This window comes from Ornithodoros turicata, chromosome 7 (assembly GCF_037126465.1).
Source record: "Ornithodoros turicata isolate Travis chromosome 7, ASM3712646v1, whole genome shotgun sequence".
NCBI classification, from domain to species: domain Eukaryota; kingdom Metazoa; phylum Arthropoda; class Arachnida; order Ixodida; family Argasidae; genus Ornithodoros; species Ornithodoros turicata.
This window is the reverse complement of record NC_088207.1, coordinates 26504587-26576675: the sequence shown is the minus strand read 5'-3', so window position 1 is coordinate 26576675 and position 72089 is coordinate 26504587. Positions and strand designations below refer to the sequence as shown.

At 46.5% G+C, this 72089-nt stretch overlaps 3 protein-coding genes across 3 annotated transcripts; 1 reads left to right on the top strand and 2 right to left on the bottom strand.

Annotated features, from left to right (window-relative positions):
* Positions 1 to 10893: 10893 nt before the first annotated feature.
* LOC135400727 (headcase protein-like) lies at positions 10894 to 14795 on the bottom strand. Its single transcript, XM_064632595.1, has one exon. It carries the CDS (start codon positions 14285 to 14287, stop codon positions 12989 to 12991), a length of 1299 nt encoding a protein of 432 aa, XP_064488665.1. The 5' UTR covers positions 14288 to 14795; the 3' UTR covers positions 10894 to 12988.
* Positions 14796 to 38280: 23485 nt separating this feature from the next.
* On the bottom strand, positions 38281 to 69666 carry LOC135400726 (solute carrier organic anion transporter family member 74D-like). Its single transcript, XM_064632594.1, has 13 exons — positions 69546 to 69666; positions 67528 to 67920; positions 65936 to 66111; positions 64053 to 64083; positions 57137 to 57224; positions 51341 to 51427; positions 48540 to 48749; positions 47769 to 47933; positions 47248 to 47443; positions 41968 to 42112; positions 41061 to 41230; positions 40393 to 40457; positions 38281 to 39251 (listed from the first exon to the last, which is right to left on the bottom strand). The coding sequence occupies exons 1-13, from the start codon at positions 69597 to 69599 to the stop codon at positions 38962 to 38964; spliced, it is 2070 nt and encodes a 689-aa protein (XP_064488664.1). The 5' UTR covers positions 69600 to 69666; the 3' UTR covers positions 38281 to 38961.
* A 1361-nt stretch (positions 69667 to 71027) lies between these two features.
* On the top strand, positions 71028 to 71876 carry LOC135400542 (tetraspanin-33-like). The gene has a single exon (XM_064632378.1). It carries the CDS (start codon positions 71028 to 71030, stop codon positions 71874 to 71876), a length of 849 nt encoding a protein of 282 aa, XP_064488448.1.
* Positions 71877 to 72089: the final 213 nt, after the last annotated feature.

Below are 72089 nucleotides of genomic sequence, written 5' to 3'. Positions count from 1 at the left end.
AACTTAAGCCATCAGCACAAGTCACCGCCAAAAGGTATTCAAGTTAATGATTGTAAGTATTGTTTGTTAAAAGTATTCGTAGGACACCAAGTTACCCTTAAAAGTATTGAAGATCGAGTAAGTTGAGTAGAGTATTTAAATTACGTACAAGTCGTAACTACTTGCGCGTTTTATGACAACTTTGTGTTTGTAATCGTTTTTGTCGGAATCACTAACATCATCATCATCATTATCATCATCGTCATCGTCATCGTTCCACGATTTTTTCACCAATGTAACCGGTGCAAGTGATGGGGAATTGCTGATCTCACAGTGGTCCCCCAGGGCGTCAGTCGGTCAATCTGGTGTCAATATACTGCATCCGTCATTCCGCGAGCAGAAATGTTTGCACTTTAGGGGCACTTTAAAAGAGAGGAACTTATTTACACGACCGGCATTTATGTTTGTTTACCGACACACCGTCTTGCCCACACGTGCGCCCACACTTTCAAAGTCGACCGCACTTCCAGTCCAAATTGTCGCCAATGCGGTGAACCAGAAACGGAGGAACACATTATAATGGTCTGTCCTGCTACATCCGACGCCAGACGGAAACTCCAGAAAGCAGTGCAGCACGCTGGAACATCAGAGCTACAGATTAAGGAGATCGTCCATCCGCGCGGCAACCTCCAGCACCGCAAATTCGTACAGAGAGCCCCGCTGAACTTTCTGAAGCCAGTGGACCCTCACGGTCGGCTGTAGTGCAGGAAACTGGAGAACCAGATGTGTGAGACTACCCCCTAACCCTTTCCCCGAGCAACGTGGTGGGGTGACGGTGCCGCCAAGCTAGGCAGGCATACCGCTCGAATCCCTACGTCCTCCCCCCCCCCCCCCCCCCACGCCTTGCCATTTGGGAGAACTATGACGTGTTTTATAGCACTCAAGCAGTCTTGTCGCCATGGGTACACAGTAACTTTTCACATCTTTACACAACCCCTTATTATACCTTTCGGGGCTTTTTTGGCATTGGTGTCAAGCCATGGAGAAGAGTGTTTTCTGACACAAGTAAGACTGTCAAAATGAGCAAACTCCTTGAAAACAATCCCTTTTATAAGCCAGTTTCACGCGGACGTGTTCCTCGTTCGTGTTTTTAACGAAGCCGTAACGGACCCATTGGAACCTACGGAGCTCGATTGCCTTTAGGTTCTATATTTGAATCAAACGGACGACAGATACGGTCGTGCGAAACCAACCTTACAAAAATGTTGATCAGTTATATGAGATGACGTGCTACTGTCCATGGCCGACAGTTCTTTACGAGTGATAAGCGGAACATGAAAAGAAGAAAAAAAGAATATTGAGCTAAGTTCGAGTCTCCAAGCGAACTTACCGTTATCACGCAACAGGCGTTAAATGCTTTACTTCGGCTCGTGATTCGCCACGCGCTGTTGCGCGTGCCTATACCAAAGCGGCTTTGGAGCGCGCGAACTTTAGATATAACGATAACGGCAAGTCCTCGGTTCTGCCGCCGCACTGTGCCACATACGCACGCTCGTTTTCCGGCGCCGTGTCCAACAGCCATGTAGCACACGTACTACACGAACGCATTACCTACTAGATTATAGCGGCCATGTCATAATGTGCAACCCCTATATGAGGATTCCGTCCGCACGATCCGTTAGGGGCGCTACTCATCGGCCCGCGACATGTACCGTACATCATGATTGGGCGATGGAAATTTGAATTTTGAACGCGGCGAAGCGGACGTACGACTACCGTAGCAGACGACAGCAACAGCGCGTATGAAAACGCGTAGAATGATGATGATAATCAACTTTAGAAAGAAGCATCTCTCGTGGGACATCCACCGCTTGTACAAAAATACTAAGGTACGCTAAAGCACAAAGTATTGTAGAAGTTGAGGAAGCAATAACCGGGCCGATGAGTAGCGCCACCGCTAGCTTCCAAATGCGGCGCTGGGAAGGGGTGCCTATGACATGGTCGTTATAGTAGGCCGTGCACGAACGTGCCACGAAGGAAAAAAAAAAATTACGAAGCAGTACCCGACGCAATGGACCTTTTTCACATACGCGTCGTATCCTAGCGGCCCTCCAACGAACCATGCTCGACGCGCGTCAAAACAAATCCACGTGGGTAGCACAAAGGACCAAAACCCGTCCGGAGTGGGGCCAACAAGCTCGCGCCATTCGTGCGGTCCCCCCACTAGTCCCCACTTCTGTCGTCCCATGTACTGCTCCATCTAGTGAAGACGGAGATAATCCTCCCCGGCACCTCAAGGTCATACGCATGCGCATAGGCCATTGTGAAAAAGGTTCATAGTGAACGCACAACAGTATACACGAATACGGGCTTGCAACACCAACGTCTGCCATCGCACAGATGAAACTTGCTGCCACGTAAATCAGCGACGCCGAGAGGCCATTCACATCTCAATGGATGAACTTTTCCGATCACACGTAGGAACGTGTAAACTAATCGCCCCTGGACAACGCCCAAGAACTTATAGCACCAGCCGACGTATACATATATACGTCAGCGCTTCGGGCAGTGTAAGACACATGGACACATAGCATGGAAAGTGAAAGTGCTCCAAATGGAGCTTGCCAACCAGAATGAGCGTTTCGCTCCGCGGCACCTGCTCCTTGGGGAAATAGACGATAGATTGCCAGACGTTGCGTTTCATTTTGCTCTCTTCCCCCTGGGAAGCACCTTTTGAAGCCGCACAGCTGAAGCTGTAGAACAATGACTATGTATTTCAAAAGATCACAGATACGTCACCTGAGATGTGTTCCGCAGACGTGCGAGCTCACAGTCGTCAAATCGTTACTCCGCGAGGATATACAACGTGTGTGTTTATCAGCAACAGATTGTTAAAGAAAATCTATGAGAGAAGCAGAACGCCGTCTTTGCAGTTGAGTTGCGTGTAACTACTACACGCTTGAAAATGATGATGGTGGTGGTGGTGGTGATGGTGAAAGGGCTCGCCGTTAAATGAAAGATGAACGCTTAAAAATAAACTTCACCACATAGCACGCTCCTAGCCAACCATCATCGCGATGTTCTTTCCTCTCAGGATCAGAGGAACTCCGTGGCTTTCGGGTAAAGGTGAGACAGCAGAATGGGAGACAATTCTCGTTGAAAGCCATTCTATTTTTTAAAATAAATCCTATTTACTGTCGCGTCTCGTATTACTGTCTCGTATTTACAAACGAGCGCGTACGTCAAAATATCCATCGTCGAATTTCGTTATGCAAATCAACCAAAACCGAAACCGTGCTGTCCGGGACTTCGGGAGCGCATGGCCTTCGCCGTCGGAGGCTCATCTTGACCTCAAAGCGCTTTGTCTGGCCAGCAGGTCAGCACCTACTCGAATCACCTTCACCGCTGCAAAGCACGTGACCCTCTGACGTGGAATGAGCGCTGTCCTCCCTGCGGTTTCTGTTTCGGCGGTTTCGGTTCGAGTTCGGCCCTCTCCGTTGGAGAATTCCGCAAGGTTTTGGGCGTAGAATTTACTGTGGTGAGTTCGGTGATGTTTATTGTGTTGATGAGTTGATGACTTTGACAGGTAAGATACAGCCCCAGTTGACAGCCGTGAAACAGCTGAAGAACTCCATCTCAGACGACGTTGACGGCCGTTCCTTGGTGAATCGAGCGTGTTTGAGAGTGTTTGGATGAATTTTGTGGCGGAGGCGAAGACGTCGAAGATTTTATGACTCGATGCTCACGATGAACACGCTATGCTCTGTAATGGTTACATCAAACTTTTGAAGTGTTGCAATTAAACCATGGGAAGGAAGTAAATCCTACGTCACAAACAAATAATCTTAGTCCTTGTGAGGATTAGATGCATTGACACGTTAGATTCGTAGTTTAGATGCGTAGTCCCTTTCAGGACTAAATATACGAAACTTTATGTGACGGAATATTTGCGGTGCTAGGAAATAAATCTCCGGGTGAGAGGGCTAAACAGGGGAGTAATTGCAATCTATAGGGGACTAGAAGTTCTAACTCATCGGCCGACTTACTCCTTTTTTTTTTTTTTTCCTTCTTCTCGGAGTATAACATTAGCTTAGTCGCCTGGTATCATGTCTCACTTAAAGTTCGTCTGCTACGGGCACGGCCAGCTAGAAACAAAGCCTGATCGCTTGAGTGACGTGACGCAATAACTCAGAGCTCGCCAACCATGGCCGTGGTTTCTGCGGCCGTAGCTATGGCGACGGAGTCGCCATGATCCACATGGCCAGCCACAGGAAGCCAGTGTATGAAATCCTCTGCCTCGATTGGCTGACATCCCGACTTTCTATGTCCACGTGCGAAGGAGGTACCCGGGTTCGAATCCCGGTGCAGGTTGTGCTGTCAGTTCGCTTTGGAAATACGATTTAGAGCGGAACGTCTTACAGGAGAGTTGTTTGGAGCCAAATGGCTACTGCCACATACAATTCTTTCAATTAGCTTATGGAGCAAACTATCCCTTTAAATTAAGTACAGTTCAGACCCGTTAACTTGAATTCAAAGGGGACCGAAGATTACTTCAATACAGGGGAGTTTGAACTAAGAGTCTCTCTGAAGGAGAGCCTGGCTGGGGTTTTTCCTGGGTTTACCTTAGATTCTTTCAGACATATGTCGGCGCAGATCCTCTAGAAGTCGGCCATGGACGCGCATTCTCCAGGGCGTTAGTCGTGACGTTGCCCACCTCTGTGAGGCCAACAACGGCAAGCCCTTTCGCCAACACTACCACCATCACCACCGTGCGAGGTAGACGACTTCTGAAGGTCTCAGGGAGCTTGGCGCCGCTTTGAATTATGGGAACTTGCGTATCAGAAAGAAGAAGGTCTCTAAACTGTTTCGATTTCTCCTCTCTCGGCCCATTGCGCATGAGGTGTCAAGGTCAGTGAAGACGAAACTTGAAGGACTCTTCTTCCTCCCTGATGACAGTAAGCGCCCAGGATGCAACGCGTGCGCGAGGAGCCCTGGGATTTCTTGAAATCGTCTATTGCAACCTATAGGGGACTAGAGGCTGTCATTACTCCCTGGTGTACTCTCATTCAGTCCTTAGTATGCGGCGTCGGCACAGCCCGGAGTTACTTGACGGGTGCTCTCCACGTCGCGGAGTGACGTCAGCACCGCTCGTGCTCTCTGAAGGTGTTCAAGGGTGCTCGGAGGGTGCGCACAGCAAAGACCTCGCTTTCTGTAACCTATCTGCGTAACTCATCTGTCGCGCAACACGTTGCAGCCAAAAACGAATAATTTATCGAGGGGACCCTGACTGCAGCCTGAAAGGTGTCGTGACTCTTTCACGGAAGTTTGCTCGGCGCAGCGGTACATAGAACAGGAATTATTTTTCTACGTGTCCTATAGTTGGCGGCATACAGACCCCCAAACACACTTCCCCATCTATAGGCACTGAGGTCAGAACAGGGATATTCTCATTGGTGCTCGTCAGCACGTGACCTCGAACAACTCAGAAAAAGGTGCTAACGGCAGGACTCAGACCTAGACCCTGGGTCAGTCTGGGTCAGGTTCAGGTCCAGGCGTCAGCACCTTTTTCTCGTGTTGTTTGATTTCATTGATTCTTGGGCGTTTGATATGCTTACGAGTTTGTACCGTCCATGTTTGCAGGGGCCGAAACCGGAACTGAACCGTAACCGAAAACCGCAAAAAAAACGTAATTTTTTTAAGAACCGAACCCGAACCGAACCGTAAACATTTGTTGTCTCCCCTTTAACGAACCAGAACTGAACCGAAAACATATGATGCGGTAACCGGTTCGCCAGACGGTAAAAACGACTATACCTTCCCACTCGACTGCCGCGCACCAGCTCCCTGCGTCGCTCGGAATCTAGCCTTTTGCAATGGAGTTCAGCGGTATGCATTTCACAGCACTTTTCGGTACAGTAAAGGTTGATCTGCTGTGAACTGCATGGCTCTTTGTACCTATGAAGTGTAGATGCGAGGGAGTAAGAGAAAGGAACGAGGAGCAAGCCATCGCCAGAAACTACCTCTCACATGGGGTACACTGATTAGCACAGCACACGTAAACCGGTTCGAACCGATTAATATCGGTTCAAACCGTTATTTTGGTTGCGCTGAACCCGAACCCGAACCGAACCGAAAACCTTAAACCGGAACTCGAACCGAACCCCCCAAAATAACGGTACCGAGCCCTGCATGTTTGTGGCCTGCCTCGGCTAATTCTCGTTTACGTTGTGCACACGTGACTTCCCAAGCAGCACAGCATGCTGGCTCAATAATGGCCCAATATTGGGGCAACATGTTGTGCTGCTTGGGAAGTCACCTGTATACAACGTAAACGAGAAACTGGAACCTGAAATCTGACCCAATATTGGTCCATTCTTGGACCAATATTGGGCCGACATTGCCAAAATTGGTCCAATATTGGGCCAACATGCTGTGCTGCTTGGGAAGTTCTCCCGCGGCAGCCTCACTTGCGAAGGTGCAGGACTGTAGTATTTTAAGTATTATATTTTAAATACTTTTCCCGGTATTTAGTATCTTCATCACATACTTTTTTCCGATGAGTATGCTGTACTTTATCTAAAATATCTTTTCCTTATTTTCTACTCAGTACTTTAATTACTTTGCCAAACGTCTTGACACTGCTGCAAGGTTCCCGAAGCCGTTCACCGTTTTTGTTTGTTTGTTGTTTTCCCGCTCTGGTTCTGGTCCATTTTGTCTTGGAGCGATATAAGGACACCGTCAAGTATAGGGTTCATTTAGGTAAGGGGCCGCATCATGGAGTGCCCCAAGCAGCCGCCTTTGCTTGCTAGGCGATATCTCGAGACCATATTTTGAACGGATTTCTCACCTGCAAAACAACGTTTTAATGCCGTACCTACTGTGCTTACCAAGGAAGAAGATTCTGCCGGCTGGGAAAATTCGATAAGTGTCTTAAATGTATCTTAAATATTTTATGAAGTATTTGGTACTCTATTTGAAATACTTTTGTTTACGAGTATTTTGTGTTTTAATTATAGTCAGCTCTCAGTATTTGATATCTTATTTTAAATACTTCTGTGTGGTATTTTGCACATGTCTGGTCATGCTAGCCGTCACGTCACAGCAGGATGAGTCGGTCCAGGTCGCACAACCCCCCCCCCCCCCCCCCCCCCCCCCCACCTCTGCGATAGTCTCGACGTTACCCGCCTGAGTCTGGCCGACTACGGCAAGCAGTCCCATCACTACCACCACCACCGCCACAACCTGGATGAGTTTCGGTGTCCGAGGACCGGTTTTAATGCGTTACTATTAGCACCCCCAAGTTGGAAAATCGTGACCGTCTGATGGATGTGTGAGGCCTCGGAGAAAACCTCTCTCCCCCCTTCCTCCTTCCCTACTCGCGTGCTGCGCTTGCGCACTGAGAAAGCGTAAAGCGACGTAAGCGCCAGGAGACTGCGGACTGCGGTGCAGCCGGTGCGCGGCCGTCGTAAGTTGCTCTTCGCCTCTGGAAGAGGACGGACGTGTGTTGAACGTCCTCCGATAGTCTTCTAAGCGGCTGCGTTCGTCTGCTGAAGAGAATCCGTCTAATGCTCGCGCATTTCCACCGCATTAAAACCATTAATCGTTCTTCAATTTTTTTCTGCGCGTCTACTATACTACCCCATTTGCTCGAAAACTTGGAATACAGGCTCACATAGATGCAAATAAGCTTTCCTTTTCTCTTCCTTTCTTATTCTCTTTTTTTTTTTTTTTTTTTTTTTCATTCATCCGGCATATGGTTCGGGGCCAAGTGACACAACTTCTTAGTCTGAAACTTGCAAGTGCATTCGCAATGCATTCGGCGAGTTCAATTTCTCCTCTTTTTTTTATCGTTAAAAACAACCAATGCATTCGCTAACAGTGGAGGGTCTGTGGGTATACGCTAGTGACATCACGAACACAGTGTTGAACGTAACGTCGTCACAAGTATATCACTGTTACTTTAATAGCTACTTTTTTCCTGTAACGAAGGAGTAGCCGTACTTTTATTTATGTTTTTTTTTTTTTTTTGTAATAACTGGGGGTAGATTTACACGTAAGGTGAGTTGGTTTACGTTTGAGTCTTTCCTCACTAGATGAAAAACCTGGAAAATACCTGTTATCGGCGCCATCTAGCGATCTCTCGAGGTGCAACCCGACGACGACGCTGCACAAACAAATCTGTAGTCTGGACGTGGTGTACATTCTTAACATTCAATTTCATGCTGAACTTGGTCACTCATAGCAGATATATCAATAAGAGTATTTCTAACTTTTGATTACACAGGTCGAGTCCGCAAACCTTCGCGAACCTCGACTCTGTCGAGATATTCGAAAGTTCCTCGAACCGCGCAAACCAGACAACAGGTTCGTCGGCGAACCTCAGGTTCTTGACAAGTTCGTGGCATCACTAATGACCAGCGAAGCATATGCGGCATATGCTAATGCTGCACAAGCTGATATAGTACGGTTGTTATCTACATAGTTGAAACTCGGAGCTGGATCATTGGTTGGGTAACTGGGGTACTCCGCGCAATCAACGGAAGGCAATCCATCTGCTGGTAGCCTTCCTGAGTGGGTACTGGTCTCACAACTGTATTGTGAACAATAAGTGCGAACTTACTTTTAGTGTGAACTGCCGATACCGTATTTTGTAGATCTGTAGCGTGCTATTTCGTTTTCCCGCTCTATTGATTGAGTGCCCGTGAGTATGTGAGGTATCCCGCTACGATTCAGAGTTTTGTAATAGCAATACAGCTTTTGCAATGGAGCAGGTAGAACCCATGATGGGTTTCTGAAAGCTCCAAGGTTTATCTTATTTTACTAATTTACTAACTAACTAACTAGTTGCAACTTGTCTCCTAGAATGTTACAGGAAAATTTATGAGCACCACAAAACATCAATTAGACATAGTTTTCCTCTCCATATTCGTCTGTCCACACTACGTTCTTTTCTATCCCCCGCAGACTGTCTGGTCTTTTGAAGCCCTTTCCAAGTTGTACGCATGACTAGGCATGCGCCACATTGCTGTGGTATTTTAATTACACGCAGAAACCCGTTCAAGGCTCTGTGGTGAGGCAAGGACCCTGGTTCATGCTCCGCTCGCCACACAACGCATATTTTTCACGCAAACGAAGCGACGTCTGGACCAAAGTCTCGCAGAACAGGACTCCCAGGTTCGAGTTGAGAAAACCTACAATAACACCATATTGTATATGAAAAAACAAAAAGAAAACACCGACTCTCTGTACCAGGGATTCCCCTCTGTCCCCCCTCCCCCTTTTTACGGAGTTTCGACGTAGCGTATGATGAAAATTATCTGCAAATCCCTGCTCGATGCTCTCACACCCCCGAGCAGTCGTATCACTGCTCAGGTCGACACAACGCGTCAACAGGTCAAATCGTTTATTGACAGCTCAAAAAAAGTCCCGGTGGTAGAAAGGTGACGCGAAGCTGGCAACATATCCTTATCAGCGAAAGCGACATATGACGCGATGTGACCTTCGTGAAACGCTCGCTACTGTCCCGCCTATCGTATTACCGCCTATTGCCGTGGCTTTATTTCCATACACCGCTTTCTCGCTCAGCTCTTTCTTTTGTGTCCTCCTCTGTCACGTCGGAACACTCACGCGCACTCACTCCGCGCACAGTTTCTGAGAGCTATCATTTTCATGATGAGGCCAACAAAAAGAACTCGTCTGCCTCACAATAAAGCCATCGGGAAAGCGGGATGCTACCTGCCTGCGGCACGAAACCGGAAGAATGGAAAGTGTTGCCGCAGCGCAGTGTAATAATAACAGCAATAATAATAAGAAACGCAGCAACAAAAGTTGTACAACCGAGCGGCCTGTGCTTTCTTTTTATTTTTTTGTACACATATGAAAGGGAGGGAAGCCAGAAAACTCGTTCCTCACGCTGCCGTTACATGGCGTCCTTGACCCACTCGCCTCTCATCGCAGTGGGCGGCGCGCGGAGTCCGAGAATATTTTAGCAGAAGACACACGAAGTTGCACAGAGGTTCCTCTAATCTCTTTGCTTTGCTATCAACTTCATCTCTTTCGTTGATTATCGAAGAACATCGGGCCATCTCGGGTGCTGTAGGTAGCTCGATAACCCTCTTATCACAAGTTCTGGTTTGCTTGAACGTGTGTGTTCCTACCGTATCGTGGACGAGGGAATCGAGTTTTAGAGACTCGTATGCGCCATCCGGTTCCGACTTCCAACTCCGTATCGCTGTCAGTCAATCAGATATCAGTAACGTGACGTCAGCCACGGCTCCAAAGGAATCACTGAACAGTGTCATGCAATAGAGGCGTTCAAGAAAGGAGAAAAATGAAAGAGAAAGCAGGGAAAGGGCAATGGGTAACGACGACAACAACTACAGGAATGACGAAGGGACGATGTGGTTCACTGCAAAGGGCAATCTCTGCACAACGAATTCCTTCGCAGAAACAATTTTCTTTCTTGTACTTCTGCACGGCCCAATTCACACAATCAGTCCGCTTTCTCAGACGACAGTGCTAACGCATGGCAGAACCGCGTCGCGCTGTCACTTCTCCCAGCAGACGCAAACGAGGTCGTCTGAGAGAAAACTATCTGCAGCGTTTTCTAACCTCAGACGGCAGGCCCGCAGTCTGCATGTTTTGCTCCCGGAGATTCCTATCTCTGCAGAAGTTCTTTTGTATGCAGGAGGTCAACGCTCCCTTGAGAAGCGGTATCGATTTTGCAGTGCCATGCAGCGGCAATGCGCAGCACTACATTCCTGTCGTCTGCTCTGTCAACATGTGCACTGCTTCGCACGCAGCGCTCGTCCGTTTCTGGAACGGATTTGCCGCTGCGTCCGCGCCACATAGCGTCTGCAATGTCGTACGCAACGACCAATTCGGGCAAACGAAAATCAATGACAAACACATATCTGAAACATTCGCTCGTACGTTTTATTGGGCAGTTTGGTTTACCACTTTCCAGTCCCACTTTTCAAACACCAAACAAACATGTCACAATCCATTTTACGACTACCGGAATGCTCTGTTTGAGGACAGCTGTAAAACAAACAAACAAACGTGATGTACAGCACCGGCTCTTTCTACGGTCAGCCAAATGAAACGATATCATGAGAAACTGAGAGGGCAGGCAAAATTTTCGATCCCTACAAAGAGGAAAGCTTAACAGGCCTGGTTTCAACCATTCCAAATCTCGAACCAGATCACAGGCCAATAATCGTATTATCCGAAAGGTAGTCATGCAGCAGGTGAACAATATTATATGTATGTATAAACCTTATATATCAGCAGTAGCAATAACAGAACGGGTGGCTGAAAACGACTCTGCTTGAAAATATATTTAAAAAAAACGTTAACAGAAACGTAAACTGAACGTGCGAGACCTGCACGCAAAAAGAAAAGAAAGAACAACACATTTTTCTTTAAAATCTGACTGTATCCCACGGTCGCTCCTTCACTCTGGGACGACCGACAAATAAACATACCCCCGCTGTCAGCGCGGTGACTATACACAAACCAACAACACTTTCTATAACGATCCAACTCCTTAAAACTTGCTGGGATCATACAATCTTTACCGTCAGCCTTGCAGTCAGCGTTGCTAAACCACCATCATCACACTTCTCTATCACTCAAAAAGTGGCAGCACCACGTATTCCAGGAAGGGGGCTCGGAAACCCCTCCCTGGAAATCACCGGATTGAAACTTATTGCATACAACTCTTCTGCAGGACAACAACTGCTTCATTTGGTTCAACGGCAAACATGGGAGGAAAAAACATTTTATCCCTTCGGGAATATGGAACAACAAAAGAAAAAAAAAAAAAAGAATAACCAGCATTCTTCGAGACACACTTCGTGCATATATTTCGTTTTTGATGCTTCCGTACATAGCTTGTAACATACAGTAGCGGCGATATACAACAGGATTTCTAAAAAGGCAAACTTGACACTTATATCGATTGTTAAGGCGTACTGCATTGCAAAAAGACGACGGATGGCACATCTATACGAAGAGACGACGAGGGTGGAGAAATAGTTCACAACAGGGAAGTGGAGAGGAAGAGGGGGGGATCTCACAAAACATCGTCTCTGTTCCCGTAAAAAAATACAGCTTCATGGTAATTTCATCATCCAAACCTCACCGGGTTGCCTTTTTTCTTTAACTCTCGTCTAGACACAGCATGCTCACGCGCAGAGATGATGTTAATTGTGCGTTTCAATGTGCATGTGAGCAGCCAAGCGGGTATCGAAACGACGAGGTCATGGTCAGATACGGCGCCGGCACCACCACCACACCACGCAGCGAAATGTCAACATCCGCGCGCCTGAATAATAATCTTTCCCATTCCATTGCAGCACGACAATAACACGACGTAGAAAAAAAAAAGTATTTACGGCAGTCACAGCATGGAAAGAAATATATTTATTTATATGTATATATATATATTTACCTCTCTTAGCGTACTCTCAGGAGCAAATAAAGAAAAAGCTTTTGTACTTGTACAAAACCACGTCATTTTCAAAATCCCTCTCCTTCCACGTTGAGTAGCTCATACGTGAGAGGAAAAAGACACTCGCAATCTCCCTTTGCTCTAAACTAGATCGATGGTCTGAACCATTTACAAAATCCCGCGTTTCCTGTCGAACGTAAACTAAACAACACGACGCGAAATTTCTTGCAAAACACACTGATGACAAGCGGACTTCGAATCGAGAAAGAAAACAATAATAAAAGCGCGTAGCGGTGTCCCACGCTCGCAGCCGCATCGAGGGACTCGGGTGACCTTGAAACAGCGTACCGGCTTTTTGTAGGAACGCCCTTCCCGCGATAAACAGGGCACTTTTGCTCGCAAAGAGAATTATGAAGGGGTGTTTTACCTGAAAGTAGGCTCTCACCGCATTCAAGTAGGCTGGGCAAGAAACAAAAGAAAAGCACACACGCACACACAGACCCGCGTAGCAACACACAACGACAGTTCGAATTTTAAAAAAAAGAAATTCGCCGACTAAACCTTGACGTAGGTGCTTAAGGGTTTCACGAAGTGATAGTCTCGGTGGCCACACTGAGGACAAGAGACGCAGTGGCTGTAGTCGCTGAAATACTGCAGCGGTCGGTCTACCGTCGTAACAAGTTCATGACAGTTGTTGCAACGAAGTCGCTCCTCGCAGCACGGTGTGGCGGCGAAAATGTCGTACGAGTACATGGTACCGAGAATTAGATGTTGACCTACCCATCTTTGCCCGCAACCACGGCAAGCTAGCCGGCTGTGCCAGCCTTCGAGGCAGTTCATGCAAACGGCATTCAGGTACTGCGGTCGCTCGTCGACGCGGACTTGCACGGAGCCTTTGCTGTGTTGTCGAGGGGATAAAAACAGGGTACCATCCACAAGTGGATATCGGTCGAACACGTTCATCACAGCGTGGCACACGATGCAGGGGATGTATGACATTTTGTTGGCGCTTAGCGTCGACAGGATAAAGCAGCGGATGTCGTCACTGCCTCCTTCATCATCCATTTTGATATTGTACGAGTTGATTTTGTGCCAAGGTAGCGTGTTGAAGGAAGAGTAGTCCTGACGCCGGCTGAACAACCCGCCGGAGCCGTGCCGTTCTCGGATTGTGTCCGTGAAGAATCCTCCTTGCTTTTTGTTGTGCGTCGGTGACGGCGGGAACTCGGACGAGGAGCTCGGAGGACTGCCACCTGAGCCGGTGCTCGACATGCTGGAACTACGAAGCCGCATAACGGGAACGCCGTTACCTGGAGTTTTCGCCACCGTGACGTTCGCAGTGCCGTTCAACGTCAGTGTTGGCTTGTCGTTATTTTTCTTCCGGCGCGGTTTCTTCTTCTTGTCATCGCGACTGGCAACGGGAGGTATCCAGTCGAGATCCTTCCGAAGATGACCCTTGCTGCATTTGCAGCCGCAGGCCTTGTACGCGAGGTCGTAACCCTTTTTTGTCCACAAATTCTGCAACCGTTGCTTCTCGCTCCACGAGCGTGCGCGGCCGGTCGAGCGCAGGTAGGTGAGCACCGCTTCTTCCCACTCCTCGAAGCAGCTCTTGTGCATGTATTGGCTCATCGAACAGTGCTCGTTGTTGCATATCACCTTGACGGTACTGCTCAAGTCGTCCAAGTGAATCGGTTCGCCTAAGTGGCAGCCCGTGGGAACGCAACACGCAGCCACAAAGTTCTCCATGACTGCCGCGTATCGGGCGGGGTGGTACTGAGGCGCAGCGTGCTCGTCCGCCGGCCGCGCTCTATTTTCGCGGTGCTGCGGCATCCTCGGCGCCTTTCTCCCTCCGCACATCCACGAAGCCGGCTCGATGGGGGCTCGCAATAGTATGACCGCGTGCCTTGCTGACTAGACTCCAACACGAGGACTGCCGAACGAGACTCCAAGACACGACTCTTAGCTCGACTCAAAACAATCGCGAATGTCGTCCCGAGGAAAGTTTCCAAGCGGCATGCTCCGGCGTGGAGGGGCGTGCCTTTGATTGGCAGGTTGCCCTGCGCTCTGATTGGAACAATCGCGCACCGCGCGATTTTCTCCCTCTCCCATTGGAGCGAGGCCGGCCCGCCACAACTCTGCCGCTGCAGTTATGGGGCCGCTTTCTCCCCAGACAACGGGAGACGCTGTTTCTGAACCAGGCTTATGTTTTGAGATGGTTGCTTCCTGGCTCTGCCACTTTCCACTTGCAGTTGACACTCACGTTTTCCGGAAGCATACGCGCGACGCGCATCAATCTGCAGAGCGCCGACCACATGTTTTAAATGCGGGCGGAGTGATCCCAGCGAGGTATCCTTCCGAGCAAAATATTTCTCTCGAATACGTTCTTCTTTCGTGCACGCACTGTTGCCCGCTTGTTATCACGCAAACTGCGTTCACGACGAGCAGTAGTCCCTTCGAAACGAAGTACAGATTAAACGATCCATGTTATCTGCCCGGATTGACCTTGAATACATCCCGTTGTAAACATTGCGGAGCCAGCCCATTCCAGTTCGCGCGCAGGGGTGGTGGTATAGAGAGCGAAGAGAAAAACATATCCCGCGGTCCTTGCGTAACTTTTTGCAGCTTTTCCGGCCTTTTAAAGACACCGAGGCGAAAATAAGCTTCTCTGATCGGGCCTCGGGAGTAGGGACTTCAGATATAGGCATCAGCTGAGGCGACCGCAGAAAACAGATGATCCGGTTAAATAAACCACCAGAGCGGCCATGACCGTGAAAAACTCCGTCGATCGATTCACAGGGCCAGTGTTACTGATTAGGCCGTTCGACCTTGCCCAAGGATGTTGACGAATCTTGGGCGTTGCCTTTTCTATCTGGCTGGCTGTTTCCCTGTGCAGCGCTAATTTCGCTTTTGACGTGCTCATCGACCGCGCTATATTTATTTCGCAGACGACAGACTGGCGTGTTCGAGAACGCTATTAGTGATATGATTGCTGGTCGCGATTCTTGTTTCTCAAGGGCTGCCGACAACGTTTCGTTGCTTTTGTCTACAATGTTTGGCTGCGGATGATTTTTTGTTTCGTTTTTAGTGTGATGCGGATGGTCACCGTGCTCATTAAGAACGTTCTGTGTACAGGTTTTATTTGCGGGGGAGCTTCCAGGTCCTTCAATCGGGGTCGCTGCTGGCGCAGTCGTTCTTGGCGAGGAAATAAAATGCTTTCAGATAACGCAATATGGGGATTTGTGTAGGACTTTCGTCTCAAGGGGGTGTTGGAATTCCGTTGGGAGGACTTTTCGGGGCTTTCCCCTTTTTAGCACGCATTTTTCTAGGAGGATGGGTATTTGTAAGATATTTTTGTGGGGGGAGGAGGTTAGTAGGAAAATCCCTCCCCCCTAAAAAAAAAAAGGATAACACCACGTGGATACTGAAATAAATCGAAATAAAATAAACTATTTAGACAATCTGTTAGCTGCAAAAAAGACCGTGCGGTAGACGTCTGAATTCGCATGATATGTAATTCCGAGGATGAATCCCATCATCGATTCGGAATGAAATGCATCGCCGTCACAGAGTAAACAACGTTACGGGGTTATTTTTACCGGCAGGACAGGAAAGTGTCACCGCGTGCGGAGCTTATCAGCTGGCTTCCGTTGCACAACACATTGGTCTTATAATCGGAACCTGTGCACAGACGGAGCGAAACCTGTTCTCTCTACACTCTATATGGCTTATGCGGAAAACATTGTCAACAGAACTTCATAACGTGATCGAACTGCTCAATTGCCTATTTATGTTTCAATATAAGCTGTTCACCTCGAGTGTTGAAAAGTACTCTTTCACTTAGAAAGTGTTTTTATAACATGGCGAGAAGGAATATATAATAACATGGACACGACACACGAAGTTGACGATTGCTGGTCATGGGTGTGATGATCGATCTGTTCATATCTGATAATCGATGTGCGCAAGCGTGTCAATACTACATGGGTACACTGACATATCATAATGATTATGACATATGATATGACATCGATATTGAATGTTATCTATTAGCTATTCTGGCTATCATAGCAAGAATTTAGCGCTTCAGGTTCCATCACATGGACGTGACATAAAACTACAAATACTCAGGAGGAAAAGAAGTTGCTTTCTCCGAAAGGTCGATTGTGTTTCTGTAACAGTTTATATTTGCAGCATTATTTAATTTACGCTCTCCTCTTAATGCTCTAAGCAAAAAAAAAAAAAAAAAAGAAAGAAGAACAGACCTAATGTTCTATTTTCCTGTAAACTTCCGCGCTTGATTCAGTTACGCCGCTAACTTCCTTTCTTCTTCTTCCTCTTCTTCTTTTTCCTTTCTTTTTCACATTCAGATTTTCTTCTGTTCTTACCCAAGCAGCACAATGTACTGAAAGTCGAGTGCAATAGGCCCAAGCAGCACAATGTACTGAAAGTTGAGTGCAATAGGGGTGGGCGGTATGTGTCTTATCAATGTTCTTTAGTTTCACGAGTCTGTTCAAGGCCTTCCACCTACCCGTCCACCCCTATTGCACTCGACTTTCAGTACATTGTGCTGCTTGGGTAAAATGTTTTTGTTTGTTTATTTTTTGCCTGGAAGGAGACACGCGAAATACGGCAAAACACAACATGATTATTTTTCTTTTTTGTGCCAACCTACTTGTTTGTGCCAACCAACTACATGATAATTGGTAAGTCGCCTGCGCGCCACGGTTTTATTTAGTTTTGTGTACTCCTTTGGAACGGGTCAGCTGAGACATACTGTATATTCGTGTCTGTTACGCGTAAATCTACTCCGATTACCATATTTGTATACATTTCAACGCGTGCATCGCCTTTGAACAAGCTATATACTAACGTGCCGGTTTATTCGTCCAAAATAAATTTTCGTGTGCTTTAATACCAATTTCTCGTAAAAGGAAGCAGGGGGGAGGGAGGGCGGAGGAATATGAATCAAGGCGTTCATTTAAGGAAACGAGACAGACCTCATAAAAAGTCCGGCCTCGGGCACAAAATTAAAGCACACCGTCGTTCGCAGAAAGCCTTCGTAACATCGACGCCACTGTATATGTTCGTGTTGAAGCCTGCCTTACATCTCAGCCCGTAACGTTCCTAGGGAGCACTTTACGGAGCACATGAGATAGATCCGATATGTCACCCCCGAGACGTTGATATCCTCTGTTGAAGTTGGAAGTTTTTGCAAATTTCCCTTCGTGGTACGTACGGCTCACCTGGTGTCATGGCTAACATTTCCCTTCATTTTTTTGTTTTATTTTTTATCATCAGTAAAATTACTTATCACATCACTAAACCTTGCTTATGCGTGTGAAGGAAATATCTGTATTTCAAGATTTTTCTCCGGGACACTGTGGTCTCCTCTGTACCCTATGATCTGCCTGCGTACCTGTATGCTGTGCGTGTGTTTTTGTGTGCTGTGGTTTTGCCTATCGTTCTGATGTCTTACTGACTCCACTGACTATCGACCCTATTTAGCATCGTTCATCACCTCATCATCAGAACACATCTCATCCCGCCCCATTGTACTTTGGGGTAGTAGGCCGCACCTTACGTGGCAAATTTCCCCATTCATTATCATTAATTTATTTGTTGTTGTTGAATTTATTGCGTGATGAATTCCATCTCTCCATTTTATTTATTTTTTCGCCAACATCAGATCACCCGTGAGGGATAAACTAAATGTTTTCTTCCTCGCGCACTATCACATTACAGTCTGGTTCCGGATTTCATCGTTGCCTTAGACCTGCCTGCATCGTTGCCTGTATAGTTTGAGTCCCAAGGAAGAGCCCGTTGAGCAGTCTTTATACACCCGTGCAGAGAGATGCAATATTTTTCTGGGACTTGTTCCAGCTCGCTTTTAATAAGAATATCTAACGTCGTCCTCGCTCCATTCGGTATCTGTCACTTAGGTCACGAAGAGAACCATCCGTGGAATATATATACCCTCATTTTACTGTGCACCTGACCATTCGTTTATGGGTATAGCGGATCGCGTAATGACCGACCATACCATGTCTTTGGGAGATATATGATTTCCTCCTGTAAATGTCCCCTGTCTCGCATAGTCCATGCAACATAGTCCTTCTGGAACGGTGTCCTCTACCTTGCCCAACTGACTACTGAGTGAAGTTAGTGCGCGTCCTGTAATCATCTCAGTACCACCACTACCCATCTACCACTACCACCTCTCTCTAGCACTATCTACTATGCAGTACGTATAGTATGTACCATACAAGTCTACCGTAGTTCTCTTTCTTTCTTCTTTTTTATTTTTATTTTTAAATTCTCTTAACCAATATATGCTGCGAGCCTCGTGGACCTTTATCGCAGGGGCGGTGTCATATGCGTTTGTGCATCGTTCATCGCAAACATCTTACGTATTTATGCAAAGCGTACGTGTGTGCACAGTACAGCGACTCATGTGCATTACAGCCCTTCACCATGCGAATATCTACACCCTAATTTGCTGATATGTGCTTTTGTGTCTGCAGACCTAAGTATTGCGGCTAACTGCGCTTTGAACTTCAGTGAATACGTTTTGTGGCTGCTGTATTGTCGCGTCTTGTTTTGTACGAAAAATTCCCACGAACACATTTACGATTTGTACCCTGCAGACTGCTGCTCCAGAGACTTGCGACTGTAGGGGCAATCGCATTGTGTGTCGTGATTCTGACAAGATTGATGCAATGCAAAGATGTCTGGTGCGCACGAAATACGACACACACATTCTGTTTAAAAATGCATTTGCATTGCTATGAAAAGGCTAATTTCAGAACTATTACCGAAGTTTGTCCCGTCCGAACATTTTCTTGCTAGCAGGACAGGTACGGTCACCGCATCCCATGCAGAAAAAAACCTTGCGCTACTGAAAGATCATTCATTCCACAGGTGTCCAAATTTGAAAAGAAATAGAAAATGAAGGCTTGATCGTGATCACAATATTCAGTATGCACGTGTAGGGCCTTGAAATGCTTTACCTATACATACGTGCAACATGTATACATGTTGCAGATCGTGCTTCGCTCAATTCATTTTCGTTTGGGTAGGCGCGCAGATTCGTGAATACCCGCGTTTTGCGATGTCCGCGCCGCGCATGAACCAAAAAGCGAACGAACTTGCAGTAGCTGCCAGAGCCACCGGTGGGAGACGCCACATCATGGACACCTAGTCGTCGGACTCCCTTTCTCAACTGCTGTCAACACTGAGTTGCAGAGCGTGCGGCATGGCGTGCACGTTGTTGTTCTGCGCAGAACTGGTATTTATTTGAAGTGGTATTTATTTTTCGAGTTTAATTATGCAAATTAGCTCAATTAATGTTCAACGTGAATGCAAACGGCCTCAATATGTTGCAAAAGTCTGTTTTTTGTGTGTTCCAAGTAAACCTATAAGTAAAGTAAAACCTATTTTTAGGACCTTCATCACGAACCCTGAGACTGGGGAAAAAACACACTAAACACACTCCAGTCTCAGGGTTCATGATGAAGATCAATTACCACCAACTCGCCTGCTTTCTCGCCGCTCTATTTTTAGGAATTTAGTTACATCCTCTCGTGGTACACCCTGTATAGCAGTCGTCGAAGAAGCCTGTCGCTGTCCGGATTTTTCGACGAGTGCTACATTTCTAATACCATTTGTGCAGGCGGGTTATTGTTAGGCGGATGTCCTGTTCGAAAGCTTTTATAACTACTGGGCGACTAATTAGCTAAATACATTAATTAACTTCTTTGTTAAGTGTCTCCTGGGCAATGCGAGATAGCAGAATTAACAAATAATAATCACAGAATAATAATAAGCACAATAGTAATAATAATAATAATAATCAGGAGAATAATAAGCCCAATAAATAATTACATTTTTTATAACATTTTTTTTTCATTCGAATTTTGCCTGATGTGTGTACATACGAATGGTACATTGTACATATTTTTAGCAGTTTGACATACTTGTAACGATAGTTTGCACGTATAACGTTTACGTTGTTACTGTGTTAGTTAAAAGCAAAGTGTTATCGGGACAGGTACTTGTGTAATTAGATAATTATGCTGATAAAATATTCTCAACAGAAGAATTGGAGCCGATTATTATTCAGATCCATCGTCCTTGTTGAACACCGTGAGAGGCGAACGTACTTCGAGATATAAATTATCAAATTTTAGCTATGCAAATGAGCCCGCACCAGAAGTCAGAAATCGAGCGCAGAAAGGGCGACAGGCATCCCACGTGAGAGAGCCACGTGCTTTGGAGCGACGAAGCTGATTGGAGTAGGCGCTAATCTCTTGGCCTTTTCTCATCTAGTCTTAAGTATGGTCCTTGGCGGTTTTTTGTTTGTTTGTTCTTTTGCCGCACTTTCTATCGAATTTACTAACGATGTGAGGTCAACTTTTTTGGGAGCCTGGAAAGGTTTTTAAAATTAAAATTCACAATTTAGAGCTGGACCTACAGTACGATTTAAAAAGAAGATGATGACCCCCAGATTACGAACCCCCAAATTGTCCAGAAAAATAAATCATATCTCGTAAGTGAGGCCAACTTTTACATGTACAGGTCAAACGGCTTCAAGAGTACTACAGGTTTTCCCACTCATTTTAATCCATTGGTCACTCAATTTAATCCAAGCGCTACCCAATTTAATCCAGTGGTGAACCAAATTAATCCAGACACCAACCAATTTAATCCAAGCGCTACCCAATTTAATTCAACCAACACTTGTAAATGTATTCCGTATGTATTCAGTCATGTCATGACTGAGACTTTGATGATTTCGCCAATGTGTCATGAGTTTATGAGTACCGATTCAACAACCCTTGGATTTCGCAGTGTCATGGGGTGTTTTATGACTTTTTTGTCATTATGATATTTCATGACTATTTTCATGTTGTGTGCCATTAATCAATTTTATGGGACTGCCACTGCTTCAAACAGTGCCATACAGTGTTTTATAACTACCGATGGTCATTATGACTTACCATGACTATTTTCATGACTTGTGCCATGAATAGCTTTTATGGGACTACTGCTGCTTGAAGCAGTGTCACGCAATGTTTTATGACCACCTACGGTCATTATGATACAAGTACCATGAATCGATTTCATGGGACTACTGCTGCTTCAAACAGTATCATACAATGTTTTACAACTACCGATGGTCATTATGACATGCCATGACTATTTTCATGATATGTGCCATAATCGATTTTACGGGACTACTGCTGCTTCAAACAGCATCATACAACGTTTTATAACTACAGATGGTCATTATGACATTCCATGACTATTTTCATGACATGTGCCATGAATCGATTTTATGGGACTACTGCTGCTTCAAACAGTATCATACAACGTTTTATAACTGCCGATGGTCATTATGACATGCCATGACTATTTTCATGATATGCGCCATGAATCGATTTTATGGGACTACTGCTGCTTCAAACAGCATCGTACAACGTTTTATAACTACCGATGGTCATTATGACATGCCATGACTACTTTCATGATATGTGCCATGAATCGATTTTATGGGACTACCGCTGCTTCAAACAGTGTCATGCAGTGTTTTATGACCACCAACGGTCATTATGACATTCCATGACTATTTTCACGATATGTGCCATGAATCAGCTTCAAGGAACTACCGCTGCTTCAAACAGTGTCACACAGTCTTTTATGACTACCGGCGGTCATTATGACATTCCATGACTATTTTTATGATATGTGCCATGAGCTTCAAACATTGTCATGCAATGTTTTATATCCACCGATGGTCATTATAACCTTTCATGAGTATTCTCATGATATGTGACATGAACCGATTTTATGGGGCTACTGCTGCTTGAAACAATGTCCTACAATGCATTACGACTACCGCGGTCATTATGACATTCCACGACTGTTTTTATATTACGTGCCATGAACCAATTTTAGCAACTATTCCACAGACCGACCGCTGTGGCGTCGCTCATGATCTCAGCTGTCACGCGATGTAAACCCCCAGTTATTATTATTAATATGATCATTATTAATGCTGCTAGAAAGGGTGCCATATAATGCCTCGTAACTACCGAGGGCCATTACGATATTCTATGACTATTTTCATGATATGTGCTATGAATCGATGTTATCTGACTAAGGTTGCTTCAAACAGTATCATATGGTATTTTATGACATTATGGCATTCCATCTGCTATTGCTAGTGCAATTTTCTACAAAGTATTCGTGGCTGCTGCTTGTCATTGTGACATTTCATGACTATTTTGCATATACGAGTCAAACAAACTTTCGGCTACTGCAGCTGGTTCAAACTGTGCCAGGTGATGATTCATGACTACTGCTTAGTTATGTCTTTGATGTACGTACTCAAGTTCATGAAGCGTTCATTCTGTAGGCGCAGCCAAGTCATTGTCAACTTTATAACATGAGATACCAGCAGCTGAATCTACAGGAAGTATGACAATACCGCTTGAAGCGGTGTTCTATGAACGAAGAGAACAAAAGCGGAATCCTTGCACTTTTTCTTAATTCCTACATGTCAGCGCCTTGGAGAACTTGCTCAATATAGCTGAAGTGATTTCTGTTATGCGATGCACAATCCATGCGGTGTTTGCACTGCATGGCGTGCTGCGCCGCATCGAGCAAAATAGCGCGGCGGTGCTCAGGAAAACACGAATTTCAAGCTTTAATTCGGATAAGATTTCCTCAATCTGATTGAAAAAGGTGCTATACGGTGGCAGAAATTTCACGCAATGTCCATCACAGTGTGTTGCTTGATGTGCTTGCTTGTGCAGAGGGGCATTATTCATTGCCAATACTGCCACGACCAGCTCCCGTGGCGTAGTGGTGCCTTCTACGCCGGGATTAGGAAGTGACACGGGTTCGAATCCTGTCACCGGCTGTACTGTCTGAGGTTTTCCCTTGCTTTTCCGCAGACTTTCCAGACGAATCCCTATTGAAAAATACTTCAGAAAATCGCATAGAAACATAGCATTCCTTCAGAATTTCTTACAGAAGCGTGTTCGTCTCTCAGAATTTCCCACAAAGGATGCAGATTCGAATACATATCATCACAGGCACACCAATGTGAAAATATCCTGTTGGATAATTCAGGGTCTGGCCTTGTGATTTCTATGAGAAAACAGCGTGATTCAGAAACAGCGTTTATTCCAACTGCCAGCAAGTTCGTTAGTCTGCTTTGAAACGATGAAGCGCATGGACGCAGCTACGCATCTCATGCAAATATCGCCAGGAATTCAGGATTTTCGTCGCTTTTGAGGTATATAGCACGTGTGTGTGTGTGTTATATAATCGTCCGTACTACGCATTCTCATTCTTTATGCGTCTTTACCCCTGTTCGCACGTATTCTGTGGATCGGAAGGTAGAATGCAGTGAGATGGTTATAGCAACTGTGCTTTGGGCAAACGGTATGTTACATATTTCTATGCCTATCTCTCACGCACACACATGTTGTTGTAACCGTGCTTTTTAAAATGCTGTTTCTTCTAGGTTAAACTCGGAAGAAGCGGCAGCCAGCGGGAAAACGCATTGGATTCGAGTACGTGGTCGTAACCCATTCTCGTCTCGAGAAAGTTGGATGATGCTTTTACGGAAGAAAGCCTACGCGTTCCCAATGTGCGAAACATGAACTTGTCATAATCACATGAATAAATTTCTTGGTCGTCGCATTGGACATTTCAAGTACGTGTACAATGCGTTGGGTCATGCCTTTCTGAACTTATTGGCTGGGCCACAAATGTTCTGCAACATTCCTTACAGTGACGGCATGCGACTTACTCTCAATACTTCTCAGCAAGTAAGTATGGGATCCTTCAATTATCATACGGGGCAGTGCAGCTTTCTTAGGATGTTTCTTGCAAGGTGGCCCATTACACTTTCTCACGGGCTTTCTTGTGGGTCTCGAGGCCTGTATGAAATCCTGTGAGAAAGCCTCACAGGCCACCCCGTAAGAAGCTCTGTAAGAAAGCTGCATTGCCCCTGCCTGTAAGAAATCCTCCCTGGAATCCTACAGGATCCCTGTAAGAAACTATGAGAGAAATTTTGTAAGATTTAGTCTCATAACCTCATAGAAATTCCTTCAGCAGTCTGAGAGATTTCTTTTGTAAGATTTTCTGAAGTATTTTTCAATAGGGATGTCGGCATAGTTCCCCCAGAAGTCGGCCCAGGACGCACACTAACCGCACCTGTCCCCCACTTCTTCCTGCTGTCCTCTCTCCATCTGTCCACGTTGTACGCCGCTCATAGCCACAGTTGCTTCGCGGCGCTAACACGAAATTTAAAAAAAAATACGGCCACGAGACCATATACTAGGTATTGCACTAGGTGAGTCCTCCATTTTAGCAAATTTGTGAAGAAAACGCTGCGTCAGTTCTATAGCCGTGTCTCTTTCACGGAGTGTCGTCTGCTGCTCTTTTGTCGGCTTTGGGCGGAGCTTCAAAACACCACCGAACAACTTAGCAGACCACGGCGTCGCACGCCGTGTAGTCTGCTAGGCTGTCGTCTGCTAAGTTGTTCGGTGGTGTTCTGACGCTCAGCTAAAATGGAACTCGTGGAGAGCTCACCCGGCGCGAGAAGAGAAAATCAAGTGGAATGCGAGCGGCGGCGACCAGGGCGTCCACGAAAAGAACCCGGCGAACCTCTGCGGCGATACGCAAGATTATCGCAACAAGATAGAGATCGCTTGCTGGATTGTCACAGGCGCGGTGGCGATCTCGTTTCGCTGTCTGCCACCTTGGGGATCAACATTAAAACTGCACGTTCTATAGTGCGTAGCGACAGAGACGTGCCTAAGCGAAGAGGAGGGTCATCAAAAAGATTTGGCACGGACGTCGTCCAAATATTGACATCGCTGGTTGACGCTCATCCCGACTATACATTAACTCAACTGAAGTGCGTGCTCACCGAGCGTGTGCCAAGTATACAAATTAGCTTGTCGTCGATTGACCGCTTGCTGGATGGGCACTGCTACAGCTTGAAACAGCTGACTTTACAGCCTGCCGACCGCAACAGGGAAGACGTCAAGTCAGTGCGAAGGAATTATGCATTGTGGCTGCAGTCTGAAGGGCCACAAACATTGCGGTACTACATAGACGAAACCAATTTCAATATCTGGTGCAGCCGTAGATATGGCGAGCAAAAAAGGGCACTGCAGCCGTTAGGAAGACTAAAAGCAGCAAAGGCCCCAACATCAACGTATCGGGAAACGGCCTCCAGCGCTGAAGTACATTGCAAAGGGTGACACACCTCACCTTTAATGAATTTCTGGAGGAGGTGTCGCGCTCCATTGCGGTCTCAGAGCCGGACCAAGAGGTCGTATTGATAATGGATAACGCCCCTGAACACAAGCGAGCACATCAAGCAACGCTCTGTAAGGGACACACTATTAAATTTCTGCCGCCGTATAGCCCTTTTTTCAATCCTATCGAGGAGATATTCTCCAAATTTAAGCTTCAAGTTCGTGCTTTCCTGAGGGAAAAAGGAGACGAAATATTAGGACACCCAAATGGCCTAACGATCCGGGAGCACCGCCGTGCTATTTTGCTTGACGCGGCGCAGCACGCCATGGAGAGAATCCACCGCGTGGATTGCTCGTCATATGATAGAAATCACTTCCGCTATATTGAGCAAGCTCTCCAAGGCGCTGACATGTAGGAATTGAGCAAAAGTGTAACGCCGGCCGCGCTTGTTGTTCTCATTTCCCATCAATGTTTCGCGACATTGTCATATTTTCTGCAGTTTCCGCTGTATCTGATGTAATAAAGTTGACAAGGACGTGGTTCCACTTCGACTCACTTTCTTATCAAGTTCATTACAGTAGAACATATGTACATGAAACACATAATGGAATGTACGGTTGATCGATCAAAGCATAGGGCTACTGAAACTTCATATCATGAATAAAGAGAGGTAGGAAGGGGAGCTATACTTATAAATTGGTGGATGACATAGTTTGAACCAGGTGCAGTCGGGCAAAGTCTAGTTATGACCCCTATACCAAAAATAGTCATGAAATGCCAAAATGACAAGCAGTAGTCATGAATCATCGCTAGACACCGTTAGAAACAGTGATAGCCCCACAAAATCAATTCATGGCACATATCATGAAAATAGTCATGGAATGTCATAATGACCGTTATTGGTCATAAAACACTGCATGACACTGTTTGAAGCAGCGGTAGTCCCATAAAATTGCTTCATGTCACATATCATGAAAATAGTCATGGCATGTCATAATGACCATCGGTAGTTATAAAACTTTGTATGATGCTGTTTGTAGCAGCAGTAGTCCCATAAAATCGATTCATGACACATGTTGAAAAATAGTCATGGAATGTCATAATGACCGTAGGTAGTCATAAAACACTGCATGACACTGTTTGAAGCAGAGGTATCTCAGAAAATTCATTCATGTCACATATCATGAAAATTGTCATGGAACGTCATAATGACCATCGGTAGTTATAAAACGTTGTATGATCTGCTTGAAGCAGCAGTAGTCCCATAAAATCGCTTCACGGCACATATCATGAAAATTGTCATGGCATGTCATTATGACCTTCGGTAGTTAGAAAACGTTTGTTTGAAGCAGCAGTAGTCCCATAAAATCGATTCATGGCACATGTCATGAAAATAGTCATGGAATGTCATAATGACCGTAGGTGGTCATAAAACGCTGCATGACACTGTTTGAAGCAGCAGTAGTCCCATAAAATTGCTTCATGGCACATATCATGAAAATAGTCATGGCATGTCATAATGACCATCGGTAGTTATAAAACGTTGTATGATGCTGTTTGAAGCCGCAGTAGTCCCATAAAATCGATTCATAGCACATATCATGAAAATAGTCATGGCATGTCATAATGACCATCGGTAGTTATAAAACGTTGATGATACTGTTTGAAGCGGCAGTAGTCTCATAAAATCGATTCATGGCACATGTCATGAAAATAGTCATGGAATGTCATAATGAGCGTAGATGATCATAAAACACTGCATGACAGTTTGAAGCAGCGGTAATCCCAGAAAATTCATTCATGTCACATATCATGAAAATAGTCACGGAATGTCATAATGACCATCGGGAGTTATAAAACACTGTATGACACTGTTTGAAGCAGTGACAGTCCCATAAAATTGATTCATGGCACACAGCATTAAAATAGTCATGAAATATCATAATGACAAAAAGGAGTCATAAAACACCCTATGACACTCAAAATCCAGGGGTTGTTGAATCAGTACTCATAAACTCATGACACATTGGCGAAATCATGAAAGTCTCAGTCATGACATGACTGAATACGTACGGAATACATTTACAAGTGTTGCTTGGATTAAATTGGGTAGCGCTTGGATTAAATTGGTTGGTGTCTGGATTAATTTGGTTCACCACTGGATTAAATTGGGTAGCGCTTGGATTAAATTGAGTGACCAATGGATTAAAATGAGCGGGAAAACCTGTAGATATAGTGCGTGCATCGTGGCTCAGAACATTCTTTCCGGGGCCAAATCGTCCGCTGGATGGCAGGAAACGCGGCTGGCCCGTGTACGGGCTTCCGGGACTTCAAGGGGCATCGCGTCCATTACGTGAAAGTTGTGGAGGAAGTTTTTCACTCTTTCTTCAAGGCCTTGTTGCTTATTAGGGTATTACTGTTGTGCAGGGGCCGTGGAAAGACGCGTGGTTCCTGGCGCGGAATGAATAGCCAGACCGCTGGGTAAAGGGTCCACGTTGAAATTCATTTATACCGGTGGAAGCACTGTTTTGTTTCATGGGTAATGTGACTACCTATATAACTAGAGGTGAGCGCGGATGATGTTGAAACTATCCGCACCCGCACTCGCGCGGGTATTGAGCATATCCACACACAAACGTTTTCACTTTCTGATCATGCAGACTACTTCGAAACCTCACGAGCTGCATCGTCTTAGCCACGACCTACTAGATTATAACGACCATGTCATAGGCACCCCTTCCCAGCGCCGCATTTAGAAGCTAGCGGTGGCGCTACTCATCGGCCCGGTTATTGCATCATCAATTTCTAAAATACTTTGTACTTCAGCTTGCCCTAGTATTTTTGTACAAGCGGTGGATGTCCCACGGGAGATGCTTCTTTCTACAGTTGATTATCATCATCATTCTACGCGTTTTCATATAGGAGCTGTTGCTGTCGTCTGCTACGGTAGTCGTACATCCGCTTCTGCGCGTTCAAAATTCAAATTTCCATTGTCCAATCATGATGCAGGTATCACGGGCCAATGAGTAGCGCCCCTAGCGGATCGTGCGGACGGGCTCCTCATAGGGGTTGCCGATTATGACATGGTCGTTATAACCTTGCAGGTCGTGGTCTTAGCACGATTGTTCCTGGTTTGGTATACGTACTTTCGTGCGGTTTATTCGTATCCGATGGGCTACCCATGGCCTACGCCGGCAATTAACCGCAACCGATCCTCATCCGATCAGCGCGCCGCAATGAGTATTCATGATCTATGCCAATCTCCAAGTATTCTGCGTACATCCTTAGATAGTGCAAGGAGGCCTTTTCATAATCTCTACGCCACCGATCCCGCATCAAGTAATCTCAACATCCCCCATATCTAAGGTGACGTCACAAATTAGGGCACCATTTTGTAGCTTGGGTTTCACATCTTGGAATTTTAGAAAAAAAATATGATGCACTGCATGGAAAATGAACGTCGGTGTCTTACACATCAGCCTTCAGAATATAGCAGGGTACGTGCCCCAGATCGGTCTGTCAAAAAAAGGACATCAAACAATCGAATCTGTTCGCAAATTCGCAGTTGGGTTTATTAGGAACTGTGAGAGCCCCTTTTTAAATATTTCACTTATTCTTTTGCTGTGGTGATATATTGAGTATTTTTATTTTTTTAATCAATCAATCAATCAGCAACAACAACAAATAAATCGTGACTATGACATGGGGTGATTCACAGCTGGAGAGGAGTACACTACCCCGTTACACGCGAAACATTAGATGTGAGATATGAGAATGAAGTTAAAGTTATGAACAAGCACAACAATTGAGCTATCCTTTCTTTTTCTTTCTTAATAAACATATACCTCCCCCCGTCACAAACACACACACACACACACATGAAAGAAGCACTAATGGTCATTCAGATACAGAGTATGACTCTACAGCGTCTGGAGCAAACCGGTAGACAAGAGGAACTCCAAGAACATCAGAGGACATCAGTCAGCAAGTGACGCGTGCTCTTGCGCCAGAACGATGATCATAACTCATCTGTAGCGAGCGCGCGAGGTCTTTGATCTGCACATCATCTAGTAACCCTTCCCCTCCTTCAGAGAACCCGTAAGTGGATGAGTGGTGCTGACGTGTATTAGTACGTCATTAATAGTCGTCGTAGTAGTAGCACGTGACCTTGCAAGTAGCGCCGCGCCATGTCCGTTTTAGACGAATCATTCGAAATTGAGAATGAGCAGGAATGAGAAGTGAGAATCGCGGCTGCCCGCTGCGGTGACGCTATGTCACACGGAGCTGATTACCTACGCAAGGAGATCGTGCCGGACCTCCAAGGTAACGCCGCTCCGCTCATGGCTGCTTTTTCAGGGCGCGCCACTTCCAAATCCTATGGATTGCTTTGGATAAAAAATAATATAAACAAAATACAGAAGCCGACACTGAAGATTTTTGTTTAAGTTTAATTTGTACAAGCTTTCGCGTGGAGGTCCACGCTTCCTCAGGTAGCGTACCTTATACCTCGGTACCTGAGGAAGCGTGGACCTCCACGCGAAAGCTTGTACAAATTAAACTTAAACAAAAATCTTCAGTGTCGGCTTCTGTATTTTGTTTATGTGATCTACAGGACTTGACTCCCCTCTTCGTATACGCATCTGATAAAAAATAATATGGAGATTGTGGCTCTGGTGTGTGGAGCCGGCTACTCCAGCTCACTAACGCCAATAAAGGGCGGTATACAAAAGTACCACTATAAGGTATCGCAAAATCATATTTCATTGTTGATAACACGTTGCTCTTAATAACATCGCAACTATCGAGTACCGCACTGGACCAGAACAACATTTTTTGCATGGTACTCTGTGCGCAGAATTTAAACGCCACATTAACTGATTGGATGCGCCTCAATGTTGCTTTTTCTGGTGAACAACTATTCCGTATGTACAACAGGTGGATTCACGAAGCTGCCGTCGCCTCTGGTGACTTAGAAGATATGGAGCTCTTTCTTCTTAATTATCCGCATTACCAAACTTTTAGAACTACATTCACAGTGCCTTTAAATTAGGTTATACTCACGAACTGATATTTGAGCAGGATCTTCATCTCAGGATGGTGTCCGGAATTGCGTAGAGAGGGCTTGACACAGGTACCTGCAGGTTCATCTTTAACATAAGCCGCCGGATAACACAAATACGCAGCAGCTTCTGTGTGACAATGACACGCTGCTGTGTCTTGCGTTCTCTCTCGTGTCTTTGTTTTATTCGGCGACTTATATTCAAGGTCTACTTTCGCTATCAACCTCGTCTTCATAAGTTGATCAAGTACCTGCAGTATTTTGGGTGGGAAGCGTTTTTCTGTTTTAAAATTTTTTGGGGGAGGATTGGCGTGTTATGGGGCGTGTGAACGAGACAATATAATAAATGGGATGATGATGTGGTTTGCGAGGTGTGGGGGCGAGGTGTCGAACCGAAACGTTTTTGGTTCCGGTTGTCGTTCCGGTTCTATCATAAACGGTTCGGTACCGGTTCTGCTCCGGAGCAAAAAAATAACGGTTCATACCGGTTTTAACCGGTTCCACCCCTAGTGGGCATATGCATTCCCAGAAAAAAAAATCAAGGTTGTAAAATGTAAACCCGTTTATTCCGCGTACATTGTGTTTAATATTAATAGGCAGCTGAGAAATTGGTAGCCCCTGGCTCTAGCTAAGAACTTTGAAAGATAAACAATCCTGAAACAAAGAAAGACTGTCTGTTCAAATAGGCTTTCTCGACGTGGAACGTCCATTGGAAGGACGACGTCCATTCGTATATCGACATACATTCCACCGTAACCGTATCGCTCGTAAAGTATCCGTGATATGACTTCAGAACACTTGACGTCAGTCTCATTCGTCTATTCGTAGTCCAAACCGGCGAAGTTCTTTCTTGGACCGAAAACCGTTAAATTATTTTTTCGGTTTCAGTCCAGAGCGAAAAAACGTATACGGTTTCGATTCGGTTCCGGTTCGCATTAAAATAGCGGTTTCTTTCGGTTTTCGGTTTTGGTTTTCGGTTCGCTCCGACACCCTGTTGGGGGTGTGGGTGTGTGAACCAGGAGGGGAATGATGCTGGGAATATCTCGGACTTTCGAACTGCCAATACAAAAAAAAAAAAAAAAAGTTGCTCGACGCATGGTCAAATCGAGCTTATCAACGTGCCGCAATAAAATCCTTGTTTACCTCCGCGGACAATGTATAGTACTTTAGTTGAATCTGGGAGGTTCATCATCCAATGAGGTACCTTTATGCAATGAGACACTCCAGCCATAATCACGTGTTGTCGTCAAAAAAATAAAAGCTCCAACGAAATTTCAGCATCGTCATACCGTTATGGCATGCAACACTAATCCGGAAATGGACAGGTCCTCGTCGTCTGCTCCTTCCCTCCCTCTTTGTCACAGGCGAATGCTCTCTGCATGCGGAAAGTAAGCAGACCATCTCATGCCTCGACGCTCGGCCTGTACGGAAATACAGACTGCTTTTCCTCGGGGGAACACACTCCCAGCAGACTGTTGCGCACGCAGCCATTTCGTTTTCCAAGATGACGCCGTGCTAGACCCTTGCCGTGTGATGATCGGATTCCGAACGTGAGTAATTATTATATACTTGATGTACGCGTCATTACGTAAGTGCGTGTGAGAACGAAAGCGGATGTGTGGCAGTTTGTTGTTTAGCGAGGGGTCGGAACAGTGGTAATGTGCGTTTAAGCATGCTGTGGTGTCCAAGATCTGCAGCGTATGATGTCAGCCACTTCAAAGTAACAGAACGATTTCGTTACCGTGTTTCCTGAACCGTTATCGTGAACACCTTCCCATCTGTACTGAAACTCCTGGGAGTGTTAATCTTAGTGACTATATAGCTCCCGTGGCATAGTGGTTGGGATAATCGCTTTCCACGCCGAGACTGGGAGGTGACACGGGTTTGAATCCTGTCACCGGTTGTGCTGTCTGAGGTTTCCCCTAGGTTTTTCAAATACTTTCCAGACGAATGTGGGGCACAGTTCCCCCTGAAGTCGGCCCAGGACGCATACTAACCCCTCTGTCTCCCACTTCTCCTTGCTGTCCTCTCTCCATCTGTCCACGTCTGGATGCCGCTCATAGCCACAGTTGCTTCGCGGCGCTAACACGGAATAAAAAAAGATTTAGTGAAGCGTTTTCGCTCAAGCGGTTCGCGAACGGTATCATAAGTGACCAATGAAAATGGGAACTGACTCAGATTGGCGTTCTGTGGTTGCACAGTGGCAAAACCGTTCGTGAACCGTTCGAGTGGAAACGGTTCACTAAAACTCACCATTTTTTTCTGGTTCGGTTCGGGTATAAGCCTAACGATTCTATTCATGTAAGTTGCGCGAAAAGTAGGAAAGAAAAAAAATGATGAAACAGAAATGATTGTCACTACCCGCCGGTTTGCACCGGTTCAAGGAAGTTAGGAAGCTAGAAACACGAGATGGGCATTCCTTGATGGCATGAAGTTACCCATTAACCTAAGCAACACGCTCCACAGCTTCCAGCACCCCAGAAATAGGCTGAAGTCGTGATGGAGAGCAAACGTGATTTTGGCGGCGTTGAAGTACGCAAAATGATTTTCTTGGCACTTACAAAAAATTGACGATTACTTAATAACAAAATTGTTTACAATATTCAGAAGTTGAGTGCAGCGGATGAATTCCTAGTGCGTTGTCGAAAAACAAATCGTATACGCATGCGGGTGCGCGGTCATGTTTCAGTTCACTTCCAGTTCGTTTTAACCGTAAGAAATATAATTTCGGCTCGGTTTAGCTCCGGTTCTGCAAAAAATTAAAAATGACGTTTTATATAGCGGTTGCCGCGGTTCAGCTTCAGTTCCGGTTCCAGGACAATGCTTTAGCTGTGTCCTGATTCAGTGCAGTGAAATATGCACCTGCATAACGACCATATGTAAGACTTAGAAGTTACTTTCTACTACTACTACTTAGAAGTGAAAAAGGGTTTATTCTCATCCTATAGTGTCTCTTCCTCCTGTCCTTCTTCCGAACTGTCTCTTCCCTGGTCGTCTTCATCTTCTTCATGTCAATTCTTCGTGTCCCTCACACCGTATATGCGATTTCGTTCTACTCGCTGTGAGGGGTACGAGGGACACGCAGGCACGTATTGCAACGCATAAACAATGCCAGCTTGGATTTCGCATAGATATCCCTTCATTATAGTTATCGTTCTTCAACTTATCGTTTTTTAAAGTTCGATTGTAAGCGGGTTTTACTTCTACAACCACTGCTCATCATTCCGATCTCTGAGACAATTGTGTGTGTGTGTGGGGGGGGGGGGATATACGTTTATTTCGGAAAGGTCAGCCTGACCAAACGTCGGCTTGCTATTCCTAAAAATATAATACAAAGATGAAGGGGAAAAAAAGTTACATAACGTGTGGATTTCTGTGCATTATTTGAGAGAGTTCCCGTGTCTCCGGTAATGGCCGCAACAGTTTCATTGTCCACCAAGTTTTCCTCTTGTGCAGGAAGGCATGGCATACAATAGATAGCTTCATAATTTCGCGTAATTTCGTATTTTCGCATCTCCTCCGCAAACTAATTTCGATTGTGGTCATTGTCTTACTTTTGTGTGCTTGTGCAGCGCGTGTGCATAAACATCCAAGTTTACGCTAAGATGTTTGTCAGTGGGCTACACTAGAGAAATTGTTGGTTGTGCACTCGGAGACGTGTGATGTGTGCTGTCAAGGCAACACCTTTCACTGCTTCTTGAAACCCACTGATACTGAGCTGTTATCGTTGTGCATCTTACAAGATCAATGATTACCGGTGGTATGGCGCAGAGGGTGCAGCCATCGTATATTGGAGGTCATGCTGAAGACTGGGTGGTGGGTTAGTTCGAATACTACCACCGGCTGTGTTGTCTCAGGTTTTCCATGGGTCGTCCTGCATACTTCCCGGACGGATATCGGTCCAGGACGCGTACTAATCCCTCCCATTCCTTCCTGTGTCCTCTCTTCACGTATTCACGTCTCTACAACACATTTACCTCGTGGCGCTAACACATAATAATAAAAAAAAGATTAATGAACGTACATGTGGCGTGGAGCAAACGAGTTATTCGTCGCTTTTCTCTAAGAAAGAAATTGCCGTTGAGTTTTCAAGATTCCGACTCCAGAAAAACACCGCACAATAAAATATCGCAATTAGAGAAACTCGCATCGTAAATAAAAAAAAAGCACACAGAGAGAGGTCATCGCTATTTTAATTTCGATCTAGTAGTGTACGTCGCCCACGACAAGACCACTAACTTCCATTTCAGCATTGTTCTGACAACCGACCGCATATCCCATCCACGACCAAGAACGGTCTGGGACTAGGCCGCGAAACTCAGTCTCCCGAATTCCAGAACGAGTGCGGGCGCTCCTGGTTCAGAAGCTGTTTAAATACAGCAAAGAAAGCACATGCCCTCTGAGCGACTGCGGTATCCATGGCGCCCTCCCTACACAATTACTAAGTGTATGATATGGCACCATTGTTGTTCATTCATTTCCAGCAAACAAACAGGACGTCCTCCTTCACGTTTCAGGTTCCCACCATTCTTGGAGCGGGGCAACACACACCCTTCGAGCCACGATAACCGCACGGAAGTACGTGCATGCGTTGCATGAAGATCCTACTCATATCTCTCAAATCTCATGATAAACCTCAGCTTTATATTCACCGTTGTTGGCGGCGCGACGCTCTTAACCCTAGTGGTGATAGCAGTCTGCTGTTACTTCTGGGTCTCTCAAAGACAGTACCCGTGCGCGTGGTCTGCAACCTCCGACGCCAAGTCCGATGTCTACTACAAGAAACGGAACTCCCGAACATGGAGCGGCACGGTTGAGGTAGAAGGCGCGGCTGTCGTCGAGGAAGATATGCTGACCACCAATAAGGAACCCCTGCTGAGTTCCATCGTCTTGTCTCCTGAAGAGACAAGCTCTAGCGACGGCAAGAACACGACGGACGGTGTTGAGGTTGTCGTACCGGTGCAAGAGACAGCGACACCGGATCACTCCTTAACCACAGCGTTGTAGGCAGAGAACGGATGCGAACTATGTAATTGCGTATCATCTTGGTAGCCAGACCCCGCTACTATAAGCGTACTGGAGTAGCCGGCCCAATGTAGAGTTGGGCCAACATCTCCATATTTTTCTTTTTTTTTTTTCAACCAACCAACCAACCGATTATCTTACGTTTTTCGGCATGTTTCACGCTGCATCCGCCGGATATACAAATATATGTCTACAGGATGATACGTGACAGACGCTCTAAGAGCTGCTGGAAGCATTGCGAACCCGAAAATTTTGCGCAATAAAATACTCGAAACAAAAGACTCCCATCAAGTTCGAATAAAATAATTATCTCACACCGGACGAACGTCTGTGGGTCTCTCTCTGGATTTCCCACTTGGCACCGGCTAATTGTTCTATATGGCTAGTTGTTATCTTTGGCGCTACCATAGATAGACAGATCCCTCGCTGCTGTTGTGCGTTTGTCCCTTTGCTGTTTCTCTTCTTTGCGAGGGTACCTACCAGAATATTCTCCTGAAATCAGATAAATATTCGCCTTACGGACGCCTAGCCATAGTCGATGAAGAGTACCACATTGCTGACCAGCCTGTCCCGGCTTTCTCGGGACCCACGTCTCTGTATTTTTCTTTTTCCAACCAATCATCAGTACCGCACTGGTTGTGCATCACACAGAGTCAGCATCGCATCGCTAGATAGCAACCATGACAGCATCACGTAGGTAGCTAGGTCTAAAGATAAGTAACGGGAATAGAATAGGGACACCTGAGTGCTCGCTACAGTCTCTGAAAACGAACAAAATGTGCCACATCAGCTCCAATGTGCCCAGCGTGCCTCGAAGGTGTACCTCTGAATCCTCTATATTCTAGTTGGATAGCTGGATACCCAGTGGTATTCTAGAGCTCTAGTTGGATACCCAGGTGTGCCTGGAAGAGTGATAGACGTAGAGTGTAAGCGAGCGCGGCAGGTAAGAGACCAACGCTGTCGAGGACCTAGATCGACATCATCGCTGACCAGTCGAGAATACAGATCATGCCTTACTACCCTTGCAGCAGGTAACAGAAACAGCGACATGATTGGTCTGATGGCCTTAGCTAAACCAGACAGCTGCTGACGTTTAGACCCCGAACAGTTGACGGTTCCCTGGCAACTTTCGTTATGAGTGATAAACGAGGTGGCGAGGAAAGCCCCATTTGAAAAAGCGTAAGCGACAAGAGGACGGACAGTTGTGGGTCTCTCTCTCTGGATTTCCCACTGGGCACCGGTTAATTGTTCTATATGGCTAGTTGTTATCTCTGGTGCTACCATAGATAGACAGATCCCTCGCTGCTGTTGTGCGCTTGTCCCTTTGCTGTTTCTCTTCTTTGCGATGGTACCTACCAGAATATTCTCCTGAAATCAGATAAATATTCGCCTTACGGACGCCTAGCCATAGTCAGCTACAGAAACACTTGAACTGTTTCTGTGTGCCCCTCCCTTGATCGCCCACGCTCAGGCTTCCTTATTGTGGGTTTCATCTACCAGCTTTCCTGCGTATGTGCCACTTTATCTGGCGATTAAAACAGTAGAGTGGTCTAGCAAGAAGTGGACGGCCTTCTCCACAGGAGCGAAAAGCTTTCTTACTAGCTCAACTAGTGGACTTGCGCCGAAGACAGAAGGACTCTGGCACAACAGACAATAAGAGATGCGAATATAATATTGCACCTTTGCGACATCAGACAATAAGAGATGCGACCACCATCGTAATCTTCGTCAACCCTTGGAGGCCGTCTCCAGCACGTGCATGTTCTGCAGTTGAGCTGCAGCAGTCGTAAAGAGGAACTTTTGTAAAAGAGTAATTACCTAAGTCATGCAGATACACTAAAAATAGGGTTCTAACCTCACAAATCCACTGTGAAAGGTGATAAAAAAGCGGCCCAAATGACCATATACACACACTAAATGACCTACAGTCATAAGGGCATATGACTCGATCCACAAAGCATTAAACAGTTCCACCGCTCACAGGGGGCGAAGCTATTCTCGCAGGGCATGGAGTCACTCGATTCCAGAAGGGGGTTATATACGTGTCAAAATTTGACTGCCCCAAGTCAGATATGACTCCTTTCCTTTTCTTTTTTCTTTTCACAGAGTGCAGTTCAGTTAGCCATTATTCCGCATTCAGCGGCGTAACCAATATTTTCTTTTGCGGGGAGTGAGCGTGGAAACATTTCAGAGGATTTGAACTCCAAAATCACCCATCCCTCCTGCCTACGCCACTGACAACATTTGAATGATCGACGTTAGAAGCCAGGACAGCGACTTTAGATGGAGCACTGTAAACGTCCTGTTCCTGTCGAGACGGGTTGTTGTTGTCGCCGTGTGTGGTATGTCCTTGAGAAGCGGCAGGAGACTGAACCGCGTGAGGCAGTTGTCTATCGCTGCGGCAGTACCTACCAGTGGCGTACGGAGAATGCGGTCCGCTACCTTGGCCAGGTAGTCAGGGACATATTGAATAGACGACGTCCATACGTCCATGCTCTCTGGTATTCATTTATTTTTGCGCATTTTGCGCGAAGTTTTGCAACTCACACAACCAATACATCGAGCAGCTGTCTACGAGACCGTGTGTTGATTAATATTGTCTGCCCGGTTACTTTTGTGTATGCTTTATGACTGCGTATTTCTTCACGCTACAGTAATCTAGTCCGATGAACAAGAATACTTCCACAACCACGACGTCATCAGTGTCTACAATTCCTTTTCCATGGAAGGCAGTAGTTCCCTATTGAGCAGTAGTTCCAGTAGTTCCTACCGTGTAAGCAAGTACATTTAGCAAGACACATACTTGTATTTAGCCCATTGTGGCCCTTTCCTCATATTAGAAGGAACCTGTCCAGCTACTAGGATTTCTTCCTGGCTCTCAAGGCTCGCGACACAGAATAGACGCTTGTGACAAGGGATCTAAAGACTACACTTTTCTACATTCCATTGAGATTTTGTGTACTCTTTACAAGGGTAGGATTCTGCGCAGAGGCTGGCCTTGAGGGTGGTATGTAGCGAAATTATGTAGTGTACTGCTACTTTCTCGCAGACTTTCAACGCAAAAAAGTAAGTGTGCCACGAAATGCGTAATATATAGGACGAAGCTGTCGCCATTGACACCACAAGTAGTCAACATCTTCAACTGCTTTATAAAAGCAATCTATGGTCACTAAGACGAATGAGTCATCCCAGGGTGGCCCATATTTCGCATAAAAACGACATCTTCGTCATCGTCTTCCTCCTGTGGCGCAGGCACCACGTAACGGTTGCGGAATGTGTAGGCGAGGAAGTTGAACGCGGCGCCCACAACCACGAATCCCATCGAGGTTCCGTGTAGAGTATACCGGAACTTATCGGCGTCATACAGCCAGCAATTGCCCTGTGCACCACAGTTTGTGTTCCAGATCAGACAGCAGCTGTCCATGATGGCTCCATACACCAAAGGGTAGGGTACAAAACCTACGATGACAAAGGAAAGGGTGACTGAGTGATTGATTGATGGAAAATGAAAACATAAACAAACGACGGAGAAAGGTGCCCCGAAAGCAGTAGTGATGTATCAATGATAAGTGTAAGACGGCTATGGCATCACGGGGCGGTAGGTTATGTACCTGAATATTCGCAAAATAATTGTCGAAGCTGGTCCTGCCTAGTGACTAATTCGACTTGACAGTGCGGACATTAAACTTCAATTTCGCAAATTAAAAATTTAAATGAAATGTGGAATTCGCTCATGCGTCGTGCAATGACTATTATTTACAAATCTTTGTTTGATGTGTTAGTTTCCTAGTTTGCTGTGCCACGGTCACGTGAAATCACATGCGAGAGGGGAAATTAATGAAAAATAGTCAGGTTTCGTTCAACCTGCTTTACAAGTTTGTCAAGTATGCGTGACTTGACATAAAGCGCAACTGCAAGCCATGGCGGTTCCAAGTCAAAGCTAAAACAACGCTGTTACATGTTTCCCTGTGATGCTCACATACAGTCACCGTACAAAGTATATCAATCAAATTCGCAACCAATTATTTGTAATTGAATTTTATAGCCAGTGTCTTTGCTACCGTGACGTCACTGTCAATCACTTCTTATTTTGTTCTGTCAAGCAGTCAAGTCAATGATTAGAGGCGTAAATTCTTGATTACGTATTACCATATCTCGAAATCTCGCGCGACATCAAAATCCCATGCGAGCGAGCGAGCAGACGACACGCGCTCCAGAAACCATCACGCTATTTCCGAGAACCCCCATCCGAGAATGGATACAGTTGACGTCACTCTGTGACGACAGGAGCATTGCCAACCAGGTCGCCCGCCTCGTGACGTCACCCGGCTCGGTCGAAGCGTGTGTGGTCAGAGCGGTGCCGTGTTCTCAGCCGACGAATTTCCACTGGCAAATGAGGGCTCACCTTCCCCCAACGTCATGGGGGTAAGATAGGGCTGCACCTCCAATGTTTCGCCACTTCGCTCATTGCCGATATATGGGGGTGTTTTTTTTAAGTTGAATTATATATATAGTGATAAGGCGACCGTTCAGCGGAAATATTTCGTATGGTCTATCGTGATGGCAATTTCATGAATTAAACTGGATTTCGAGCTCTTACCGAAAATCGACCCAAGCATCAAGAGGAGGGTAAGCGCCACAGTCTTGTCCTTCTGGTGGACGGACCTGCAGGTATGATCGTGTTCTTTGTGAAGTTGCTAATTTAGCTTTGTGTGATGTGCACGGAACACGCCAACGGAAACAGACAGAATGTGGCAATAGTTCTGGTCGTAACTAAATAAACGTTACACTTGCAATCATTAACCTCAAATTAGAAAGTGCTGTATTCACGAACAATTACACATATTTGGAAGCCAGAAATGAAAACACATCATGGTTGCTAACAGCGACGAAGCCAGTGTGCGGCGTTCTGACATAGGATTAAGCGATGCTGGCGCTCCGGACGTGGGTCTCGCTCTTGTACAGCAACCATATGCACATGTATGAAAGGAAGTGCCTCAGGACGAGAGGACTGTTCTTCTTCTGCCCAGAAGAAGAACAGTGTCTGTTCAAGATATCGGCGACTCTTGTCCTGAGGCACTTCCGTTGGGCAGGAGAAGAACAGTCTCTGTTCGAAACATCGGCGGCTCTCGTCCTGAGGCACTTCCTTTCATACTTCCTTACCAGTTCGCTGGATTTTCTACCCGTCTAACTATATGCACAGGTTCTCTAAATACAGGTCATCTATATTGTACAGAAAATAAGATGACGGTGCAATTTTCTACCTACCTGATTTCGATGAGTGCTGTTCCGACGCGCGAAGTGGCAAAGATGGTCTTGGCTAGGCAAAGCACGGCTACAAACGGCACGAAGAGGCTACACTCGCTGAAGCAGATTCCTGTGTCGGGAGTCCCTGGCGTCTCTTCGGTGGCCCCCTGGACGCACCTGCATCCCAGCATCTGATCCGTGATGGCATCGCATTCACTAAGCTAGCGTTAGTTCAGGCGCGCTTTCGGGATCACATTCGCTGTCATCATTTGGCTGAAATGCCACACTTCTGGCACAGAAGCCGAATGCATCCAGATACCGTATATTTCTACTGGCCTGTTATCTGCATAGTTTTCCTAACACTTGGCCCCCATTCCAAACTTCCAGAACATTCCAGTTCTGCGCGACACGTCTCTTACTACTAAATCCAAAATAAAGGCGGTACTAAATCCAAACAGCAAGAAACTACATCAGTGCAGTTTTAAAACCTGGCTCTAAAAACAGAATGACACACGATTAACGCTAGCCAGCGACCAGAATGATACCTCTCTGTGTCCTGATTTCCTGAAGACGAGGGGGGCGTACGCCATTTTGATAACACTTAGGGTGCATGTGAAGCGGGGTGGAGTAACGTTCATACATGTAAAAGTGTCACCGAACTGGACTGCACTCTCTGCACCATTCCCAAAGATGTACCTCACTATTGGAATTTACGCTTAGTTACGTGCATATTTTGACACGTTTCCACAAATAACAACAGTCCTAAAAATGCACAGGAGTCCTCTGCAGACATCGAAGACTTTGGAACCAAAAAGGCGGCAGGTTTAATTGAGCCACGTTACAAATCAACGTAATCAAGCTCCAGGGAATGGAAAAACGACATCCTCTATACGCACGAGCCAACTATTTTTTACGTGAGATCACTTACTTGGTTGCTGTTTGATGCATTGACGCCTTTGCAACCAGCAAAACACGGCGAAAAGTACGTGATGTCATCTTCTGGGTCACACACGGGTTGGAACACTACCGTCGTACATCCACAGTCTCCATTGCATTTGTTCAGCAGATTCAGCCTGCACATGACGCATATCGCAATGAACACACACATGCCGAGTGTTACAGCAAAACGCGTAAGGAACAGTAAGAATGGCACACTCTAAGAAAGAAAGGAGCAATTTTACTCCTTTTGGGGACTAAATGCATTGCCACAAAAATAGTTCATTGAGGGAGTACCGTATTTTCACGCGTATTAGCCGCGGCTTATGCGCGATTTATTTTTTTCGCGGACACTCTGCGGCTTATCTGTGGGTGCGGCTTATCTGGTGACTATTTTTCCCTGGTACTTTCCCCATACCCCGGGTTAAACGAAAGGGCCGACAGTGCCTCATGTCTTTCGGAACAGGGCCGCCCTGCCAGTGCACGAACAATACCGAACAGGGGCGGGTCCACTCCACATTCGAGTGGACTAACCCGTCAATCCACGAAAAACACGCAACAAGGGCACAATCCGATCTTAGTAGAACACTAGAACTGACCTCCTTTGTTATACATCATGCCGACACCGGAATGTGGACAGGGCTTATGGCCTTCCCCACGGTCTCCTTTGTCGGCAGACCCACAAGAAGGGTTCAATACACCTGTCATCGGGATAAAACGTGGTCAGCTAAGCGTCAGTTCTCATTTGACTATAGCAGCAGCATTCGTGGACACGGGCACGGCAGTTAGAGGCGAGGCATGGCTCCAACGCTGAGGCACAGCCACGACAGCGGCTTCAAACTAAAAGTCGTCGACTTCGCGGACAAGTACGTGAACAGGGCAGCTGGCAAGGAGTACGGCGCTGACGAGCGTTGAGCGTCTCTGTTGATTTTGTATATGCATCACTGGTTTAGCGCACAAAGCAGTCGCGTCGTATTACCCGCGGCTTATCTGCGAGTGCGGCTTATCTGCAAAAACATTTTCAAAATGTATCTAAAAACGAGTCCTGCGGCTTATCTGCAGTGCGGCTAATACGCGTGAAAATACGGTAAATGAACGGGAGTAAATGAATGTCACAGGGTGGAGACTGCACTTCACGTTCTGTTCTGAAAGTCTCAGGTACATAATTCGTGAGCATGCATGAAAATACTTTGAATCAAACCGTCAACCGTGATATATCGAGTGACATAAAATCTTGCGACATACATAGGGCACAATTTATGAAGAAAGAAGCGCTAACTGTTTCTTACGCTGTGCGGTTGGAAAATTGCTAAGTTATACAGCCTTATGCCATCAAATCGACCAAGGGCACATATTTACGTAGATTGTTGTAATGCGTTCGGAAGACCATTTACGATGTTCAGCGACTATTTGCAGTCCTGGGTAGTAAATGTCGGGGTTAGGGGACTAAAATGGGGAGTAGTTGCAGTCTAGGGGACTAGAAGCTGCAATTACTCCCCGTTTCACTCCTTTTTTTTTTCTTAGAGTGCAAGGGAATGGTCGGTGACAGGCGCTCTACTCCCAGCTACAGGCTTGGAAAGGCCGGCTCTGGAAGGAAGCTTCCATAGCGAAGCTGGCGAATGTGCCTCCCCCAACAGATTTTCGTGCTCCTGTATAAGCTGCACCATTATTTCATATTGCTCGACTGTGGTCCGAGCAGAGAGTTCACCACGAGACGACAACTTATACTATTTCTGTCCTACCTGGCCCCAGATCTCTAAAACTTAGGGACACTAAAATGCAAAAACAACTTGTTATCAAATGAAAGTCCGTGTTTGAATTCGTATAATGCACGCAAAATTAGTTCACACAGCGCTACCGTTTAGAAGAAAAACGTAATGAAAACAGAGACGTCTTTGGCGGCGACGAATGGATCCTCGTGAAGCAAAGACCAGCGGCATCCAATCAGACAGCAGGAGAAGCGCGCGCATGCCTGTTAGCGCCGCGAAGCAACTGTGGTTATGAGCGGCGTACAGACGTGGACAGATGGAGAGAAGACAGCAGGAAGGGGTAGGGGACAGGGTGGTTAGTATGCGTCCCGGGCCGACTTAAGGGGGGAACTGTGCCGACATTCGTCTGGAAAGTCTTCGGAAAACCCGGGGAAAACCCCAGACAGCACAGCCGGTGACAGGATTCGAACCTGTGTCACCTCCCAGTCTCAGCGTGGGAAGCGATCATCCACTATGCCACGGAAGCTGGTAATCCCAAATGTTCCAGTGACAACAATAATCTCCACGTCCTTCGGACAGCGACACCAGCGTGCGTCGTAAGTCGCGCTATGTTTTTCGCCGGGACTGCTCCATGGCGTGGCAGACTCGTTCACGCGCATGCTTGCACTAAAAGCACCCGACGTATACCCGATGTATACCCGATGCACGAGCTGAAGCGACGTTCACGGCGTATAGGGCCGAGGCAAGAAAGAAGTCCGGTATAATTTTGATTGTAGCTTCGTAACGGAATCAAAGTTCTGAATTACAACAACAAGTGAGAAACTAACACAGCGTGTGACATAATTTGAAGTGAACCTGTGGTGGCATTTTAGTGTCCCTTTAGCCAATGTTTTGCTCCACGATTATACATAAAATGGCATCCTTTCTTCTTCGTTATTTTTACACGACAACTATGCCATATAATAGGGTTGACAGAAGAAGAAAAGGAAGAAGAAGCAGAAGAAAATGGAGAAGATGAGAATTAGATGAGAAGGAGAAGGGAGAAATGGAGAAGAAAAAAGAAAAGAAGAAGATGAAGACTAACGACGAGGAGCAGAGATTGTGACCACGACCAAGCGTCGTCGGCGTCGTCGTCGTGTTACCCGTTTCGTTAGCCTAAGGGCCAGTTCTGACGCCCGACGCGGCGTCGTGAGCGGGCGGCGGATGTAGAGGTGCATTTCCGCCGCCCCGTCAGCGCGCACGATTTCCATGTTCCCACCACAGTGGCATTCCGTCGCCCAAAGCAGACGAAAAATCAGAAGGCGTGGCCTTTCTGTGTTACCTAATTGGTCGCCAGCTGTCGTTCTCGGCAGTTCTCGCCGACGTCGTGAAAGACGTTCGGCATGGCAGTTGTTTTTTTTTCGCTCGACGTCTCTCCTCTCCCGACACCGGAAATACGCGTCTATTTCCGCCGCCCGCTAACGACGCCGCCTCGGGCGTCGCCAAGTGAGAACTGGCCCTCGCGGCTCGTTCTGCCGACTGGTTTCATTAAGTTGAACGTGCAAAGCGATTAAGACCCCTAATCTGCCGAAAACGGGTGGCGTACGCCTATTTGTGACATAATTTATGCTCTTATGTCAACTCTAAAAAAAAAAGGCGTACGCCCCGCGCTTTCCAAAAATCAGGTGCAATAAAGGTATCATTCTGTGCAATGGTTCACCTTCGGCGTAGTGAAGTTTGAAGTTCTGTTTTTAAGATTGCGCTCTGCGCGTGGTCTCCAATAGAGAGTTTTAGCTGACCGTTACCGTGCCCCCGCTCCGCTCAGCCGGCGAGCGAGCACGCAACTGCGCATGCGCGCGACATTTGGCCGTTAGCGGGTGAGCGGAGCAAGACCTCCGCTCCGCTGCCGCGCTGTCTGAGCGGAGCGAGACACGAGACGGTCCGCACTACCGGACGTCAAGATGGTGGTGAGCACCTGTCACTGCCCTCGTCGTCTTTTGCTGCTGCTGAGGGCGATGCGTCTCAGCAGCGGCTCCGGAAGCGTTCTCGGATCGACGAGGATCCTATAAACATGTAACTCTTGTGAACTCTAAACTAACTTGTGAACTCTAAAAAGTTCACAAGTGAACCCGGAATAGACAGCTTCAAGCGCAAATTTATTGTTTACAAGAAGCTTGCACCAAAGTCGACCCAGTCCTTGCTATTGGAAAGCCGACCTGCCTTTTTTAATATTCAGGTTTATTATGCAAGCAACAGTCATGGAATTATTTTCAAATATAATGAAAAATTAATAATGAACAGTACCGCCTTGCTTTCACTGGAAAAAGCTTAGCTAATCACTTGCACTTGTTCCAATGCGTCCCGTGTACAAAGACAGAAAGCGCCGTTAGCGGTGCGAAACGGAAAACAGAATGATCGCCCTGCTAAAACCAATTTTCTTACCCCCGCTCCGCTCGCTCTCAGTGGATCACCTAAGCGGAGCGGAACGTCAAAACGGTCAGCTAAGACTCTCTAATACCTGCTGATATCCAGCAGTGTCAGTATCCAGCGTGCACGTAGAGGGTTTGAGTGGGAAGACTATGTGAAGAGCTGCTCTCGCAAACAGTGTCGCACATGTTAAAAAAAAAAGAAAGAAAAGGAAACATCAAGATTGGGAGGTGATCTGGGTTCGAAGCCCGGCACCGGCTGTACTTGTCTGTGTGTTTTCCTAGACAGTTTAAAACAAGTGGCGGCCCAGGAAAAACCGATCCCTCCCCCCCCCCCCCCCCCCTTGCACACGTAGAAGTATGGCAGCGAGGGATCTTGGAAGGTCTTTCGCAAACATGTCACCGATGCACTTCTGTGTCATCGCCGACTCGGAAAGTTCTTGCTGGCTACCCTACCCGTTCGCTCAATAACAAATGGACGGTACGAATACAGTAAGAATGAGAAACCATACATACGTACAATAGCGGAATAGTGGCCGGAAAACAGTGATGAGCAAATTACCAGGAAAAGTAGCTCAAGAAAAGTATTAAGTACTTGCAAAAATATGTACTTTAAATACAGTAAAACGACCTGCCGGTGTTAAATACTTGAAGTAAAGCATAAAGTAGCGAGAAACGTACTTGAAGTATACTTATTAAGTACCCTCAAACACATCATCCTATTTTCACGCCACGCCCTTTAGCTCTTTACGGGGACTAATATGCAAACACCTACGTTCACATGCAACCCCTCAGACAAAGCACACATGTACGCTATATACATGTGCATGGAAGAGATATGCCAGTTTATCGGCTCCGATAGAATTGCGAACTGGCTAAAATAGGCCGAGGCGCAGCGCTGTAAACACCACAATGAACACCGTGGTGGACAGCCGGACGCGGCACCGTCTGTCGTGCAGCGACCTAGAGGCTCACAGAAGAATATTTGAAGTACTCCGACGGAAAGCACAGCGAAATGTACTTCAAATAAAATAGAAAGTATTATTCAGCAGGATTACGTGAAGTAAGTGAAAGTACTCCAAAAAGTACTTTAAGTATAATACTTAAGTACCGAGAACTTCAAGTACTGCCCATCACTGAGTGGAACGCAGTGCTCACCCTCCTAGTGAAGACCTTGTGCCGGCCATATCCAGCTGTCTGCAGCCGAGAAACATGGCACCGAAGAAGCAGACGGAAAGAAATACGTCCACGAATATAATGTAAGCCGATATCCAATTTGCCTTCGGTTTGACCTTCCGAATAACAGCGCCACCAAAAAGAACTCCGACCAGCATCGTGACCAGTGATGTGGAACCTGCATAAGATTTTGACATGAAAAGTTTGCGTCGTATAGTGCTGTTTTCAAGTGCGAACAACACTAATGTCCAAGCAGGATATGAAGTGCAACAACAACAACAAAGAGAAAGAATCTACCATTCTGGAGCTATTCCGGTGCTATTCCAGTAGACGTTTAGAACCCGGCCATGCCATCTCTTCAGCAATTGAGTGATTAATTAGAATTACAGGTCTCACGCGCACCCCCAGAGCGCCAATCCCAAATTCACTGGTCATCTCCTGTCTGTGAATTTTGTTTGCTTATTTATTTATTTATTTTTCATGCTTTGTGTGGGACGGCTCACCTGAGAAAAGGCTGGCGGTTGACGCTGACTTTCTGAACTGTGTCTCCATGTATTTGGGCATGGCGAAGAGAAAGCCCATCAGTCCGTTCACGATGAAAGACAGAGCCGCAGCTTGACAGAGGAATTGAGGATTCTTCAAGAGACGCTTCACGGCTTCCTTCACTGCTACGAAGATAAGAGACACGATAGAGGCGTAAGGCACCAACATTAATATAGAACGCTGATATATAGCAGTAGAGTCTAAACAGGACTTCACCGCAAAGCACGCTCAAGAGAAACCATCACACAGAATGATAATAGAGAGTGTTAATGCATCTTACACTATCGCTTTTGCGTTACTTAAGTGATAACGTGGTGGTTCTGCGCACTGCGCGAATTACTTTTCATGTTTTGCGCGTGCGCAGACCGCCAACGCTATCTCTTACGTACGCAAAGGCGATAGCGTACGATGCAGTAAAACTCACTAATGTCACTCCTGATTTTGGGCTAAGCGCGGTGTGCTTTGGGTGACACTCAACGTAACTGCGTAAGTGTCACAAAAAGGCCGCAAGACGCTACGAAGGAATCCCGTTCCTTTTGCATTCATGTCAAGGTAACGAAATCCTTCATCCCGAGAATGAAAGATTTTGCACTTCAGTGTCCCTTTGTTACTTTTTTGCGTGGCCCGATTGACCCTAATTATTGGACAATTTATTACACTGTGCACACTCTTTATTGCACCTTTTCACCCGGATGAGCCAGTTTACTGCATCTTGATCACCTCATACTAACCATTTCCATCCGTATCTTCGGGATTGTAGCTTGGAAGGATGGGCGTCAACTTGGATGCAGATGACGCTTCGTCTCCGGGAGATCTGACAAGTCTCCTTGGGAACAGGAGCAAAGGTGTAGATAACAATGCCGCCATGAGACCGAGCAACATGTATCCCATCCACCAGGCACCGACCCATCGGGGATCTGACTTTTCAATCATGGGCTCAACTGCAGGGGGGAAACATTTCACTCGATGAACCGTTTTGGTGTTATACAATGAACCTTTTTCACAACGCTTCCGCACATGTTCTGTGACCCCTAACGGCGACGAAGACAGTTCCCTACATATTCAATAGATCGCGCCAATATGGCGCAGGCTGTGCACTGGCGCGCGCCAATCGTGTTTCGCTGAACAGCCGCTAGGATACGACGCAAGTGTGAAAAAGGTCCATTGTTATGACGTTATGTTGTTGATTTTATGAATAAGCAATTTGATGTTATACAAGATAACAGCTAGAAAAGAATAACATAACTTGTGCATTCTTCACTGTGCTACAACGACGACGACGCGTATATGGGTGGCATTTCGAACTTCGCCATATACAACAGTTGAAATATGGTAGTCGTCGAAAAAGACAGACAGTAGCAGGAATCGAACTATGTACCTCGAGATTGCATGTGGAGTGCGCTAACAACTACGCTAGGCTAGTGTCTACATTTCAACGACTTGCCTCTCCATCAAGTTCACCACCTAACACCGCCCAAAGCCAAGCTGTCGTTCAGAATGATATTGTTCTGCCTCCTGACTTTCTGAAAACAAGGCTTATTACTATTTGCAGCTAGTGCAAAAAATAAAAGAAAAGTAACGGCAATAGGTGCACGCCTTCCACTCTCAACAACTCAGGAGAGAGAACCGCGTCGTTCGGAATGGTGACTGACTAGAAGCGTGTTACGCGGTGAAGTTCTTTGCACTCCCCGACTAACTCACGCGCCCTCTACGCATCCTCATCCTCCCCTCATCCTCCATCCGATTTTTTTGTTTTGGCTATAGTCGTGACGACGCCCACTTCTATGTGGCCAACAACGGTGAGCCGATCCTACCATTACCCCCCACCCCCACCCCACCCACTCCTCTATCTCCAAACGTGTAGCACATTGCGCGAAAGCCTGCTTAATGACAATCGGCCTGCATAAATAACATGACAATCGCAACATACGACCAGCTTCTGTCCTGTCCTCTATGCTTCCAATGGGTACCCAGTCACACCGGCCTGCACGGAAACATCCCCGCAGAGACCATAGCACATCGTGCCCATGGGGATGCCCTTGACTAGCTGTCCACTACCACTTTCGACCTCAGCATGTCGATTGCAGAACGCCGGCTCCGCCACAGCGGCACTCGACAGTTCCAAGAGGGCGCTGTCCGATTCAACGATCTCCTCCGGTGCTTCAACCCGCATTGATTTGTTGACACTGCTCGCAAAGAGAAGAGACAATTTTACGCCATCTACGACTGAATGTCGCCAGAACCCCGTTGCTTCTCTATAAGACAGGTCTTCTCCACTCGCCGAAATGCCCTACTTGCTCTGTTGAAGCTTATATTCTCTATCTTCTCCTCGTCTGCCCCAGATTCGACACACATCGAGCCACCCTCAACGACGCCTTCTCGAGATGCGGACTTTCCTTTGGCCACTTTAGTCGGCACAGTACGACATCCGGCACGGAGGTCTGTGACCAAAGCAGTCCTGGCATTCCTCAGCGACACAGGTTTCATGCACAGCCTGTGAACTCAAGTCTTGTGTCATCTCATTCGTCAGTGCTCAGTTCTCACCACCTCACCCTCATGCACATTACTTGTTCTGTTTTTTTCTTTCATCTTCTTTTATACTTAAAAAGTTATCTTTTTTAATTTATTTTCTGATTACTTACTTGCGGAATAGCAAGCCGATATACTCCGTTTGGCTGACCTTCTCCCTTTTTCCCCTTTTCCATTGCTTTTTCTTTTAATAAATATATTCCCCCTGCATAATTAACTCATCAATTAGTCTAACAGGAGCGGCCTTGCAAAATATTTGTCATTGTCGTCGTCGTCACCGAAACATATTCGCTAGACTGTCTTATCATGTGCACAAATCAATTTATTAAAACACAAAACACCCCGAAAAATATTGTGCGAGAGGAGCAGCGTGACGTCAGAGGCACGGTTCCATCTACTGCAGTGACGTAGAGAGCACGTTGTGACGTAGAAGAAGCGTAGCGAGCGATCCACCTCGCTTCCTCCTCAGCGGCACCTTCCCTACCCCCATACCAACAACAACAACTGTGCCACCCGGGGACCTCACTCATTCTCTTACGGGCTCTTTGAAGGACACCAGGGTGCGTTCTGTAGCGCATCAAGCTCTCTCTCACGCGCTACAGGTCAGTTACAATTATTGCTCTTGTGCAAGAACGCGTGGTATTTGCTCCAAGCCATTTGCAGCCAGACACACACACACAAAAAAAAAAGACGAAAAGAAAAAGAAAAACGAAAAGAAGAAAACGAAAAATCTATTGGGTGCGCTTTCGCTGCTTCTTTATACAGTCAAACTCCTTTACAACGAAACTCAGGGGACAAAAAAAAAAAAAAAAAATCGCAGTAAAGGTATTTTCGTTAACAAGGATGTCCATTATTGGACCAATAGGGCTCCAGCGGGACCGCAAAAAAATTTGTTGTAGTGGTATTTTCGTTAAAAAGGTGTTCGCTATAAAGGAGTTTGACTGTATATTAATTTGTGGCACTGTTGCAACAGACAACGTCGGCAACACTTCGGTCCACTCACCGTAGGGGTTTTCGTAGTGCGACAAGCAGTACGAGGAAAGGAAAAATCCTGCTGATGGGCCAAAGAGGCGCAACGCGAACATCGTGCCTGCAACAAAAAGAGAACATTTATTGAACAAGACCAGATAGCGGAAGAAGACTGGTCATTGTGACGCTTTTTTTTAATATACAGGGTGTGTGACCTAACGTTAAAAAAAAAAATTCTAACTGGCGACGTACTCGCCGGAGGATTGTGGGACTTTCGGCAATTACCTTTTGGGGACTTTTGGCACCATTAAGGAAGGCTCTGAACAATTTTGAATTGCGGGGAATTTATTTTTTCAATTAAACTTTGAAAATTGCCAAGTGAATCTCACTTGTTTTTACAGAAATATGACGTCATACACGAATAACCACAGCCCCAACAAAAACTATGCACAGTATCGCAAGAGAAATAGTCGGAAAAAATTCGTAAAATTTCCGCTTTAGACATTGTGCTGCTTGGGTCTAGACGCACATTTGGCGTGCACTTCTTTGCGAAAATCAAGCAGGCGTGGCTAAAGCATAAGTTTCACTTTTTTTATTTCTGTCGCAATACTGCGCATAGCTTTTGTTGAGTCTGCGGTAATCCGTCGAGGACTTTGTAGTTCTGTAGAAAAAAGTGAGGTCCGCTTGTCAATTTTCAAAGTTAAAATAAATTTCCCTGAATTGAAAATTGTCCAAAGCCTTCCTAAATGGCGGCAAAAGTCCACAAAAGGTAATTGCCGAAAGCGGGTACGTCGCCAGTTAGAATTTCTTATCACTTCTGGTGAAACACTCTATATCTGATGTCTTTCTTTGACACGATGCTGAATATCTAGATTGAGTCCAAAAGGAGCAGACCCGCAACTAGCGGCCTCTGTTGTGGAAAACGATAAGCACTGTGTGACCCCCCACCCCTCCGCAGTGAGTACCCTCTTGTAGAGAACGCGGAGTGCATCCTTCTAAAGCGCGCTCAATACGAGAAGTAAAAAATAAAAAAATACTTAGGCTTATTCAGACCCCTTGCCTGGAAGAAAAAAATGTTTCTTTGTAGTACAAAACACATGCTTGCATGCGGCCACAGCACTGTTGTGCAATTTTTAAGACCGGCGTTTGCGGTATGCAAGTAGGTCAGCTGCCTGCGCAGCTTCCCACTTTCCCTCTCTCCCCCATTGCCTGTGGAGCGACCTTGTTGGTCCCTCTTTGTAATTAGGGGGTAACATTTCAAGGTTGAGTCACACGTGGTTTCTGATGTGGATCCAATCCAGTCTACGAATGGCCTCTTATTGCGGCCTTGTGAATGGACGGACACTTCATCACGTGACTTCTCAAAACTTCACCTCTGCCATACGCAGACAAAAACTATCGAAACGTATACGTAATGCAAGTAGGTAAAGGCAATGCGCATCCCCGTTAGCTTCTTTAAAAGGTGCATCGGACGCATAAACACTTCTTTCAGCACCTCACTTTACACCCTTAATGATCGACGCGGGATAAAATGTGGTGTATGTCGGTATTACACCTTTAGTAATGGTCTTTTTTCACACTTTGCTTCAGTGTGCGGGATAGTTTTTTTTTTTTTTTTTTTTCTTGTAAGAATACGTCTGTTTTGAGCGAATAAAGGATAAAGCATGAACCGCATGGCCCGAAAAGCGTCCGAATCCTTTCCGAACCGAATTCGAGACCGAACTTTTTTCCGAGACCCGAATTCCGACTCGAATTCGACTCGATGTGGTCTAGCCAGATTTCTACTTCGAAATGAGAAGTGACGCAAAATCGAAAAAGTAGCAAGCATACAGTGGCTATTCAACCCATAGAACTCTCATAATAACTAGAAACCAAGCCAGCGAAGGGCGGCATCGGAACATGTGAGCAGCCATGATGGATGCGGTAGGCCTAGCTTGTTACGAACGGTGTCTCCTACGAGCTCCGTGTGCCGTTTTTTCATGTCGCAGCACAAGGTTTAAACCATACGATACTCTTTCCCTACGGAATCCAAGCGCACAGGTGATGACAGACAAAACAAACACACTTCGCGCACACGGCATAGCAAGCGGAGCCCAGCGGAAGCGACTTGCATTGGATTGGATACCATTGCGCCGAACGCGCCTGGTCTTCACACGTGGAAAGGATGTGGCCGAATCCGACCGAATCCACAATATCGATCATGGCACCTCCCGGACTTGGACATTGAGAGAGGGTCTTCCCTCCGTACAACTCCTTTGCTGTCCACCATTACACTCTCCCCCAGCTTTTCTTCTAGCCTGTCTACTTATGATTTCTATGATTCAGCCGGAGGGAGAACCATAGCAACAATGACGTATCAATCGGGTCGACTGTTGCTGTGTGTGTGCGACTTTTACACCTAACGAATACAGGGATTATCTCATTTGAGCTGGATGGTAGAAAGGGTATGTGCTCAAAGGTCGGAAGTCATTGGCCGAACTTCGGCTTGCAGTTCGGTCCCGATTTCGGTTCGGGCAGTTTTCGGATCGGTTTTCGTGCCATGGCTCTCCGAAGGTCGATTTCCATCTCCTCACCACAGTTGCTGGCGGGCTTCCAACAATGGGTGAAGAGCGGAGACGGTCGTACTGTTGCTAGGAGAGGGAAGCCAACCCTCAATGACGTCATCTACTGCTAAAGAATCCGAAACCCTGGAATTTCGCGGCTTCTTTCGAAAATTCGTGGAAGCGCGTAATGTTCACTAAAGACGTTTTATACTTTGTGTTCTGTGTGGTTGGGCAAAGTTGATTTATAGCATAAAATAAAAAAAATATACTTTGTTTTAGACCATAGTGGCACTCTAAGCAGAAAGGTCCTTCCTTCCTTCTCTGTTGCCGAGCAAAGAGACACTGGCCACGAATTACCGCGATGAGTATTGCCCACGTACAGAGGCAGTTTCGCCCTTACCCTTACTAGGTTGTCACCCGGTCTTCCTGGCGTTAAACGCTTTCCACAGATTTCCTAGGCGGAAGACAGGAATCAAATTTAAACCTGTATTTTGGAGTAAAGTGCAGTACTACTTATACTTAAGCATTTTTGCCCTAGCGCTTTAAAGCAAGAAGCCTCTGATCAGCATTCGTAATAGTAAGAGAATATCTGAGCATAAATATAAAGCATAGCATACGTATATTAGCACTGTGTCTTGGTATTGATATAAAACTAAACTGTAATCGCACCGTTAGAAGCTTGGATATGAAAAAAAAGTGAAATATAACACCTGGGTAACCTCGGAAACGCTCCTATTATTGTAAAACTTGGGACGCGCCTTCTGGAGCATCGGCCAGGGTGTGACTCCCTATATCCTTAGTTGTCTATGCGCTATAAGAACTCCAATCATCATCATCATCATGGAACATCCTACTGCGTGATGTTAGATAGCATTCTTGTTTGTGAATCACAGGTGAGGCGAAAAACGAGGAGAAAGCTTGACATCCTTACAATAGTAATGGCAAGCAAGAGAAGTGCGGGAAGTCCAAACAAACATTTTATTGTAATTCTACCTTTTAGGAACTGGACTTTCCACCTGGTAGTGGAGCGATTGGTTGATGTCATACCAAAATAACAGGACCAAGAAAAAACTGATCACGCTCAAATTATCTAGCTCAATCATGTTTCTTGCGAAAAACACTCACTCGCTTTATTGCGTCTTACTTCTTCCTCACACTGTCACTAAGCGCTTCACAAGGCACCTACACTACTGTCATACTTACCGAAATACATGGGCGAATCCTTTTTCTTCACGTTCGCATCAATGTACGAAATCCCGACGATGTAAAAGGTAGCAGAACCAAAACCATTCAGCAGGTTCCCCAGGAACATTATCAAAATAGTCGCGTCAGCACCGACACTGATGTCTGTCAAACAATCCTGAAACAGACTCCGATTCACACTGCTACAAAACTCATGTCCCAACGCATCTGGCACCGTATGCGGACCCGGATGAGTCAGTATGTGTGACCCGTAACCAAATATGAAATGAGGAAGTGTGCACAAACCACAGCTCACTGCCACAGCACTCATACCCACAAACAACCACAGCGGTTTGTTGTAGTCCGTACTGCTTCCGTAATATCCTGTTACAACGGCCATTACCGGACTGATGTTTTCGGCCGCCAGGACCAATCCCATGGTCTTGGAAGAAACTGCGAATCGACGTTCGATCGTCGACAGAATTCCAATGAAGTACGTACGGTATGCACCCTGGAGGATGCCGAGGGCGCAGAACAAAAGTAAGAAGAACTTCGGCTGTGCGAAGCCTTGCAGACAAGGTAGCCTCAGTCCTCCTAGCGTGCATTGGTACAGTTCTTCTTCTTCCGCGTAGTCTTGCCGTGTCCTGGCGTTCCGGTGTGTGCTAGTGCTCCTTATTGAAGTTCCGTCGGGGATTGTTCTCAACTCGGTCGTCATTCTCAGCCGCGATGCCTCTTCGAAGTAACGTGTAGTGCTCACGTGGACGAGCTATCGCTGTATTGGACCCGACGGACTCTGATAACGGCGTGTCTGCAACAGGTACAGGAGACCGGCGTGCATAGAAAGCGCTTCGCTTATCTTAGGCACGTAGACACGTTAAAAGCCCACGCTTATCGTGCTATACATCGATAAGTACTCCTCTGCTATAAAGCCATTGAGGAACTGGGTGTGATAGGGATGTTCGAAAATACCATATTCAGGGGCGCCGCTAGGCAATTTTTCAGGGAGGGGCAAGATCTCGGACACGGGCGCCACTGTACAGTCCCACATAATTTACGACAGGTCGTGGTCTGTTTGTGGGCGACGGAACGAAAAAGAAAAGTACAAGAATGACGGCGGAAACCTTCAGAGATGTGCAGCCTTGACCACGTCGGCAGGGCTCTGGCAAAGTCACGAAAAACAATAAAAAGGACTGAGCCAGAGGGGGGGGGGGGCAAGTGCCCCCTTGCCCCCCCCCCCTCAACGGCGCCCATGACCATATTGTTGGCAAATACGTTTTTTAGTGAGTACATCGTGGCCTTAAAGGCACTCGATGCTATATTTAACAGAGAGATAGTTCGTCATCGGGCACACATGAACACGGCACATAACTCGGGATAATCCTGAATTTGGAACACCGATGAGGTGTTCACTTGCAGTGAACTGAATACGATCATGTACCCCTTTTCCCATAATACGGTAACCGGTAATAACGGGTTTTGGAGAATTCGTTATCCGCAAAGACGTTGATACGGTCCCAATTACATAGAACTCTACAAAGTTAGCTGGAAATCGGCGTCGGTATCTGTACATGGACGTTGTGCACATTGTTCATGGGACATTTTGACATGGGACCTCTGCCGCCTTGCCTTAGCTCATTCGCTTGAATTGCAGCCCAGCTGTGTTCCCCAGGAGTTCATTGAAGCGTCCAAGTATCAGTTTATAGAACCCAAAGCAACAGGAAGACATGTGTATTATTGTGAACCACCGACATGGTAGCGAAGCTGGTTTACCAACATCCTGGGCAGAACCATAGCCATGCATGTTTGTCGAAGACAGGAGGAACGCATTTCAAATTCGTGGCACTAAAGATAACTGGTATGGGATTGTGGAAACCAATAGACGTATAGTGCACCTGCGAACAGAAACTAAAGTCTGGGCATACCTTTATAACCCTTCTAGTGCAAACAGTTCCAGAAGACAATGAGCAATGCTCATTGTAAAGTTCCTGTACCACCTTGGACAAAGTACGTGGCGCCTGGTTTTTGGAAACGTTTCATGGAAATTGCATCTCTGAGCGGGTGTTGCTCGTGCTTGAACCAAACGTGAAAGGAAACCAGGAACCAACCGGTTTCCGGATCCGGAGTCACCACAAGGGCTGAAGTGTTTGGATCCTGGTTGTTGAGGGCGTCCTGTAGGATCTTCGCGTACACCATCTGCATTTCATTACATTCACCGTTACAATGAGCGTACGAGGATAGTGTTTGTCTGTTTCTTCTTCCTCTTTTTTTTTCTTTTTTTGTGTGTGTGTGTGCACAACGTTGATCACCGAAGTCATTACACACTTGTTCGCAACGTTTCCATGAGCATGAGGAGACACGGAGACAAGAGACACGAAGGGGCGAACTCTAACCAGCAAAATTCAAGGTTTATTCCACAGGAAGCACTGTAGGCACGAGAAAGGTGACTCACCAAAGGAGACTGGTTTGAGTTCGTACGTTCGTGTCTCCTGTTGCTCAAGGAAACGTTACTTACAAGTTCATTACATCAGATCGCTTTCCACTTACTTATTTGCTCAATCATTACACACACCTGGGACCGGAGTAATAAAACACGCACGGCCTTCTCTTTATCGACGAAATTGGGGTATGAGCTTTCCCAAGAAAAGTTTCCCAGACTTTTTGCTCGCGCGGCACCACAGGTTTACACATTTTACCAGCTAGTGCACACATGCACGCACAAAAAGAACAAAACACGTGTTGCTTTGTATATTTCGCCGAAGCAGTCCACTCTTCTCACATTGTCGTATAAGTGCTGAAGTATGCGCGTGAAACCCACGAGGAGGCGAGCTCAGCATTTCGCTGGTAATAGTAATTATATTTCGGTAGCGCTAGGGGTCAAGTTGAATCACTAACATGTCTTAATCTTATTGTAGTTACTAAAGCGAAAGAAAAAAACAAGTACGAACTGCAGCAGGATATTGGAAAATTCTCCTTGCACATTTTCTAATATTTACCAGATACCGTTTTTCTCATGAATCCCATCCATCCAGATTTAACTACGATACGATCGTCAAACATGGTCAAGAGACGTTTTCTTTCTCAATTTTTTAGCTCTCTCCGTTCTTACTGGCAGGATAACGACTCAGTCTGGATGCGTTCGCTTGAAGCTATATACAAGGTGCGTTACTGTAAAACTGACCAAAATTTTCTTAAATTCACGATTTGTTTTTCTTTCGGAAAAGTCCTTGAATGCATATATTCCCGATGAGGCCTACAAAAAGGTGGTGGTGCATCGGTAATTAGTGCAGCCGTTAATTAACTTTCATAATTAATCTTTATAATTAGTCAACATAGGTTGACCGGTCTATTGCAAAGTTGTAGAGCGCTACCCTGAGGAGTCTAGTCCGCAAGAATCGAAACCGCAGCGCTTTTCCGTGCCCTGGTAAAAAATAGCCGAAAATGAACAATTTTCGAGCGTTGCGCGAGTTTTGCGGCCGCTTTTTCTTACCCCCTCTCGCTGTCACCCTTTTTCAACTGACAACAGGGTGTTCCTCAAAGCATGGGGCAGTCCCAGCTTCCTAGTGTCCCAGTCGATATTTTTTGTTTTGTTAAAACCTGGAAGAACGTACTACACTGATCGAGCAGCGGAATCAGTGATTTTATTTTTGTTATCTGCGTGGCGTTTGGAAGTTATGGAGAGGCAGCTTTATCGCGTGACATTAGTGACTTTTAGTATTGTCGTACGCTGCAGCCTTTGCGTACCGTAAGGGATAGCGTGGTGACTCTGCGCAATGCGCTGAGCTCTCTTTGTTTTGCGCGTGCTCAGTACAGCCAACGCTATCCCAAGTACTCAAAGGCGATGGTATACAAGATAGTAAAACTCACTGTTATCAGATGAAATCGCGAACTGTGTCCTGGGGGGTGCTGAGCAGGTCAGACCAGATAATGGAGGGGAGGAGGAGGAGTGTCGTTGGGAGGAACCCGAGAGGTCTGCCTGCCTGATTAGGCGGCATGTTTCTCGGGAAGGGAAAGGTGGTGGAGAGGAGGAGAGAAAAGGGTGAAGTGGAATCCGCTCGGGGGGAGGACAGCTGCGTCCATGGGCCGACTTCAGGGGAACTGTGCCGGCATACGCCTATTACACATCTGAGGGAAACCCAGGAAAAACCCCAGACGGCACAGCCGGCCCGCGGATTCGAACCGCGGACCTCCCACTCTCCAAGCGCACGCGTTACCGCTGCGCCACCGGAGCTGGTAATAATGGAGGGAACAAAATGAAATGCGGCATTTTGGTGATAACGTAGCTGAGAAAAGGGCATTCCCCCTTATTTCCCCCATGTCCCCCTCCTCCTCACTACTGGCGACAAAGCGGAGTATACCATGATTTGGGGAACAGCGTGATGTCAGTTGAGAAAGGGTGACAACGAGAGGGGGAGAGGAGAAAGCAGCCGCAAAACTCCTGCAACGCTCGAGAAGTGTGCATTTTCGCACTTCCTTTTTTTTTTTTTTTTTACTAGACCACAGAAAAGCGCTACAGTTTCGATTCTAGAACACTTGACTCCTCAGAGTTGGGCTCTACAACTTTGCAATTACACGGTCAACCAATTTTCACTAATTATAAAGACTAATTATGAAAGTTAATTAACGACTGTACTAATTATTGATACACCACCACCTTTGAGTAGACCCCATCAGTAATAGATGTATTCAACGACTTTTCCGAAATAAAAATAAATCGCGAATTTAAGAAAATTCTGGTCAGTCTTATGACGCACCCTTGTACTATAGGCTTTCTCTAAACAGTTTGTTGCATGGTTTACTATAGCCGAATGAATGGATGGGTTCTTCCTCCCTCCGTTGCCTACTTAAAAAATGTGGAGTGTCTAAGAGTAACAACGCGGTAATCAATATCACCAAATTCTTTTTTTTTTTTCTTAAAAGGAAAACGATGTTGCTGTCCTCTGAAAAAACAGCAAAAAAACCCAGTACAGGGGAACAAACAGGGACATACACGACGACGCACTGTCCTTTCCGTCTTTTCTCGTTGTCTTTTGTCTTGCAGGTGAAACTGGCAGCAAGAGGCCACCACCTCCACGACTGGCTATTGCAATTTCAAAAAGCGAGCCTTCGCGCCTGGGCGCCCTGTCATGGCGGCTTCTGTTGCGCGGCGACAGGCGGCGGTAGCTCCTGTTGACTGACCCATTGTTCTATGCTCGTTAACCCTGTGTCGCAGTGTGCATATATAGGAGGCAATGATTTCGCCAGACGTCCCCCACCCCACACCCACCTCCGCCAAATGTTACAGGGGGGCTCCGTGGTTTGAGTTTATACATGCAGCTGTTGATTTTTGCAACAGGCTTTTGTCCGCTCGATTTTGGATAAACCACAGTTTGCAGGCAAACCCGCCTACAAGATGCGTTGGAATGTTATAGCTGAGACGGTGTCAAGATTTCGCGTTGGAGACAGGCGCTTGAGCGTCGTCATATTTCCGACAGGTATAAGCGCGAGCTTTCACTAACCTTAGGTAACGAATATTTCGCGCATTGACACGCAATTATATAGAGCGGTAGCTTTCACTTCCCAGGCACACCCAAGCGACACCGGAACTACCGCTGTGTGTCGCTAGCAGTGCACCCTTGCATCCCTCCGAAACAGTGAACTGACCCCCTTCCGGCAGCCGCGCACGGAAGGAAGAGTACGTCGCTCGCGAGTTCCATAAACTTTTGACCCAACCTGTACCTTAGGAATAGGAAGGGAGTTGCCTCAGGACAGAAGCCGCCGATATTTCGAACGTGGCAGAGAGCAAATAATGTGGAATCCGCGAACGAAGCGAATGGAGACACACTGCACAGAAGCAACCACCGTATTTATAATGTATCTAACAGTGCGGTAGGAGAACAGCCACTCACGTCTGTCTGGTCAAAACGCCTGTAAGTGATACGTCGAGAGGATGGTTATTTGACGCCTCACAAAATCCCTGCTTGCTTACACACAGACGGCGTCACATTACCTGCAGCACCGCCATCGGCTGGCACAATAGCCAATCGCAGCGCAGGGAGAGGGAAATAAACCGAGCTGTGCGCTTGTATAGCTACTGTACCAGAATCTTCAAAATGGTGCTGCCACGCGAAGTGCGCACGTCCATGGGTGCTATCACGAGAGGGGGGCAAGGGGGGCCGTCGCCCCCCTGGCTTCCAGAAACGTAGGGTTTCTGAGCCAAGACAATGTAGTTGTGGGCGCAGTTGAAGCACCCCCCCCCCAAAACATTCTACCCTGGCCCCCCTCCTCCCTGGAAAAAATTCTGGCGGCGCTCCTGTGCACGTCATCTGAAGAGCGAGAGTGGAAAGCGCATCGCCCCGCTGCTGCTCGTGAGCGGCGTCGTACACAAAGACGAGAAGTCTCGGAGGTGAGACCACTGGCAACAGTACGTCTATTGGCCTAATCTTCGGCAAGAGCCTTCCCAACATACTTTACTGATCATAAAGGTCTGTTGTTGCTCTTTGAATGAAGCAAGTGTGAAAACAGTTGTCTATGTGTTTATGCTGAACACAATCGAAGAAACAAAAAAAAAACACAAAAAGAACAAAAAGAAAAACACAAGACGAATTCAATATCTTCCGTTTTTTTTTTCTATAATCAAACTCAAACTCAAAAACAATCAAAGAAACATTGCGTTCCGTTGCGTGAAAGTAATACAGCTATCATTGTCACTTTTTCGCTCATTGGGGACGAAAATGCGTGTTTTTGTTAACGCTTTCCACTTGTGGTAATAATCATAAACAAACGTACGACCTGCTCTCTCTAGAACCCAGAAGTAGACAGCATTATCATTCTGTACAGTGGACAACCTTCAGAGCGTGACGTGTTCAGAGCGTAGCACAAAGTTTATGCTGACTGCAAAGGGTGGAGTAATTGGAGTGTCCACACACGTTTGTACGATGTCGAACGACGATTATCACGAATACCAAACGTTCCTCATCATGGTTATTTCGTTTCTCACAATAATCTCTCCTGCACTGCCTTCTAAAATGAACTTCAGCACATAACATGCTCAAGGAGGAGCCCAGAGCCCGTCCAGTTGCTACCATGAGCTTTTAGCCTTTTTCTGTGTATGTACGAACGGCGTTCAAGTCAAACCGGGACTTTCTGTCTCCTGAGTGTACAAATGACTCCCGCTACTTCTTTTTTATCACTTTCACACGCGACAGGCCTCCGCGTTCACCACGTAGTGGTCCAAAGTTTGTGCGAAACAGAAGACACGTGCTAGACAAGATGGCCGACAACGAGGTGAGCGCGCACATCGAACAGCGAATTGTCATGAAGTTTCTCGTGAATGAAGGCGTAAAGTCATCTGAAAGTCACAGAAGACTTCAGGGTCAGTATGGCCACGATACACTTAGCCGCAGGAAAGCGTTTGAGTGGTGCAAACGGTTCCGAGACGGCCGTACATCAGTGCAGGACGATCCCGGCCGTGGTGGCTCAGAGCCCAGTGTCAGAGGTCCTGAGAACATCCAACTTGTGGAGCGCCTGACCCTCAAGGACCGACGGATAACATGTCTCGAACTGGCTCGAAAGACGGACCTTTCTGCGGGAACGTTGAACAGTATCATTCAAGAACACCTCCAGTTTCGGAAAGCCGGGCCTCATCACCAAAGGAGTCCTCCTCCTGCAGGACAATGCACGCCCGCATACCGCGCATCTCACGACACGCACCTTACAGGAACTTGGCTGGGAGTTGCTGCCACATCCCCCTTACAGTCCAGAGCTCGCCCCCAGCGATTTCCATCTCTTAGGGCCTCTGACGGCGTTCCTTGGGGGCCGCCACTTCAGCTGCAACGACGAGGTCAAGAATGCGGTCCGATCATGACTGCTACGCGTCGGTAAGGATTTCTACGCTGCTGGCATCCAAGCCCTCGTGAAACGCTGGGACAAGTGCATTAGTGCAGCTGGAGATTACGTTGAAAAATAAAACTAATTTATCGCCTGTAAGTTCATTTTACTTTTGCGAAAAATGAAAAGTCCCGGTTTGACTTGAACACCCCTCGTAAGATAGGTATAAACGTTTGTATGCAAAATGTTACGGGACATCCCTCTGCCAACGATTAGAAGTGAACGTGATTAGAAGAACGATTAGACTACTATGTGGCACGAACTGTTTTATGCGGTGGAGTTCTGTTTTCGGAGTGTACCGTGATATCCGTTTGAGTGGGTTTAAAGGAACATTGAGGGAGTCCAGAAAAATATGTCAAGAGAAGAAGAAATTAGGACTGTAATCCGGTGTTATATAGTCGCACAAAAAGTCGCGCAATCCTGGTGCGCACCAGAGCTTTCAATCTCGCGGGTCAGAAATGCTCCTTCCCTCGGCTGCCAGGTCACGTCTTCTGGCCAATAGTGAGGCGCGCGGCTTCATCTTTGTTTTAAATTTGAATTTCGCGCCGCCCATCCCGCGCCTCGATTGGTCGCTATTGCTAGCACACGATTCTCGGCAGCCAACAAAAAGTGTTGACGGGCTTAATTCGATTTTCGAAACTAATGGCGAATTCGCGTGGACATTTAATGGCAGCACGGCCTAGCGCTCGGAAACTGCCAGTCTGACGTCCGCGCTGGATCACGTGGCCGTTGCCACCCGGACATGGGTGCCAGGGATCTAGCGGATTGAGTCGCTAGGATCACCCTGGGGGCATTGCGGTCGTATTCCGGTTGCGTCGTCTGCTATAACCTATGTTAATTTCGGTATACTGCGGACGGACCAGTCAGAGCCAATGCGAGACCTCGCGGTGCGTATGTGACGAGACCGGATACAGTTTGGCAACGCGCTGCCCGTCCAGATCGGGACCGGGAAAAAAAAAAGTGCTAGCTGATTCCTGGCGCCAGGGAAACATCACGCGAACACGCGAGATTGTTACGTTTGTGACAAAGCGAACACAAGTGCTCAAAATCTGGCAAAGAAACCTGCCAGGAAACCGCGCCAGGATGACCGCGCGAATTCGCCATAAATATTTTGAGGGATGATTCTTCCGTGTTTCTTTGTGTTCGACAACGTACCTTCCTGTCGTTCGGAGTGATCTTCTTCTTCCTGTAATCAAGAGGAAATTTTCACATTATCGAGATATGATCGATACATTCCTACGATATGCAAAGTCTCAGGCGGCCAGTATTTCCAGAAAGGCTAACACTGAAACAGAATAGCGCACATGCAGGCTAGCTGGTGAGTAAGATCGGCGACGAGGAAAGTCTGAACTTGGGCGACACACACAACTCATAATGTACGACTCTGACGAGAGCTCAATTGAGCGAAGTCAGTGTTGTTGTGCGTTGTGTGTGTAGCCCAAGCTCAGGCTTTCTTCGTCACGGCTAACGTCCAGCGCTCGATTTCGGTTTGTTTCGTATCATTTCAGACACCTTGAGATACGGGAGCTAGGCGTAAAAGGCCAGAGCCCCACGAGGTTCCTGTACCATTACAGTGTGCTTGTGTTGATTTCCGGGTTCCAATCGATCATACGTGTAACAATACATATAGCTACATATACACAGTAGAGATTGCTTACAAGGAAACATTAGGAAAGCAGCATCTTTTGAGACTATTAAAGGATTATTAAAGCATAAGTACATTATTACTATAAAGAATTATTGGTGTTAAAGGGACGGTCGCATCCGTTCCAGAAGATTTCGAAACTATACTGTCATTGTATTCCTCCTCAACCACTGACCACGCCATCGAAAATCCCACGCCAAATAGTGGCGTAGTTTGACTGTTACTCGATGGAATACGTAACAACAGCAGACGCCGGACGTTGAGAGTTTGCCAGAATTCCCTCTCTGAAAAAACGAGAAAACGTCACTCCCTAAGAACCAATGAGGGCGCGACGTTGAGAAAAGGAATGCCGCGGCCGTGCGGGCATCCAAGAGAGTTAGGGGGCGTCCGGGCACCGTTCCTCCTCTGTGCGTCGCACTCTCACTCCTCCGCTTAGGGAGTGACGTCACACCGCCGCAACTTCTGCGGCCGCGGAAGCAGCGCTGATCTTGAAAATTATTTAACTGCTTTAATTCCAATCACTTTTCGGATGAAAAGAATTAGCCGGGTACACTGTCGAGCGAAGTGGGCCATGCCGTCATACATGGGCCGGCAGACCTCACTTCGTCCCCCTCTACGTCGCAACACCACCACCACATGCAACATAGGAGTATCGGTTTTATAGGTAGGTTACTGGACGGGGCCGTCCCTTTCAATGCAGAAGCAATTGTAAGGCAGAAATCAAAGCAGTTTACGATGGCACCTTTATCCCCCCTGATTTGAGGTGAGGGGCACGCACTCCTTTCTCTTAAAGTGCCACTCCGGACTCGGAAAACAGCGTTATGTTATTTAGTTCACGGAAAGAAGATATTATAGTAACGACGCCGGCGTCCGGGGAGGGTCACGTGGTGGAGATGTCACGTGACGCTGATCGAAAGAGCGAAAAATGGGAGAGGTGTCTTCTCCCTCCTTTATGTTTTCTCCAAGGTCGGACCGGTCGTATGATATGTCACGTGGAGCTCCGCCAATCTGAGTGTAAAAAGTGAACCCCCGGAAGACGCCAAGGGCAACAATGTTGCCAGATGAGAGCCGCGCGCACCGTAGGAGCCTAATATGACGTCACAGTTCTCAAAAATAAAATTTTAAAAAATAATTTTATCGAGCTTTCGCGTTACGTAGAGCCGAAATATTTTGCAGTAATGTAAATTGAGACAAGAAGATTTCAGTAATATTAATTTGGTAGGATTCTGTACGAGATTCAGTAGGATTCTGAGGGCACGAGATTTAGTCCGTAGTGGCACTTTAACAAATCAGCAAAGTGAACGATATAATTTCCAATATTGGTTTATAAGGAGCGCGTCATGCGGTGAAGTTCTCTTTCCTTTCCGTTTACAAGGGGGAGGTTAACCCATACCTGTGAGTGGGCGGTGGCGCTGAATGAATCACATCCGAAGCCGGTAGCCGCTGCGATGCCCTTTTCGTCCTGGAGCCATCGGCGCTGAGGATGGATTGCGGAGAATGCTTGTGGTAGCGCATAATGACGTCGCTGAACCTCTGTTCGGGAGACGAATCTTTCGTCTCAGGAGGCATCTGTGCAGTGAAGGTTCAATTACCATCAGTCAGCGTTACTTTTCTCATATCGAGAGACAAGGACGATGAGGACTAAAAGCGGGAGGATATAACAAACATTTAGCGAATGGTGCACTCCCGCTAGGTCATCTAGAATGGACATCCTCTTACAGTCCAAGTGGTGGATAAAAGTTGCGTGCCAAGAATTTCGCTAAAGGTGTCGTGGCACTTTGGTATACACGATCTCTGTTTTTTCGTTGCAGGTTGGTGTAAATAGCAATCAGAGCAGCATAGACACGAGTTTATTATGTAAATCACCCGGAATCAAAATTCCTGTTGTCCTGTCTCACTTTTTCCCCCTATTTAAGGAGTTAATCAATGAATTTTAGATATCCTGTCATCTAGTGTAGTTACATACTCTTCCAGAGAATATCCTTACTCGTTGTAAAACTCAACTGAAAAAACGGCATCTACGTTGCTGTCATAGCTTTTTTTTTTTTTTTATAAAGAGAACCTGTAATGAATATAAGAATGAACACCCTGTATGTTGTTCATTGGATCATGCATCCATTGTACTGCACACTAAAGTGTTGAAGTAAGAAGAACCCTTTCTCTACGTGTCGTACTTGGCGAGATACCGACTGTTGAACAGACGCCCGGGACAAGCTCTGATGTCAGAGGAGCGAGAGTTATACAGCCATTCCCATTGGTAGCCATGAGCACGTGACCTGTCCCGCGGCCTCCTCATTGGCCTAGAGTGATGTCAGAGTTGGATTCGTGTTGGTACTCTGCATGCCAATTTGCTACGCGTCTGTTACCCCACTTACTGCTGTGGATCCTGGAAAATGGGTCCACATGGATGCAAGATAACCATCGTTTGCGAAGGGTATTTTGGGTGCTAGAGGAGATCTCTATGATATATTTCTGTTAATGTAACTATGAAAATAACTTGTATCAAATGTAAGTATGACATGAAAAATTATGCATGAAACGTTTCACATACTACATTGTAATGGAAATTAACTGTTCTGAGGCGAAAACAGACGAACACAACACAAGCCTCAAGGAACCTAAATAAGAACATGGAAAATTGAAATATGGCAGTCGTAGAAAATCGGGAACTGCAATCGAGAGGTACTGCTTAGATTCCTGTCGCTGTCTGGCTTTTTTTGGACGACTGGCATATTTCAATAGTACTATGTTGTCTCCTTGTCGTCAAACATGTGGAGAGAAAGATACGTTCGCAATGCCGTTCTTAGGTTGAATACAACTTTCGAATTGACACCTCGGCCTTCAAACTAATAGTTTAGGAGTTCGATAATTAGTCTTATCTCATTAAATAATTAGGCGCAATGGAAACAAGGACTAGTGGCTCCCGTAGATGCACAAACAGGTTGCACTTTCTTTATCTTTATGCGTGCAGCGGGGTGTACTTACGAAATACTTTCGAGGGGTGCCCCAGAATATCCGCTTGAGAAATCCGCCAGGTAGGCTTCTCTTCTTTTTCTGGGTCGGCTCCTGCGGTGTACGCCAGCGGTCAGACACCATGCTGTGCGCCGGAGCCTTAGACATTCTCCAGTGAATCGGGGGCGACGGAGATTTGGCGGAAGACTTCAGTGACAACTCGGGAGGACTGTCGAAGGCGTGGTTCGACATAGAGGACTCATAGCGGCCATCCGACAGCAGGGGGAACATGGTCTCTGTTTCTGGAAAGATGTCGTTTACCGGCCGTCTCTGAAGGGGCGTGCCAGCAGGCTTTTGGTAAAGACTAGCCCGTGTCGCATTGCTGCTCCCAGTCCTGTAGGAACACCCTGGGTTCTGTGGCGCCACCTGGAGTGGAAACAGACTGTTCGTCTAGATTTCGAGTGTGGTGTCCTCGAGATACCTGCCCTGATCCGAAGGGACTAGGCGAACCTGAACCTTAAAGCGCGTGATGTGTGGAAAAGATTGCTGTTTAGCTGAGGGAATAGGGGGCGAAGGTTTGCGATGGCCGGAGAGTTGCACATCAGACTAACCGAGTATTCATGCGACCGACATTCTCCAGAACCCTAGAGCGGAAGATGCAAAAAACGTCATAGCTTTCTGCTGCCACGTGAGCGTGAGCACTCAACGTCGTGGGGAATATTCTGCGACACAGCCACATATATTCCGTAGCAGACGACAGGAAAAGACGCTGACGGTGTCGTCTGCTAGGTGTCGTCTGCTAAGTGTGCAGTACGCCACCCCTGATATTCCGCACCGTGTGAGTGCTCAACATAACACGGAACGGAACTTGGGCTCCGTGAGGAGTGTTTTCGTATTTTCTTCGACTAGAAGCTTCCGTGAGGATGTCGCTCGTGCGAATACACGGTAACCACTGTAGTCTTCTTGAGCCCTTAGGGGTCCCTAAAGCATACGGCAGTTCTCAATACCGTTTGCAGCGTCCCTTGAACACGCCATGGGTGCGTACCCAATGTATTGCAACGGTTACTGAGAGCATTGTTGACTCCCTTGTTGAGTCCACTGTTGACTCGCACTAGACTTCTACCGATCCCGAGGTGGGGAGGGGGGTCGATAATATGGCGGTAAGGCTATGCATAGAAGGTGATCGCGCATAAGATTGATAGTATGCACATGCGCATGGTACCCATGCACGTAAGGTCCGCGACCGCATCCGCAACCGTGAAAGTTTAGATTGGTGCACCGCATCCGCATTAAGCATAACCGCACGTCTATACGGTCATTGCGCTTGTAAGAAAACATTTCCTCGACGAAGATGTTGAACATGTTTACTTTTCACCTAAGAGATTTTCTCAGTTACGTCATGTCACCCACAGCTGTTCAATACTAGCAGTTAAAGAAACAGCAATGCAAGAGATGACACACTTCGACACCATCTTGGATTAACTACGTTCTCGCAATTATGGCTCCCTTTAAGGATGTCGGCAGAGACATTATTGCTTGTTTGCGGATCAGTAAATGCGGATATCCGTCAGCACCTCAGAGGCAGAAAACGTTATATTTTTATCTGGAAACCAAGATGCCGCGAGGATCCACGGATATAACCACACCCGCGCACACCTCTAGCCAAGCACAATATCGTGGGTTTGTCTGAACGTTGTTCGTTGTTGCCTCTGCACTCTGTGATCGACCTCCGCAAACTATTCGCATTGCAGTCGAGAGAGGAAGATATTAATATTTCGTGGCTTTGCGTTGTGAGACAGCTATGATCATGAGCTACGGAACAGTGGTCGTTCTGTAGATTAATTTTGCCCACCTGAAGGTTCTTTAACGTGCATCGAAATCTCGCACACCGCACACCGTATTTAACGTCCCCCGCGGAAGAGCAACGTGTACCCTGCCGCCAAGTTCCTGGCGTCCTCAGCCGGGTTCGAACACGCCATCTGACATCATCACAACACGTGCTCCAACAGGACGTTGAAATGGTGTTCCTCGTAGACTCTCGCACCACTTACATTCATGCTGGGCGGCAGGAGATTCGCCACAGAGTCACTAGTAGAGTCCAACATAGGCAACAACGATTGGAAGCTTTTACAACAAACGCTTCGCCTTCCTCGAGAAACAGGAAGACATTTCACTCACGCTCTTTCTGGTGATCACGTAGTCCTCCTCTTCTTTCACGGGTGCAACACTAACCAACATACAACACTAACCATACACTCAAGCAACACAAATTGTAGCTTCATTTCTTTTTCAAGGTTCCAAAGATTTGTACAGATTTGTCATGCACCGACACTGGATATTCTAGGGCGATATTCATTATTTACTGAAAGTTACAGTCTTTCGCACAGCATCTCTTCGACATGAGCGTAACTGGATGCTATCTACAAGGCATTTAACTGCATCAACTGGACAGTCTAACCCATTCGAACAGCCCAACTCGAAAACAGCTATCCAATCGCTACAGTTTCTGGACGTAAACACATTTCCATATGTGCACGTGACCCATCAAAAATAGTGAGTATAGTGCAAACACTGTGATACCCAGGGTGTTCCCTCTCGCTGTTTACCAGGTAATGAAATTACGGGTATCACAAAGAATGGCTCAAGTACAAAGCAACAATGTCATCCATACCGTTCACACAAGTTCGGTGTCCTCACTCAAGCCGGCTTGAGTGACAACCCGCGTCCGCGTCCATCTACAACACTCAACAAGTATTTCACTGAAGCCCATTGACAGGCAATGGGCCTGTGTGTAACACTTGTTGAGTGTTGCACTCAGGGTTTCGTACAAGCGGGCCCTGTACTTCATCACCTGACGAAGCGCAGGTTCTATACAAAAGCATTATTACGAGACTTACGACGCTTATTACGAGCTTATTACGAGCCTTATTACTGACGAAAGCTAGTCATCAAACCTACATGCTCCTGACCGTTTGAATTTTATTCTGACGAAATCCTTCGTGGACTTGACGGCGTTTTTTCCTTTTCTTGTATTTTTTGTCTATTTACCCAAGCCGCTATACGAAGGCTCGAAGAAACTGTGGGAATCCTATCTACGCACAAGAGGCAAAATTAACTTTCATAACCATCATGTGAAAACAACAGTAAATATACCGAACACATCTTCTCTTATCGGCTACGAGTGACAGACATTCAACCAGACCAGCTACATGCTCTTATCTCAACTCTGGAGCTTCCGGAAGCGTGAGGGTTATCAAACCTTAATCCGTTTCTTGCCTTGAGAACGCCCACTAGCAAAACGGAACACAAGCGCCAGCGAGAACGTCATATCCCAAGCAGCACAATGTACCGAAAGTCGAATGCAATAGGGGTGGACGGTATGTGTCTTATCAATGTTCTTTAGTTTCACCAGTTCGTTCAAGGTCTTCCACCTACCCGTCCACCCCTATTGCACTCGACTTTCAGTACATTGTGCTGCTTGGGATCCCTTTATTTGAATTCACCACCACACGATCCTGCTCGGCGATACAGCCATGACCGTACACGGCCTCTTAAAGTATACCATAATCGTCATGAACTTCATCTACTGGCTACTAGGAGGGTCCTTGTTCCTTCTCGGGCTCTACGTATTTCTTGTGAAAGAACGCATCCTCAGGCGTTGTGTGGACTTGACATTCGACCCCGCCGTAGTCTGCATGGTGATCGGTCTGGGTGCTTTCTGTCTTGCCAGTTGTGGCTGCATCGGAGCTCTCCGCGAGAACTTACGGCTGCTCAGCATCTACAGGGTATGCCTGGTGATATTGTTCATCATCACCATCTTCTTTACTGCGCTGATTTTCCTCTTCAGCGTTGCGAACTTGAAAAGTTATCGCATCGTCGAGAGAACTCTTCGTCGGGCCATCGTCATCTACCGCGACGATCCCGACCTGGAAGACTTCATAAACGCCGTTCAGATCTCGCTTCATTGCTGTGGCATTTCATCAAGAGGATACCTCGACTGGCAGTTGAATCAGTACTTCAATTGTTCCGAGTTGAATTACAGTCGTGAGCGTTGCGGCGTACCCTATTCGTGTTGTAAGCGCAGCGGAGCGTTGATTAACGTCATGTGTGGCTACGGCGTTACTGACAGTGCCAGAAATAGTGATGTGTACCGGCGTATTTTCACGGAAGGCTGCCTCAGTGCTTTGAGACGCACACTTAGAGAGAACGGTGTAATGTTGAGTTCGATTACGGGGACGGTGGTGGGAACTTTGGCTGTGGGAATAACGTTTGTGTGTTTGCTCATGCATTCCATAAAGGAAATCGCGGAATCGAGAGTTCCTGGAGGACGTCCTCAAGAGGTGCGTTCGGGTCAGGGTCACTTATCGGTTTCCACGTTATAGATTATAATTTGAACAGGGAGTGTTGTTTCTTCGCGGCATAGCACTGTGGAAACGGGCACAATAAAGTTTCTAACCCTGTTAATGTTTCTTAAAAGTGTTCGCAGTCATCGGAATCGTGTTTTGCATATTTGTTGTCTGCTGTGGTTTCTTTTTCTTCTTTTCTCTTTTTCTTTTTTTTTTTTTTTTTTTTTTGTAGGTGACGAGAATCTCGAA

Coding starts and splice junctions, on each gene's coding strand:
- LOC135400727 (XM_064632595.1), bottom strand. CDS start 14,287: ATGTGCGGAGGGAGAAAGGCGCCGAGGATGCCGCAGCACCGCGAAAAT.
- LOC135400726 (XM_064632594.1), bottom strand. CDS start 69,599: ATGTTGGACTCTACTAGTGACTCTGTGGCGAATCTCCTGCCGCCCAGC. Junction 47,444..47,768: donor AACCGCCAGCCTTTTCTCAG/GTGAGCCGTCCC, acceptor AATCTTATGCAG/GTTCCACATCACTGGTCACG. Junction 41,231..41,967: donor ATGCATCAAACAGCAACCAA/GTAAGTGATCTC, acceptor ATCACGGATCAG/ATGCTGGGATGCAGGTGCGT.
- LOC135400542 (XM_064632378.1), top strand. CDS start 71,028: ATGACCGTACACGGCCTCTTAAAGTATACCATAATCGTCATGAACTTC.